This window comes from Panthera uncia, chromosome E3 (assembly GCF_023721935.1).
Source record: "Panthera uncia isolate 11264 chromosome E3, Puncia_PCG_1.0, whole genome shotgun sequence".
NCBI lineage: Eukaryota > Metazoa > Chordata > Mammalia > Carnivora > Felidae > Panthera > Panthera uncia.
The window spans coordinates 18,069,816-18,141,904 of record NC_064815.1 but is presented as its reverse complement, the minus strand read 5'-3'; the positions used below and the strand labels follow the sequence as shown (position 1 = coordinate 18,141,904).

The following is a 72,089-nucleotide window of genomic DNA, read 5'->3' as shown; positions in this document are numbered from 1 at the left end:
TGAGGGTGAGGGTCTGCAGACAGAGCTGGAACTGGGAAGTGCATCTTCTGTGCTCCCCCCAGGTCCCCAGAGCATAGGAGTTTGGACCTGGGTCCCAGGGAGAGGCAGTGACTCACTCTTCAGGCGGATAGGCTCACACTTGCCCGTTCTATAGTCACACTGGTAGAGGCTACCTGTTTGGTTGGCAGCCTTTATCTCCTGGGGGGCTCCAACCACCACCCTGGGGGGAGGAAGACAAAGAACACTGAAGTTAAGAATATGGACAGTGGATGGGGCGCCTGGGTGGCTCAGTCGGTTAAGCGGCCGACTTCGGCTCAGGTCACGATCTCGCGGTCCGTGAGTTCGAGCCCCGCGTCGGGCTCTGTGCTGACAGCTCAGAGCCTGGAGCCTGTTTCAGATTCTGTGTCTCCCTCTCTCTCTGCCCCTCCCCTGTTCATGCTCTGTCTCTCTCTGTCTCAAAAATAAATAAACGTTAAAAAAAATTTTTTTAAAGAATATGGACAGTGGAGCCAGACTGTCACTCGGCAAGTTTGCTTCATCTCTAAGCCTCAGAGTCCTTATCTGCAACGTGGAGATTAATAACAATTTAAGTTACACATGGGAGGGATTTTTGTCTGTTTTGTTCTCCTGTATATGTCTGGCTCCTTTAGTAGTAAGTGCTCAATAAATATTTCCTGAAAAGTTGATTCTTACCTATCTTATAAGATTATTATGATGACAAAATTAGTACTCACCTAGAAATGCAAATCAAAACTACATGGAGATATCACCTCACACCTGTCAGAATGGCTAAAATCAACACAAGAAACAAAAGGTGTTGGCAAGGATATGGAAAAAGGATCCCTCATGTACAGTTGGTGAGAATGCAAACTGGTGCAGTCACTGTGGAAAACAGTATGGTTTCCTCAAAGGGCTACAAATAGAACTACTGTATGATCCAGCAATCACACTCTTGGGTATTTACCCAAAGAATACAAAAATACTAACTCAAAAGGATACATGCACCCCTGTGTCTATAGCAGGATTATTTACAATAGCCAAGATATGGAAGCAGCCCAAATGTCAATTGGTGAATGGATAAAGAAGATGTGGGATACACACACACACACACACACACACACTATATATATATATAATATATTATATATATATTATATATATATATATATATATATATATCTGCACCAGTTTGCATTCTCACCAACTGTACATGAGGGATCCTTTTTTCCATATCCTTGCTAACACCTGTTGTTTCTTGTGTTGATTTTAGCCATTCTGACAGGTGTGAGATGATATCTTAGTGTAGCTTTGATTTGCATTTCTAGGTGAGTACTAATTTAGTCGTCACAGGAATCTTATGTATTCAGCCATAAAAAAGAATGACATTTTGCCATTTGCAGTGAAATAGATGGAGCTAGAGAGTGTAATGGTAAGTGAAATAAGTCAGTGAAATAAGTCAGAAATATGATTTCATTCATGTGGAATCTAAGAAACAAAATAAATGAACAAAGGAGAAAAGAGAGAGAGAGAAACCAAGCAACAGATTCTTAATTACAGAGAATAAACTGATGGTTACCAGAGAGAAGGAGGGTAGGGTTATGGGTTAAATAGGTGATAGCGATTAAGGAGTGCATTTGTTATGTATGGTACTGGCACAAAAACAGACACTTAGATCAATGGAACAGAATAGAGAACCCAGAAATGGACCCAGAAATGTATGGCCAACTAATTTTTGACAAAGCAGGAAAGAATATCCGATGGAATAAAGACAGTCTCTTCAGCAAATTGTGCTGGGAAAACTGGACAGTGACATGCAGAAAAATGAACCTGGATCACTTTCTTACACCATACAAAAAAATAAATTCAAACTGGATGAAAGACATAAATGTAAGACAGGAAGCCATCAAAATTCTCAAAGAGAAAGCAGGCAATAGCCTCTTTGACTTTGGCTGCAGCAACTTCTCACTCAACACGTCTCCAGAAGCAAGGGAAACAAAAGCAAAAATGAACTATTGGGACCTGATCAAAATAAAAAACTTTCACACAGCGAGGGAAACAATCAGCAAAACTAAAAAGGAACCAATGGAATGGGAGAAGATATTTGCAAATGACATATCAAATAAAGGCTTAGTATCCAAAATCTACAAAGAACTTATCAAACTCAACACCCAAAAAACAAATAATCTGGGAAGAAATGGGCAAAAGACATGAATAGACACTTCTCCAAAGAAGACATCCAGATGGCCAACCTACACATGAAAAAATGCTCCACATGACTCATCATCAGGGAAATACAAATCAAAACCACAATAAGATACCACCTCACACCTGTGAGAATGGCTAACATTAATAACTCAGGCAACAACAGATGTTGACGAGGATGCAGAGGAAGAGGATCTCTTTTGCACTGCTGGTGGGAATGCAGACTGGTGCAGTCACTCTGGAAAACAGTATGGAGGTTCCTCAAAAAATTAAAAATTTAAGTACCTTATTTATCCAAAGTATTTATCCAAGGGATACAGGTGTGCTATTTCTAGGGGCACATACACCCCAATGTTTATAGCAGCGCTATCAACAATAGCCAAAGTATGGAAAGAGCCCAAATGTCCATTGACAGATGAATGAATAAGGAAGATGTGGTATAGCCAAAGCATAAGAGACTCTTAAAAACTGAGAACAAACTGAGGGCTGATGGGAGGTGGGAGGGAGGGGAGGGTGGGTGGTGGGTATTGAGGAGGGCACCTTTTGGGATGAGCCTTGGGTGTTGTATGGAAAGCAATTTGACAATAAACTTCATACATTGAAAGAAAAAGGAAGATGTAGTATATAAATACAATGGAGTATTACTGGGCAATCAAAAAGAATGAAACCTTGCCATTTGCAACTATGTGGATGGAACTGAAGGGTATTATGCTAAGAGAAATTAGTCAGAGAAAGACTAATATCATATGACTTCACTCATATGAGGAATTTAAGATACAAAACAGATGAACGTAAGTGAAAGGAAGCAAAAATAATATAAAAACAGGGAGGGGGACAAAACATAAAAGACTCTTAAATATAGAAAACAAACAGCGGGTTACTGGAGGCATTGTGGGAGGGGCGGATGGTCTAAATGGGTAAGGGGCATTAAGGAATCTACTCCTGAAATCATTATTGCACCATATGCTAACTTGGATATAAATTAAACAACAAATAAATTAAAAGGAATGCATTTTTTGTGATGAGCACCAGATGATGTATGGAATTTTGAATCACTCTATTTTACACCTGAAACTAATATAGCACTATAAGTTAACTACACTGGAATTTAAATTCAAAATTTTTAAATAAAATAAATCAGTGACCACATAAAGCATGCTTGGCACAGTGCTGGGCACTTAGAAAGTGCTCAATAAATGTTAGTTGTAATCATCAAGATGGCAAGACAGTACCTGCTTTCAGTCCAACTCTTCATATCCCTAAGAGAATTTCTACACCGGGCACTGGAGAAGAGAATCATGGGGAAGGACAGGACTTTGTGCATGGAAAGGAGTTGATGAGAACCAAAAGCCAGTCACCACCCAGTCCTCACCAGGAGTTGGCATACTGGACCACACTGTATCCAAACCCAGCACTCTCCATAAGGAAGGTTGTTGGCTGATCTGTGTCCAAGTTGAAACAGAGAGAAGAAGCCAAGCCTGGGAAAGGGAGGTGAGAAGAGAAGCTCTGAAGAAGGGTCTTCCTCCTATTCCATCTCCCCAGACCCCAGACCTGCTCTCCTCTCCAGGTCCAATGCCCTAATGTCTCCTGGACTTCTGAACTCTTAGGCTCAGGCTTCCCCCAGTCCTGCTTCTCTCCTTCAGGAAGTCCAGAGACAGCTCTTCACTCATTGGCCTGCTGGAATGTTTCAATTCTCCATTTTCACAGAGAAACACCCAGACTCTAACTCCTTTGCCACCCTGGGGCTTCTAGGAGAAAGAGTCCAGGAAAACTTGGGCCAAGGTGACATTGTGAACAGAGCACAAGGTTGACTTGTTCTACCTACTTGGAAATCTCTAGATTGTTCAGGCAACTGTCCCCTCCCTCTCCCTCCAAAAACTCCAGATACCAAGCCCTGTGTAACTCCAGATCCCTCCCCTAATGTCTGCGTCCAAAACATGTACATTCTCAGCTCTTTCCCTATCTGGACCCCAATGCTCTCATGTCTCTTCATTGGAGCCCGCCACTTACCCATCAACAGGAGGAAGGTCCTGATCATGGTCATGACTGGAAGGTAAGATATGGGCTTCTGAGTTCCTCAGCCACTGAGGGAACTGGACAAAGGTACAGAGGGGCCAGTGAGCAGAGAGGTAGTCAGGAGAATAGAAGCAGAGAGGGAAGTTGTCAGCATGACTCAGAAGTGGAGGGCGGAGAATAGGACTAAAATAAACAGAGAAACGGGCTGAGGTAGCCCACACATCCTGGGTCCAAGAGTCTTTCTAACCAGAGATGGCTTGCTTCTTTTGCTTTACCAAACTAGACTTAAGTGAATGCAAATCCCCTCCCTGCCTCACCTCTTTAGCTTCTCTAGTTGTACAGGCAGAAGTTTCCTCTTGACTTTGAAACTTCATTTAGCCTGGGGAGGGAAAACAGGCAGATGCCAGGGTCAATTTAGGGCCCTAATGGAGACTCTGGTGGGTACTCTCAGGCCTGGAAACCTCTGGGCTAAGAAGCAAGCATCTGGACCTTAGGAGGAAAATGCAGTGGGCATTTAGTCATTTACTCAACAAGCCTCATTTGAGGCTAATTACGCAACTCTCTATTAGCAAAAAGATAAAACACAAACCAGAAGGCCCAGCCCTGGGGTCAGTAGAGAAGGAAAATGTGCAAAGAGCAAGGTATTGCTATGAGATGAGAAGCCCATTGACCACAGAGTACCTTACCCACTTAGAAGGGTGTCTATTTCTGAAAAGGCTTCCTGGCACTTGAGCTGAGTTTTGAAGGCAACTGACTATAGGGGAGCATATTTCAGAAGGGGTAGCCAAATGTGACCAAGGCATGAGACTGGAGGGCCTCTTGGGAAACCAGTGATGGTAAACCAGAGAGTGGGAGGTGGGAAGTGACAAGAGATGAGGTCAGTGCCATGGAGGAAGGGGAGAAGGGGAAGCAGGCCCCAAGTCTGGAAAGCCCCCTTAAGGTATGTTGATTTTATCCTGAGGGCAGAGGGAAGCATTGAATCAAATTGGGAAGACTGAAATCTTCAAATTTACATTTTAGAAAGCTAGAAAGAGGAGCAGTATGGGGCATGGTTTCATTGAGAACTAGCTGAAGACAGACCAGCTAAGAGAGAGGTAATGGGGCCCTGTGGGGTGAGCTAGTGGCTATGGGGATGGGCTGGAGGCTGACTGGTCTCTAAGGGGAAGACAGTGGTGATGGTCCCTGAGCATACTTGGAGGAAGGGAGGGACAATGGACTAGGATAGTTACGGTTTTTAGAAAGCCAAAATTTAGTCTTTAAGAGCTTGGGCTCTCAATCTCTCTAGGCTCCAGTTTCCTCTTCCACAAAATGAGGGTGATAATAAAACTACATATCTCCTAGGGTGCCTGGATGGTTCAGTCAGTTAAGCATCCAACTCTCAATTTCAGTTCAGGAGATGATTTTGTGGTTTGTGAGTTTGAGCCCCGCATCAAGCTCTGCACTGACAGCATGGAGCCTGCTTGGGATTCTCTCCCTTTCTGACCCTCCCCACTCGTGTTCTCAATCTCTCTCTCTCTCTCTCTCTCTCTCTCTCTCTCTTTCTCTCTCTGTAAAAATAAATAAACATTTTTTAAAACTTTAAAAGTACACATTTCCTATTGTTTGTTTCTGGGAAGGTTGAATTAGTATGAAATGCTGATAAAAATGTATATGAGCTTCTGTCATTGGCTATTATGTGTACTATGCTCTGGTGATTATTGTGTTAGGTAAGAGGGGCCTGAAGGCCTTCCAAGAGAAGATGTCCTAGAGGCAGTTGAGTGAATGGGGCTAGAGCTCAGGAGACAATTCTGAGTTTCGGATCCATCAGAAGTGCTGAATGAGATCCTGGTGGGAGTGTGAAGAGGGAAGAGAAAGATGGGTGGAAGAGGGGAAGGAAACCAGTGTTAGCAGCAGAGCAGAAGCCCAGAAATATTGAGAAGGAAGGAGTTCTCAAAGAGGGAGAAAGGAGCCCAGGAGAAAAAAAGGGTATCATGAAAGGGCTACCTGGAGAGGAATGTAAATAATTTCACAAGGTCAAGTGAGGTGAGAAATGAAGAAGTCCCCAGATATGGCAACAGAGGCTATCAAGGACCCTAGAGGTGGCAGTGCCAGGTTAGTGGTGGGGGGGGGGGAGCTGGGAGTGAGTAATGTGGACATTAATGCCACCTGAAGATAAGCAGCCTTGTAGGGACCTCAGATACAATATGACTGGAGAAAATCCCTGGAATTCTTGGAGATGAAAAAAAAATTGAAAGAGAAGGAAATGGAGACACAGAAACCCAATAAAAAGAAAGAAGTGACCCAGATTTCAGACAAGATAAAAGGCAAGCCAGAAATAACTCAAGCCAGGAGATGTCTAGAAGACTCAGGACTGGACTCACAGACAGGGTAAGTACAAGAGAGCCACCAAGCCTTTGAAGGTGCCTTGAATCCTGGCCTTTCCAGGGCTTGGGTTCCACTCTTGATGGATGAGGTACACAAAACAAGAATATTGGACAACTAAGACTTAAATTCTTCTTTCAAGCCGACCAACATACTTCTATGATACTTCAGGAAAAGCCAAGCAAGGTAAGACATCTCACCTTTAACAAAGATAACTTGTATCATAAAAGTGTAGAACAGGATGTGTCCTTAATTCAAGCCACCCATGAAGGCAGTGAGGCTCCAGATAGGAACTTAGGGTTTCTAAAACTCACAGCCCCTTTTCATTCCAGTGAATCATGTTGTGACACTTCCAGAAAAAGGATGGCAGCTGAGGAGCATAATATAAGCAAGGAAAGGGTGGATACCCAAGTTCCCTAATCTCCTCAGCCCAGTAGGACCATGAGTCAGTCACATCCAACTCTGTCCATCTGACACCTGTAGGTTGTTCAGAGCCAAGGCTGAGCCGGTGGAAGAAGTCAAGAGCAGAATGGGAGGGTTTGGGGAAGTTTGGAGGCAGCCAGCCTTTCTCACTGCTGGAATTCCTCACTCAATAAGTTTCTGCTCTGTCCCTGAGACTAGATATACTGACTGAAGAAGATTCTGGTAGGATGGTGGGGCAGGAGGTGCTGCTTCTGATCTGTCACATACTGGAGCAAGGATGGGAAATGGAGAAACCAGGACAGATGTTGATTTAATTCAGGTCTGATTTACCTGAACTAAGTGGAACTGAATAATTTTGGGTCTGTTTCCTGGGTTGTTTCTTTTCCATGGAAAGGGAACAGAAATCTGGTGGGTGGAAACTTTGGTATTTTTCAGTCTGTTTCCACCCCCACACTTACCCATGAGGCCTGAATGGATTTTCCCTAGAGTTTCTGCCCTTCTTCTTACCATATGCACTCTGTCTCACTTCTCTTTCTTTGATGAACAATTGGCCACCTCACCACCAAATTTTCTCAAAACAGAATTTTTTTAGAGAGAAGGGGAGGGGGAAGGAGAAAGAGAATCCCAATAAGGCTCTGCACTGTCAGCATGGAGCCTGACCCAAGGCTCAAACCCAAGAACTGTGAGATAATGACCTGAGCTGAAACCAAGAGTCAGACGCTTAACCAACTGAGTCACCCAGGCACCCCAAAACAATTTATTTAACTCTATAGTGTAGAAATACACACATGTATACTCAGGTTCTCAGGAAGAGGCTGCTTTCCAAAAGCAACTGGTTCTCCCTACACTCCAGGAGCCGTGGGCATGGAATTCTGTTGTGATCGATTATTTGAGAACGCTAGAGGATTTTAGCCAGTGGTTGGGAAGTTTGGGACATGGAAGTGAGAAGCAGGCATAGGGTAATAACATCTTTATGGCAGAAAAAAAGAACTGAGTAATACTAACGTAACGTGCCCTTTATGTCTGTTAGCTCACTGAATCTTCTCAACAGCCCTATGGGGGTGGGGAGCTGCTATTATCCTCATTTTATGGATGCAGAATTAAGGCACAGAGAAGTTGAGTTATTTGCCTCAAGTTGCCAGCTAGTACAAGGTAAAGACAGATATCAAGGCACTGGAGTCTTGACCACACTGTTAATGATCTTACTTCCTCCTTTCTACCCCACCTGCTGCCGGGGCAGTATTTGTTCACTCAACCATTCATCCCACACACAGGAGCTTCTCGTGTGATCCAGGCTGTGGGTTGGCTGCTAGGGAAGCAAAAAAAGCAAGAAAGGGTGCTGGCCTTCTAAGAGATCATACCCTACAAGGGAAACAATATTCTGATACATTCAAATCACAAGTTTTACTAGATAGCAGAATAATTTGAGTGGCTCAGGGAGGAAGTGATTAGCTCTGCTTTGGTGAATCTCAGAAGGAGATTCTTGGGGGGTGGTGCTTTTATACACCAGGGATTGGTATAGAGACTATAGACTTCTTCAATATAAGGACTGTATCCTTCTGGTCCTCTATCCCCTGCATTCAGCACAACACCTGACACATAGGAAGCACCCAATCAATACTTGGTGCCTGCATGAAGTTAAAGAAGGGCAGAGCTAATCCCAGTCAAGGGAACAAGCCTTTTTGTACAGAACATCCAACAGTTCTGGTCTCAGTCACTGTTGCACCTCAATTATGTGCCTGGGAAATAGCACTTGCTTCTGTTTGTTGCTATAGCTGTTATAAGTTGAGGATAAGGGTGAGAATTCACAGTTTTCCTTAGTGAAGAATAAAAAGTGACACCCTCTCAATGACAGCTCATTGAGATCAGACACTCATTTCTCTTTCTTTCTCCAAGGATGGCCATTAGACCTAAAGTAGATACAACCAGGGGTCAAATATGTCTGTTGGGTATGTGGATAGTTGGGTGATAAGAGGGTAGGTGAGTTTGTGTGTGGACAGATGAGCAGGTGGCTGGGTAGATGGGAGGATGAGTGGATGAATGGATAAGTGGGGTGGATGGGTATGTGGAAAGGAAATCTGCACATATTTGAAGGTGATAGACCAAGCGTTCAGCCCAGATAACCTGGGATCCCCCCAATTGTTGTATAAATCGAAGGCTGCCTCAGAACAAGGCAAAAGCAGCCTTTCTAGGAGGCAAACTAATGAATTGGGGCAAATTTTGGATACAACAGGTATTTGTTTAGGTTGAGTAAATGCTGTAGGAAATAAGTAGAAGAATGTTAGGGAACACAGCAAACGTGTGTCTGGTGGATGAGGAAAAGCCTGGGGCAACAGTGAAGGGAAAAGGAAGGAACACTGGCTTGGCTTCTGTACATACATTGGCAAAAACCCCTTGGAGAATCAAATGGTTGTCCTTTAACTCCCACTGCTGGCAAATGATTTAGCTGGAATTAGAGGAACATAGTACTTAATTTGCACTTAAGTTCTGTGAAATAGAAGAGAAAATGAGAAGCAAAGATAATTCATTGAGAAAAGGAAAGACAGAGAAGAGGAAAGAGAGCAGAAATGAGGTGGTCAGAGTAAGGTGGATAGGGGCTGAATATTGATGACTGACCTACCTTCTTCTGGGTTTCCCTTGGAGGGAACATTCATACTTTCCATCTGAAGGCTCCATAATGCTGCCTCAATTCCCAGCTTTAGATTCAACTCACAAAGATGAGCAGGAAAAGCTGGGCTGGAGTCCAAGCTATAGGAAGCCTTGACTGACCTTGGGCAAGTTAACATAACCTCACTAATCATCAGTATCCTCTTCTGCAAAATAGGAACAATAATATCCACCTCAATGGGCAGGTGTGAAGAATTTAATGAGAACTGAATTGACTTTCAGGGCAGGACTTCTCCAGCCCTGTCTGAGCTAGAGTCTGGTCAGCACACCCCTCAAAATACGATGGAAAATAGCGTGAACAATGGGCTGATTACACCTGAACTGTAACACATAAATCAAGATGCTCTTAAATCAGAAAACACAGTGGCTTTCTGCCTACTCCACTCTGTGACTCAAAAAAAATTCTAAATGAAAAAGTAAGTGCAAGAAAGGTATTCAAAGTTCTGGTTTTCCTTCCAATATTTTGATGTTTCTTTGTATTTGTCAATTACAAATATTATATCCTTTTCAAAAAATTTTTTCCATCATTTTTTTGGTGCCTTGACTTTAATAGAGGCTCAAGCACAGCAGCTGTGCTGCACATGGGAGGGGCTGGGCTGGAGATGCTTGTGGGAATTAGGGGAGGGAGAATTTCAGAGAACAGAGGTAAGGCTGGGTCATCAGGCTTAGCTTCTGTATCTTACTCTTGGCTTGGTAGCAAGATTATTCTCTTTTTTTATATTAAATACAATTTATTGTCAAATTGGTTTCCATACAACACCCAATAACAAGATCATTCTCAACAGGCAAATATATATATGGAAGAACATGGCAATCAATGCATTCAATTCATGTTTACTCAGAGGGGCCTTGGAACTTCAATGGGCAACAAGAGATGGGGGCAGATAAGGAGACCCATTTCAGCAGTTGTTCAAAGTCTGTGCCAAAATGGTAATGCCCACAGAGAAACTGGAAAGGAGATCATTGTGGTTTATTTGTTTGTTTGTTTGTTTTTTAATTGTAGTAGCTGGACCAGAGGATTGAGAAAATAAATGAAGACCAACAAAATGTCTGTTGATAGGCAAAGGCTATTTATTCAGAGCTTGCTCTAGCAAGAAATTCAGCCACCATCACTTGCATTTTTACAAATACCCAAAGGCAAGGGAGGAAGAGAGGCTAGGCTTTATGGTATAAAAAAGGAAGTTTTCAGGTGTGCCCTGACTGGAGGCTGTTGGCCCAGGGAAGCTGGAGGTGGATTAACTGGAAGCAGAACATCTTTTGATTGGTTAGGGGAGCATACTTGGCTTTTCCTGGTTGGGCCTAAGTTGGATACAGCAACAAAAATTAGGGAAGCTGTCAGTTATTAATCAAGCCCTGGTCATTTTGAGCCAATTATTACAGGGGTTATTGTTTGGCTTCCTGGACCAGTTGCTAAAGGTCTGACTTCCTACAAGTCTGACTTACAGGTGGCAAACCAGCTTCTTGGGCTGTTTATTATAGTTACTGGATGGGTTTCTTGGGCTGATTGCTACAGATTATGGGTCAGAGCTCTGTTTCTATGTATAGTCTATCCATTATCCATTCATTCTCTCAAGATTTAGAAAATGTGAAGTAGTTACATATAGCCAGATACTATATGGTCCTGAAGAAATGCATTGTGCTGTAGGGAAACAGACTTTTGAGAGCTCTGTCTTCTGGTGGAGGGAACAAGAACAGGAAGCCAGGAAAACCAAGATCATTCATTCATTCATTCATTCATTTATTCACCAAACACATATATTCAGCAATTGTTTGCTCTGTGTTCCAGATATTGTCATAGGGGTTCCTGCACTCCAGGAATGTACAGTGTCCAGGAATAAAAAAACAGGTTACTGACAGCATATGAGAGGTGAAGCTTCTCTTGGCTAGGCATTCAGGAGGATCTGGAGGAAGTGACATTCAAGCTGAGACAAGAGTCAAGTGAAGGAGGAAAGGAAGTGAGTTCTGGGCAAAGAATAAAGCATGGACAAAGACTGGGAAGTGAGAAAGAACGAAGGGGGAACAGATACATCCTGACCTGTCCTCAACAGGTCATGTTTAGGCTTGACATCCCAATGCAATTATTATTCACACTTCCTTTCACTTTCAAAAGGGTCCTGACTGGTCACGCTAGATATGGTGCATTTGAGAAATATGAGGTTGAGAGGGAAGGGAGCAGAAGGTGAGCTACAGAGGTAGGCAGTGACCAGATCACATAGGGCTTCAAGATCACCTTTAATCCAATGGACCCTAACCTCAGAGCAGGAGCGCTATATGGAGTGAACTGGAAAGCCATGTCCTGCCTGTTTATGGTGGCTCTACCTAGCTGCAGCCTCATGTTGTCTCACTCCCATTTTTCAATAAAAGCCATAAATTTGGGTTTCTCTAAGAAATCTGCCAATTTTAAAATGTCATCAACTCAGGGCAACTCAGTGCCTCAGTTGGTTAAGCGGCTGACTTCAGTTCAGGTCATGATCTTGCAGTCTGTGGGTTCCAGCCCCGCGTTGGGCTCTGTGCTGACAGCTCAGAGCCTGGAGTCTGCTTCCAATTCTGTGTATCTCTCTCTCTCTCTCTCTCTCTCTCTCTCTCTCTCTGCCCCTCCCCAGCTTGCTCTCTGTCTCTCTCTCAAAAATAATAAACATTAAAAAATTTTAATAATAAAATGTCAGTAACTAATCAAAAACAAATAAACAAACAAAACTATGTAGGCTAACTAAAACCTGAGGACTATTACTCAGCCACCAAAAAGAATGAAATCTTGCCATTTACAATAACATGAATGGAGCTAGAGTGTATTTTGCTAAGCAAAATAAGTCAGTCAGAGAAAGACAAATACCATATGATTACACCCATGTGTAGAATTTGAACAACAAAACAGATAAACATAGGGGAAGGAAATGAAAGAAAGAAAGAAAGAAAGAAAGAAAGAAAGAAAGAAAGAAAGATGGAAACCATTCCAGACTATTAACTATAGAAAACAAACTGAGGGCTGCTGGAGGGAAGGTGGGCAGGGAATGAGCTAGATGGGTCATGGGTATTAAGGAGGGCACTTGTTGGCATGAGCACTAGGTGTTATATATAAGTGATGAATCACTAGATTCTACTCCTGAAATCAATATTACTATATGTTAAATAACTAGAATTTAAATAAAAATTTGAAACAAACAAGAATAAATAAGCTGTAAGTGAGTAAAAGCAATAGATTTTTTTAAAGGCTCTGAACTTTCCCTGGGGAGGGGAAATTCACACCATCAGGACACACATCTCTGGTAATCTCTCAAGACAGAGAAGGGAGAAATACCTTCCAAGTACCTTTCTCATGCATTTACAGGTGAAACAGGATAATTAATTTCTCTATGAGGTCATTTAGCCAGCAGGAAGGACCCCACCTTTGTGATCTCAGAGGTTGGGGATAAATCCTGGAGACCAACCCAAGTGGGCTCATCAGGAAGGTCCCACAGATGAAGAAAGTATTACTGATGCCTGTGACCAGCCTGAGAATGGATAGAGTGGAACATTCTCCAGCCCTCCCCCCCATTTTAGGTGCCAGTCATATCATAAGTCCTGACAAGAAGGAGGGGACTGAAATGCTAGAAACTGGGGTTTCTATCAGAATTTACCACAAGTTTAGTTTCTTTGACCAAGTAGGTAAAAACTCTCGAGAAGGTAATGTTATTAGTTACAATACAGGGACAACTGCTGTGTCGAAGACTCAAAATACCAGTGCCTTAAAGAAGATTTCTCTTTCTTATAACAATATGAGATTATGGAGTCCATGGATAACATAGTGGTTCTACAGAGTTAGAACCCAAACTCTGTCTCACTTTGGCATTCTTAAGTGTTGCCCTTGTCAGCAAAGTCTAAAATGGTGAATGACACTCACACTTCAGTTGGTAAAAAGATGGTAAGGAGAAAAGAGGTACACTTCTTCTCTCAGAAGACCAGACTCCAAAGTTGTTCACTCACCCTACTCATGTCCCATTAGCCAGAAAATAGCCACATGGCCATGATAGCTGTATAGGAAACTGGGAAACGTGCTCTTTAACTGGGTGGCCATATTAGTTATCCATTGTGGCATAATAAACCATTCCAAAGCAGAGTGGATTATTTCCCTCAGTTCTGGGCAGTTCTTTTGTTGGACTTGCCAGTGGCTGCAGTCATCAGATTCCAGGACTGGGCTGGAAGAGTCACAATGGCCTCGGGCATGCAGTTGTGCTAGCTATCAGCTGGGAGCCTTAGTCATCTCTTCCATATGGCTGCTCATTCTCCAGTGAGCTAGATGGGTATCAGCATGGTGGTGTGAGGGTGGGAGCAGAAGCTGTAGTGCTTCTCATGGCCTAGGCTCTGGAACTCCAACACATCCCTTAAGCCACCACATTCTATTGGTCAAAGTAAGCCACAAGACCAGCCCAAATTCCAGGGAATTTGTCCCTCCACTTGATGGGAAGAGCACAATGTCCCAGTGCAAAGGAGTGGGATACAAAGAGGCACAATTCACTGGAGATTATAATTCTAACAATATTCCATGGTGGCCCAGATAAGAACCCTATTACTAAGTAAGAAAAAGAGGGCAGAGACTGAAGGGATTTATTTATTCTGAATCAAGGGACCCCAAAAAGTAAAATCAAAGGCAGACTTTCCTGGTTTGGCTGCTTATCATGAGAGATTTATGGCCCTGTTTATTAATAACATTATGGTCATGTTAAGAGAATTTTTCACTGGAAATTATTTCTTTTCCAACCCATCATAAAACTCCTATCTGGCTGAATTCGACACAAGCTTCCGATTCAATGATGCCAATGTGGACTCTGAGCCCACAAGACCTTAGCTGCTCATCCAAGAGCAGGTCCCTGCAGATACAGAGGCCCTCTTTCCTGGGGCAGTTAAGGACTTCTGCAGATATTAAGGTCATTTATCTTTTAACTTAGGAAAAAAAACATTTTTAATGGATTTTAAAGTCAGAGAGAAAATTGTGTGGAATCATCTAAATGTGTATCTAAATCATCTAAATCGGGGCGCCTGGGTGGCTCAGTCGGTTGAGCGTCCGACTTCGGCTCAGGTCACGATCTCGCAGTCCGCGGGTTCGAGCCCCGCTTCGGGCTCTGGGCTGATGGCTCAGAGACTGGAGCCTACTTCAGATTCTGTGTTTCCCTCTCTCTCTGCCCCTCCCCCGTTCATGCTGTGTCTCTCTCTGTCTGAAAAATAAATAAACGTTAAAAAAAATTAAAAAAAATAAATAAATCATCTAAATGTGTATGTGGAATCATCTGACATGTTTACACATGTATCCTGGCACCCCCAGGATACAAAGGGCCATTGTCTCATTAGTCACTCTTTGATGACATCATATTGCACTTTGAATAAAATTAGAACTCCTCCACTCTGGCTTACAAAGTGCATCTGCCCAAGCTCTTGCCCACTCTCCAGCCCCATCTATGCTGTCCCCTGACTGGAACACTTCTGCCCCTACTTGATTCAGATGTTGCCTACCCTGGGGTCTCTTCCCAAACCTTCCCAAACAGGAAGATCCCTTCCCTCTTCCTATCACATCTGGAACAGACTTCCATCTGAGCAATGATTTTCTTGCATTTCTGTTAATCTAAACCATGATTTTCTTGTATTTTGATGAGCCCCATGAAATTGTCATTTTTCTCAACACGTTGGCACTTTCATATGGCTCACCTAATATTATTATAACAGCTAAATAAAAGTCACTCTCCTGACACTTAACTTGTACCTGCTGCATACCCATTCCTGACTGCCCCTGCTGCACACCGATTCCTCAAAAATCATCAGGACAGTAAAGGAGGAAAGCTTTGGAACCAGACAGACCAGATTTGAATCCCAGATCCATTCTAGTCCTATCTGTAATGACCTCAGGCCATTAGTGTGATCTCTCCAAGCCTCAGTTTTCTCATAAGTGAAATTCAGGTATATTAAATAGCAATGTTATTAACTAGCAAGTGGTGGCTACTTAGCAGGACTAGTGTGAGAATTAGGATACATGCTGAAGCCAGAGTTGTGGCTACTGCACTGACAAAGGTATGGGAGATGGGCACTGGGAGGAGGGAAGGCTACCTAGAAACAGCTATCAAAACTTTACCTGCACACACCCTTGGTAGCAAGTGCTGTTGGTGCCCTGCCCAGATCCCTGTGGACCTTGCCAGGGGAGCATAGCCTCATCAGTCAGACTTCCAACTAGCAGCACCTGTTATCTCTTTCTCTGACCACCAGAGCCCACTCTGTCCTCATTCAGGACAGGCCAGAAGTGCCAGAGAATTAATGACTCCCTTCCCCACCAAGAGCAGACCTCAGCCAATAACTGCAGAATTGGTGGACAGTTCTCTTGAACAACACAGGTTTGAATTGCACAGGTCCACTTTTATGTGGATTTTTTCCAATGAAGATACATATAGTACTGTAAATGTATTTTCTCTTCATTATGATTTTTTTTCTTAAATTTTTTTTTAATCTTTATTTTAAATAGGCTCCATGCCCAACATGGAACTTGGACTCATGACCCTAAGGTCAGGAGTATCATGCTCTACTGATTGAGCCAGCCAGGCACCCCTTCCTTGTGATTTTCTTAATAACATTTTCTTTTCTCTAGCTTATTTTATTATAAGAATACATAAAATAATACAATATAATACATACAATATGTAAATTATGTGTTGGCTATTTATGTTATGTCAGTAAGACTTAGTAATTAAGTTTTTGGGGAGTCAAAAGTCATACATGGATTTTCAACTGTGTGAGGGGTCAGTGCCCCTAACCTCCGCGTTGTTCAAAGGTCAACTATACATATTTCATCTCTTTCTGTCTTCAAGTGGGACAATGTTGAGGTGTGCAATCTACACTGTCTCCCAGAAATCCCAGTAGGGTTATGCTCCAAGGGTTCAGAGTGGTCCCTCTTGAAAATGGATGACTTTCCTGAATGACTTTCCTTCCCAGCTCACATCCCTCCCCTATTTCTTGGGGCCACTGTTAAATAAACTTCTTTCACTCAAATTCTTATCTTGAGTTTGTTTCTGGGAGAACCCAAACTTCTGAGAATATATCCTATAAATTATCTTTACACATATGCAAAAATTACATATATTCAATTTATTAATTCATCATTGTTTGTAGTTGCGAGAGGTTGGAAATAATATACCGAAAAGAAACTGGTTAAATACATCATGATCTTTCCATACAATGGGATACTACACAGCTGTATAAAAGAATGAAAAAAAATACTTTATGTCTTGATATAAAACATCTAAGCCATATTGATGAATAAAGCAAGATGCAAAACAGTATAAATAACACCTATTACCATTTGTGTAAAAAAGCTTGTGTGTGTGTGTCTGCATATGCTTAAAATCTTTGTGAAGAAGACCCCAAAACACATAACCTTATAACCCCTTAGGAAGGACTTGAATGGCTAGGGGGACCAGGATGGAAGGGAAAATTTTCATCATTCATGCTTGGACAACTTTTGATTTTTGTTCTGTCGATGGGTTTACCCTTCCAAAAAATAAAAGTAATATTAAAATAATAAGTAAATGCATACATAAAAGGAGGTGCACCATTGCTCATTGGACCTTATGTAGCTCTAGTATGGAATGGAATGAGTGGACAGGCTCCTGGTGGCTAATCAGATCCTGGCTCCATCACAGCTCCTCCATGTGGTCTTGATCCAGCTGCAAAGCATCCTGCAGATATGTGTCCTCACCCATGAAAGAAGGTCTTGCTTCCTTCAGCAGGAACAGGATCTGTTACATTTCCCTTTATCTTCACCCACAAAATCTGCCATCACTTCTGTCCAGAGGAAGGCCCAATGGCACCTTCACCCATACACAAAGAAGCCTAAGCAATTCTCTTCTGCCTGAGAGGTTGTACAGACGGCACTCATCCCCATGCAAAAGACATCTGAGTCACACACAAAACTCATGCACATGCTTGCACACACACTTGCACAAACACACACACACATGAATGGAAACCCAAGCAGTTCTTTTTCGACTGAGATGTTACCACCCCACTCTCCTAATAGCGGAGTCTGCCCAACAGCCTGGGGACCTGCATGCTGGTCTAACCAGAATCCTACTTGCTGCAGGAGAGGCCACTCAATGGGGAAGGAGCTGTTACTGGGGCTGGGCATTGGGACCAGCTTCACTCATCATGTCCTTGTACTGCCGTTTGAAGAAGCCAAGCTGTGGAGGCAAAGACAGAGGAGTAAGGGCCACCAAAGTCAGGGAAGTGGTGAAGGCCATGCAGAACAGGAGGGGAGACCTAGGGGCCAGGAGGCACAAAGAATAATGTGACAGAGTATAAAGAGACCTGGGGAAAGTGGGGCAGAGAAAGAGATGGCTTTGATGTTAGAGTCAGGAAAGTGAAAATAAATAAAACATACAAGGAGAAGGATTAATCCTTACATAGTGGTCATTCTGTACCCGGGACCATTCTAAGTACACTACATATATATTAACCCAATTACCTTCACAAAGTAGTATTTATATTCTCATTTCATAGCTGAAGAAACTGAGACTCTGTGACTTGGTGTGAGTTGAACCCAATAATGAGCTGCTGAGTAAGAAGCAGTGAGGATAGAGGAGAGCAAACAGGAAGAGGGGATACCTTGTACAGTCCAGCGGTGATGAGGGCCAGTAGCACCAGCCCCCCCACTGAGCTGCCCACTATAAGTGGTACAGGGTTGTGCACTTCATTTGGCTCCACTTTGGTTTCTATCTGTAGCAGGGGGAGGGAGGGTACATCAGGGGAACCCCAAATTTCTAGGGGTTCCCCAGTCAGACCTTCTGCCCCCACTTAACCCAATAACTGGCCCCTCCCTCTGCCCTCACTCCTCCTCCCACTCCTCCTTCTCTGTCTCTTTCTAGCTCTTTACCCAGAGATCTCCACAAGCCCAGCCTCAATTCCTACCTCCAATAGTCCCTCTGTGCCAAAGATAGATACCTGGGCCCTCAGAAATGTCTCTTGTCCTGGAAGCAGGGCAAACTTCGAATCATCATACAAGACCTCTGCCGTGGTCACAATCTGAAGGTAGTTTGCTGAAGTCTACAGGAGAGAGTAGATTGAATCTGGACCCATGGGCCCTCTGAAATATCGTGTCCATGCCCAGCTGAGTCCTGTCCCTCACATACCTTGATATACCAGTCAAATGAGAGTTTGCCTTGGAGGGTAATGTTGACTTTTTCCTGGATGCTGAAGGATGAGATGTCACACTGGATTCTCTGGCAGACAGCAATGGAGCAGTTCTGGGGAAGGGAAGAAAGGGGAGAAGTGACTAAAGAAACTGGATGCAAAAATGCTCATGCACCCAGCCCACTCAGTTGACAGATGATATTGAGCATCAACAAGGGGACAGTGCTGGGTCTGGCTTATTCTTACCACCACTGGGGCCCTCTTAAGCTCTGCCATGAAGTCAGAGAGGGGGGGAGACTTCTCCGTGGTGTTGCATGTTCTGGAGAGGTTCTGAGGAAAAGAGACACCATGAGAATAGAGAGAAATTAGGGCTTGTGAATCCAGACTTAAGGAGGCTGAAATGGCCTAAGTCCAGGAAAAGGTCAAAGTGCCTCCAAAATAAAACAGAGATTTTAGGAAAGACCAGGGCTATGGAGGGAGGAGTTAGGACACTTCTCAAGCCCAGCTAGGTTTACCTGGGAAAGGGTGACCTGGAGGTTGTCCCACACAGCCACCTGGTTCAGCTTGATAGGCACCCAGAAGACCACACTGATGGGGAGGCTCCTCTGTCCCAAGTTGTTGACCTTCACAGTGGGAAGAAGGCAGTGGACTTCAGAGCTCTGGCCTTTCCACTTACACCAGCAACTAGAATCAGCCTTCCCACTCCTGACACCCCAGTACACTTAAATAAGGCCTCACAGACCCAAGCAGCCTGCCTCTTGATGCTTTCTGGGATGCAGTAAATTGTAGCACTTAAACACACATTCAAGACCCAGATAGGTTGGTAATAAGTGGTGTCTCTTCCACTTACTAGTGGGGACACTTTGGCCATGTTCTGTTAACTTCTCTGAGCCTCAGTTTCTCCATCTGTGAACTGGAGATAATGATAGTGCCTCCTTCAAAGACTCATTGTAAGGATAAAATGAGGTGTGTGTGTGTGTGTGTGTGCGTGCGCGCGCGTATGTGTGTGCGTATGTGTGTGTGTGTGTGTGTGTGTGTGTGTGGTTCTGTGTGTATAGGGTGAAAGTAAACTTGGAACAGAGCCCAGAACATAGTAGGCACCTGAGGCATGTATCCCATCATTATTTCCCATTATTGCATTCCCAGCACATTGATTTCCCTCCCTGTCATCCTTCTCAGCTCCCCACCTCATACTGGTGCTTTATAATGTGGCTGGTCTTCTCTGAGGCTATGAAGTTGAGATATTTGGTGGAGACTTCATGGCTGATGGGAGAAAGAAGAAAGTACAGGAGGTGTCAGGACATCAGAGGTGTCCTGAGAAGGAGTCTTGGACTAAGTATGTAAGGGAGTGAACAAGTACATGGGTAATGCTGCCCTGAGAAGGTGCCAGTGGGGCGGTAAGCAGGGGGGATGTGTGTCAGACACACAGGATGTGCTAGCTTGGGTTACACACACACATATGCACACAGGCACAAATACACTCCCAGGCACATATAAACTAGACACATATACACAGGCACTCATGTGCATAGACTCACACACACAAATACACAATGGGTCATGTCCAGCATAATGGTAAAGGCAGAGCTAAAGCCCTAGAAGCCAGCACCTGGTGACCACCACGAAGACAGTGTATTTCACAGGCAACTCCAGCTGGAATTCGGTTTTGTTGGTCTTAGTTGTGTTGTTCTCACTAAAGGGAAACAGAGAGCTTTCCTGTGTATATTTCCACTAAATTATAATCTCTGTAATGGCAGGAACCACAGCTGTCTTGTCCATCACTGTCTCACCAGCACTGGGCACAATGCCTGGCACATGGTGAGTGCTCAGTTGGTATTTATTGAATGAATGAATAAATAACTGACTAAGCTGAGGAGAGAACCAGTGGGGAGAGGGCAGTGGTCCATCCTGGGCAGGGGGTTGGGGGCTCAAAGGGGTAAGATAGGCACAGCACACCTGGTCACATTGGCCTTGAGTAGTAGTCTGTTTCCAAAGAAAGCATCAGATTCCACACCAAATGTGATATTAAAGGTGATCTGGAGTTAGAGAGAGGAGAGATAGTGAAAAGAATAGAAGAAACAACTTAAATGTCTATCAACTAAAGAATGGATAAATAAAATGTGGTGCTTCCATACAACAGGATACTATGCAACAGTAAAAAGAAATAAAATATTGATAGATGCTGCAAATATACATGATCCTTGAAAACATGACTACATACAATATAATCCCATTTATATGAAGTGTCCAGAATAGGTGAACCTAGAGACAGAAAATACATTAGTGGTTGCCTAGAGCTTGGAGAAATGAGAGGACTAGAGTTGATGGCTGAGGAGAGCAGCGTCTTTTCTCAAGGTAATAAAATATTCTAAAATTGATCATGGTGATGAATATGTAACTCTGTGAACATACTAAAAAGCCACCCAATTGTCTGCTTGAAATAGGTAAATTGTATGGTATATGAATTGTATCTCAGTAAAGCTATTTTTCAAAACAAAAAAGGACCCTCTACTTTTAAAAAATAAGAAAAGCATTCAGAAAAAGGCAAAAGAGAAAGGGAGAGGGGGACAGCAGCCCGACCTCTGAGTAGTTTGGGAAGATGGGGTGGCTTATGTTGCAGCTGCTATTCTTCAAAGCCTCTGGCCCATTGGTGGAGTCTTCAGACTCACAAGTCAGGCGCCATGGTCGCTGTGAGCGCTGCTTCTGGAAGGCAAGGGAGACAAAGATGGTGATGTGAACCAGAACCTGTGGGGACAAGGAAAGCAAAGTCAGAGCCTGAGAAGGATTTGACTACCTGGGTCACTGACTTCCTCCTATAGGACAGGCCAGGTGGGTAGAAGAAGGTAACTTGAGTCCTGTAGGAGTCCTCGCCCTGGTTTCTCACAGTCACTGTCACATTCAGGTCTCGGGGACCACCCACCACCAGGGTATCCAGACTGTGGAAAGAACAAGCCAGGCCATGAGACGCTGAGGCCCTCCATGTGGCAAGCCTACTCTGGTGGCACAGACTCTTGGAGAGAGAAGACAGTGGATGGGGCAACCACACAAACACCTCCAAAGCAGCTGCTCTGTTCCAGGCTCCCTCAGAGGCCAGAACAGAGCACCAGGTTGTGGTGCAGATTTTCAGGTAGCAGTGAGGAAAAGAAACTCACCCCATAAAAGTGAAGGTGATGCTGAGGTCATCATGGCAAATGTTGTCACTGCCACAATTCTGCTCAAAAGGAAACTACAAAAAAAAATAAAGTATGATGAAAGAAAAGGAAAGAATAAAATGAAACAATAAAATATTGAGCTAGAGTGTATTATGCTAAGTAAAATAGGTCAATCAGAGAAAGACAAATACCATATGATTTCACTTATATGTGGAACTTAAAAAAAACAGATGAGCATATGGGAAGGGGATGGGGAGAGAAGAGAGAGAAACAAATCGCAAGAGAATCTTAATGACAGAGAATAAACTGAGGGTTGATGGAGGGAAGTGAGTGGGAGATGGACTAGAAGGGTCATGGGTATTAAGGAGGGAACTTGTGATGAGCACTGGATGTTGTATGTAAGTGATGAATCACTCAATTCTACTCCTGAAACCAATATTGCACTGTATGTTAACTAAAATTTAATTCAAAATAAAATAAAATATTGAAATAAAATTATGTGAAATGAAATAAAATGTTCTTCAACAATCTTGGCCTCTGGTGTCTTCCATGACCCTGAAGGACCCCAACTCCAGAACTCACCAAAGCTGTGAAGAGTCTCTGAGCATCCACAGCCAGCACTGGCTGGAGGTTCCCGAATAAGGACAAGGGTTTCCCCACCAGAGAGAAGTTGAAGTGCAGGATGATGGGGTTCACTGAATCCTCTACACAATACTGAGAGATAGTAGGGGGTTTGAGGGTTTGCCCTCCTTAGATTCCCAAACCCACCCCATGCATGGAGGACCCAGGAGTGTGGCCAACCCTTGCTCACCGGTAACAGTAGCTTTAGGGTCTCACATTCTTGATTCAGCCTCAAGATTCTTGTCTGTCTGCGTGTGCTGTTCTTTGTCTCATCAAAGACAACTCGGGGATGTGGGAGAGTTGGGTCCAGAGCCAAGTCATATGTGATGTTGCTCTGAATCTCTCCTGAAGGGGCAGGGCAGCATGGTAGTGAGGATCCCAGCTTTGGAGTCAGACAAGCATGAGTTTGAGGCCCAGCTCTACTTTGGGCATGCTACCTGACCTCTTTGAGTCTCCATTCCTTTTTTTTTTTTAATTTTTTTAAATTTGTATATTTATTTTGAAAGAGAGAGAGAGAACACAAGGGAGGGGCAGAGAGAGGGAGAGAGAGAATACGAAGCAGGTTCCATGCTGTCAGCACAGAGCCAGCTGGTTCGAACTCACAAACCTTGATATCATGACCTGAGCCGAAGTCAAGAGTTGGATGCTTAACCGACTAAGCCACCCAGGCACCCTGTCCATTCTTTATTTTCAAGTTGAGGAAGATAATTGTACCTTCTCAGTGGTGAAAATGAAATGAAATGAAATAGTGTCTATAAAGCATTTATCACAGTCCTGCCACACAGAAAGTACTCAAAAAATAGTAGCTGTTCTGTTACATACTAGAAAACTAAGTATATTTTTCTGGTCGCTTTTAACTTCTTTCTCTTCGTCATTGGCATTCAGTAACTTGTGCCTTGGAATGGTACAATGTATGTCATACACATTGGTATAATGTACTATGGTATGGTTTCCTTTATATTTATCTTGCTTTGTTTTGGCAGAGAATCTTGATGTCTTTCATTAGTTTAAAAAAAAATTGTTACTGGGAAACCTGGGTGGCTCAGTCAGTTAAGAGTATAACTCTTGATTTTGACTCAGGTCATGATTTCACATGAGCCCCACTTCAGGCTTATACTGACAGCTTGGAGTCTGCTTGGGATTCTCTCTCTCCTCTCTGCCTCTCCCCCTGCTTGTTCTCTCTCTCTCTCTCTCTCTCTCTCTCTCTCTCTCTCTCAAAATAAGTAAATAATTTTAAATAAAAAAAGAAAAGATTTTCCCTCTATTTTGTTGCTTCTTTCTTATTCTCTCTTCTTTCAATTTCAAATTACATGTTTATTAAATTTTTCACCATGCTCCATATGTCTTACCATTTTTTTCTGTATTTTTCATCCTCTTTTCTCTGTGTGTTAATCTAAATACTCTCAATTGATTTACCTTCCAGTTCACTAATTCTTTGTTCCACTTTGAACCTACTATCAAATCTATTTATTGAATTCTTAATTTAAGTCAGGGTATTTTTCAGTTCTATAGTTTCCATTTTACTCTGTTTTATGAATTCCAGGTCTTTTCTGAAGTTCTCCATCATTTTCTCTTTTTTTCTTGAAGATATTAACTGTAGTTGTTTTTTAGATTCCTAATAACTCCAATTTCTGAATCACCTGTGGGTCTATTTCTATTGTCTATTGTTTCTCTTAGTTGCTGGTCTGAATAGACATTGTTCCAATAGAAAGACCAAGTTGCTTACCAATACCCCTCTCAAATTTCTGTTTCTCCAGCACTAGGGAGCTGAACTTCTATACAACTCTTTGGCTGCTGTCTTCTACTGAGTTTCTTAGAGTATTGATCTAGACATACATTGCTGAGGAAGTCAGCCTATGACTTGAGAGGAATTTATATGTAGGTTTCGGGGCACCTTCTACATGATTCTTTACTCTCCAACACTTTTATATTAATGTCTAGCCATGCAAGCTGCCCCAAACTGACTACTGTCTCCTCAGCCTAGTAAGATTACTGTTAGAAACCTAATTTTATTCCCTCATTTCTCTCTAGTACCATCATTACAATTCCCCCACACCCAGCACAATGCCACTCTTTCAGATTAGAGACAAGGAGAAGTCAAGTTAGTTGTGATAAAATGCCATGCCTAAATGTTTTCTGAATTTGTGTTTAGCTTCATCAACCCAACCTGCCCTTTAAATGAGTTATCTCTTGACTTAAAAAAAAATCCTGGTTAGTTCACAGATGTGGGGCCATTGTTTCTCTGGAGAACTGAGAGAATAAAGGAGTGCCACATGCTCACTTCTGGTGAGGTTTTCTGGGCCTCTGTACCCAGTCAGGGAACTGTCTTCTCACTCCAGCCAAGCTTCGAAAAGGCTGTAGAAGCCTGTGGAAGTTTGTTCTGGACTGCCAGAAGGCTGGGAAGACTGCACTGGGCCACCCATCAATATCTCCAGTTATTTAACTCTTTCAGACTTACCTACCCAGCCTCACCTTCTCTTAGCCTGTCCCGTGTATTCTTGCGGACATGAAGGCAAACTCTAACCTCCCCAGCAGTCTGACCTTTCACCACCTTTGCACGGCACTCAAACACATTCCTTGCCACTTCTTTGGGTGTGAACTCCATGGTAACCTCAAGTCTCAGCACAGGCTGGGATCTGTAGGGACACCAGAGGACCATCAGGGGCCTTCAGACAGCAAAGACACTCCTGAAAGGGAAGATATTTGGTGTGCTATAAAAGAATTTCTTACCTAAGCAGCAGTACATGGCCTTGGGCTCCTATAGCCAGGTCCACAAGTCCATCCATTGTGAGGTCCTGGCCCCCACTCAGTGACTGACCAAAATATTGGAGTGTGGGGGAGAGCTGGGAGCCTTCAATCCGCTGAAGGTAGAAAAGAGGAGAGAAAGGGAGTGGGAAAGAATAGGGAAGTGTGTAACTCGGTTACCCAGAGTGACCCAAGAGGACAGATTGTCTGGGTTCCACTCAAGTCTCATCTCTTATAACTTCTCAGGGAATTAGAGCAACCATTCAGCTTTAGACCACAGCCTTGAGATGATACCCAAAGTTTCCATCAATCACCTAGGTTTTCCAGGACAAAGTTTTACAGGAAAGAAATGACAGGGGCACCTGGGTGGTTTAATGTCCAACACTTGATTTTGGCTCAGGTCAAGATCTCACAGTTCGTGGGACTGAACCCCACGCCAGGCTCTGTGGTGACCATGTGGAGCCTGTTTGACATTCTCTCTCCCTCTCCCTCTGCCCCTCCCCTGCTCATGTTCTCTCTCTCTCTCTCTCTCTCTCTCTCTCAAAATGATGAAACATATTTAAAAAACTTTTAAAAAAAGGAAAGAAGTGACATAGCATGCTATTTGACTCACCTAATATCATTGACATGTCAAAATAATGCAAACACTGAATATCGATCTACCAAAATTCTCATATAAATGTAAGGAGTGGGGCAAAGAGGTGAAAGGGCCGAGGGGGCAAGCCCTCTGAAAGAGAGCTCACCTCTCATAGAGGGAAGTCAATGCTAAAATAAAAGTCAAGAAGCAGCAAAATAATCATCTTATTGGGGAGTATAGACAATAATTGAAAAATCTGAAATAAAGTTTCCTCAAGAGAAGGGAAAATGAAGAGGAAGTTGCAGTGTGAGTGTGGTGATTGTTATTTTTCATAATGAGATATAAGAACAATTTTTACTCTTTAATCTATGTGCAAGAATAACACTGAAAGAACAACCAAATAAAAAGAAAATTTAAAAGTGATCTTGTCATGTACTTAATGCCACTGAATTGTACACTTAAAATGGTTAAAATGAAAACTTTTATGTAATATATATTTTACCACATTTTTTACAAATTTTGTTAACTGAAAGGAAGGATGAGGAAGCATGGGATGCTGGGTATATGCTATATCTAAATCTAAATGGTGCTGACTTGGGTTCACAGATATGTGAAAATTCATCACTTAAGATTTATGTGTTTAGTGTATGTATATTATACCTCAACGTTTTTTGAGAAAAATTTATTGTATTTTGTTTGGAGGAAGTTTTGTTTTGTGATTAGCTATAAAGTAAAATTACACAGTTGGGAGATCCACAGCATATTTACTTATCCAAACACTGACCAACCTTATCCTCAATCATAAGGAAAAAAGCAAGTAAAAAAATACATACAGTAGAAAAGGATAAGATCGTAAACAGTAGAAAAGGATAAGATAATCCTTTTGGCATTTGTTTTTAATTCCTGGGTCTGTGGTGTGTGTGTGTGTGTGTGTGTGTGTACATATAAAGCACCCTCCCCTTACCTTTGTTTTCCTTTGCAAAGTGAGTTATGATGCAGATAAGGAGAGGGAACTAGGGTTTTCACCGTTTACTTTAGATTAATAAATTTATACAAGCATGTCAAGGTTTTATAATAAAATAAAGTAAAATCAGAGCCTTCACACTGCATTGACACAGGGAAGCAACAGGTGTCAGTGAAAAGATGCCTAATTACAATATTCATACAATTGTGTGTAGAAAAAGGCTCCCTGGTGCAGAGAGAAGTGGGTAAGGCAGTGCTTCTTATCCCTGGCATCAACTAACAAGTGTCTTAAAAATACTGGGGCCTGCATCTCATTCTATTCCATTTATATGAAATTCTAGAATGGGCAAAACTCATTTATGGTGGAAAATAATCAGGACAGTGCTTTCCTCTGGAATGGAGTGGGGTCAGAAATTAACTGGAAAGGGGCATGAGGGAACTTTCTGGAGTGGTGATTATATTCTATATCTTGATAGGGGTGTGGGTTACACATGTGTATGCATTTATCAAAATCACTGAGTGGCAAAGGATTTGCATATTTCCTGTCTGTAAACTTTATCCTAAAAACAACAGTAAGCAAATATTGAATTCTAGTTAATGATAAACATACTGAACTATTTAGGGGCATTGCAACTTATTTTGAATTAGAATTTTAAAATTCATTAAAAATAAGATGGACAATGGCACTGGGTGGCTTAGTCAGTTAAGCATATGACTCTTGGTTTTGGCTCAGGTCATGATCTCATAATTTGTGAGTTCAAACCCCATGTCAGGCTCCACGCTGACAGCACAGAACCTGCTTGGGATTCTCTCTCTCTCTTTCTCTCTGCCCTTCTCCTGCTCATGCGAACACACTCTCTAAACAAATAAACTTTTTTTAAAAAGTAGTTTAAAACAACAAGATGGACTGATGGATGGATAGAAGTAGGATGAATAAAAGGTTTGATCTGTGATAACATAAATTTAGTCAAATGTTCATTGTAGATTCTAGGTTGTAAATATATGGGTGTTCATTGTACAATTCCTTCACTTTGTTGTGAATTTGAAATTTTTCTAAATAGTGCTGGAAAACTCTACTGATAGCTGGCACACTGCCCCAGACCAATTAAACTGGAGCTCTTATTAGCAGAGCCCAGGCATCTGTGCCTTTTAAGACCTTAAAGTAATTTTATTTTTTTACTGTTTATTTTTTTTTTGAGAGACAGAGACAGAGTATGAATGAGGGAGGGGCAGAGAGAGAGAGGGAGACACATAATCCAAAGCAGTCTCCAGGCTCTGAGCTGTCAACACACAGCCCAATGCAGGGCTTGAACCCACAAACCGTGAGATCATGATCTGAACTGAAGTCGGACACTTAGCCAACTGAGCCATCTAGGTGTCCCAAGGCCTTCAAGTAATTTTAATGCGTTCATAAGATTGAAACTCTGGTGTGAGGGATTTGGTAGAACCGATGGGGGACAGAGAGAAAAAGAACATAAGAAAAAGGTAAGGCTGGAAAAAAGTCAGAGATCCAAGGGTAGAAGACCAGATGGCCTCAGCTGGAAGTGGTGGGAGAGAACCAGACTCTGGGATCCCTCCAAACAGTGGGTTCCATCTAGCAAGAAGCAAGGAGCCATTTTAGAGAGGAAACCAGTTGTGGTGACCAAGATTTCAGGTGACCAACCATCAAGATGGACTACATAATTTGCAGGACCCAGTACCAAAAAAAAAAAACAAACAAAATGCAGAGCATTAACCAAGTGCAGGGCCCTTCTGTGTGGCTGTATAGGTCACAAACCCATGAAGATGTAGTCCTGTAGGGTGACCAGCTGTAGGGGTTTCCTGAGATTCAAGACTTTGAGCACTAAAACTGGGACAGATCTGAACAAACCAGGACTACTGGTCACTCTACCAACATTGAGATTCAGAAGAAAGGAAAGCCTGCATCCCAACACTCCCAGCCAACCACTTACCACCTCTAAGCCTTAATCTCCTCATCTGTGAAGAGGAGGTGATTGTGCCCCCATGCACCTCCTATAGTTGTGGTAAGAATTTCTATGAAGTGTGTTATTATTTTTGAAGATTCTAAAAATCCAGTACTGGGAGAATTGATCTGGCAGCTCTGAGGATGCTGAATTAGAAAGGGAAAGAGGCACCTGTGTAACTCAGCCAGTTAAGTGCCCGACTTCGGTTATTATCTCACGGTTTGTGGGTTTGAGCCCTGTGTTGGGCTCTGTGCTGACGGCTCAGAGTCTAGAGCCTGCTTTGGATTCTGTGTCTCCCTCTCTATGCCCCTCCCCCCTCGCAAGAATAAATAAAACATTTAAAAATTTTTTTAAGAAAGAGACAGAGGGGCACCTGGGTGACTCAGTCGGTTGAGCGCCAGACTTCGTCTCAGGTCATGATCTCATGGTTCATGAGTTCAAGCCCAGCATGGGGCTCTATGCTGACAGTGCAGAGCCTGCTTGGGATTTTCTGTCCCCCTCTCTTTCTGCCTCTCCCCCCACTTTCACTGTCTCTCTCTCTCAAAAATAAATAAACGTTAAAAAAGAAAGGAAGGACACCAAGGAAGAGAGAGAGAGAGAGAGAAAGAAAGAAAGAAAGAAAGAAGAAAGAAAAGTACATATCAGTAAAGAGGCTACTGTCATGACAGGGACAGTGACCTGGCCTCACCTGGCTGTGGGAAGGGCTAATGCCCGGTCTTGAGGTTCCATGAAATAGGTAAACAGCACCCCGGTTCTCCTGCTCTCCTGGGGCCCCAATGGCCACATCTGTCAGCTTGTCTCCATTCACATCTCCCAGCGCTGTCAGGGCTGCCCCAAAGCGGCCCCAGAGGTGGCCCTGCACCCCATGGAGAACAGTCTCACACTGCCATCTAGCCCTCTGCTGAACAAAAACAGTGTCAGGTCCCAACCTGGGCAACTCCCAGCTCATGCCCAGGCCCCACCCAAGCCCAGGCCCCATCAGCTACTCACTCCCCGAGGCAAGGGGCACACAGACACCTGGCCCCCCCTTGTCGGCTCGTAGTAATGGGGGGCCCCAATAAGGATCAGGTCAGAGCTGCCATCTCTGTCCATGTCCACAGAGCAGAGGGAGGCCCCAAAGTAGGAGCCAATCTGTAAGAGACGAGTCCAGGATCACACATATATCTCTTGCCACCAAAATCAAAGTGTGAGTGTTTTCTTCCTGTGAAGAAAAATCATTTCAACCAGGGAAAGCCCTTTGGAGCAGATGTGATCTTCCATATGATTCAAATTCTCATTTGAGTGTACTGCTAGCTAGAGAAAAATATAGAGTTGATGGGCATTGGCTGAGGATTTACCCCAAATGGTGTTCCAAGGAGATGATTAATATAGCAAAGAAGAAGTTGGATTGGAAACTACACAGAAAAGCCTGGAAGAGCACACAAGATATCTTTACAATATATTATAAATATCTGTGGGTGGGGACGGGGATAAAAAATTCAAAGTTGATTGTCCTGCTAGTAAGGAATCAACTGGCTTAGATTAAAAATAACTATTGCTACAGGATTTTTTTGCATGATATTGAGAAGTACTGTCTATCTTTTAAAATAATTTTTAAAGTATGTTCTAAAAAAATGTTTAATGTCAATATGTAGAATTCATCAACAAGATTCATCCTTTTATTCATTCATTCATTCATTGTTGCAATACTTGCAACAGCAAGTATTTGCTATTTGCTAAGCATAAGTCTGTGTGGTGGAAAAACAGTGTCCTCCAGAGCTCTCAGTACAGCAGAGTGGAGCAGAGGGAAATAGTAACAGATAAACAGGGAGGAGTATTTAGCAATTTCAAACGGGGGCAAGTTCTAGGAAGGAAAAGTGCAGAGGATGTCACACATGACTCACTGCAATCTAATTTCTGCCCCACACACAATTGAAGGAGACCTCACTAATGTCCCAATAAAGGCATTTAAGCTTTAACCTAAAGTCAATAGGATTTTTTTGTCTTTAGGTTAAGTTGATTAGGGTATAACTGGCATACAATAAAGTTCAAGCTTTTTTTTTTTTTAAGAGAGAGAGAACACAAGCAGGGGAGAAGGGCAGAGGAAGAGAGACAGAGAGAATCTTAACCAGGCTCCACACTCAGCGAGGAGCCCAACATGAAGCTCGACCCCACAACCCTGGGATCATGACCTGAGCTGAAATCAAGACTCTGACACTTAACCAACTGAGCTACCCAGACACCCCTATTTCAGCCTTTTTAGTATAGTTTTATAAGTTTTGAAAACACATAAAGTCATGTAACCACTACCAATGATCAAAATATAAAAGTTTCACCACTCCCAAAATATTCCCTCATACCCTGCTGTAATCAACCTCTTCCTTCAAACACCAACTCCTGGCAACCATTGCTCGATTTTCTATCCCTATAGTTTTGGCTTTTCCAGAATGTTATATACATGCCATTATATAGTATGTAACCTTTCACGTCTGGCTCCTTTCACGTATAATAAAGCATTTAAGATGCAGTCATGTTGTTCTGTCTATCAGTAGTCCATTCCTTTAAATTTCCAGTATTTCTGATATTCCATTGTATGGATGTACCACAGTTTGCTGATTCATTTTCCAGTTGAAGGACACTTGGATTGTTTCTAGTTTTTGGCAATTATGAATACCACCAGTAGAAACATTCACATACAGTTTTTCATGTATACATCTCTTTTTATTTCTCCTACATAAATACCTAAAAGTGGGATTACTAGTATGGTAACTGCATATTGAACTTTATAAGATATTGACAAACTGTTTCCAAAGTAGGCATGCCATTTTTCATTCAGATGGCAATGTTTTAGTTATTGCATACCCTTGCCAGTACTTGATATTACCAATTTATTTCTTTATGTTAATCATTCTAATAGGTATGCAGTAGTATCTCATTGTGGTTTTAATTTGCATTTCTATAATGATTAATGACATGAAGGATGTTTTCATGTGCTTATTTGCCATCCATGTATCTTCTTTGGTGAAGTGTCTGTTAAAATATTTAGCTTACTTTTTAATTGGATTGTTTGGCTTCTTATTGTTTCGTTTTTGAGAATCCTTTGTATATTCTGAATAGAAGTCCTTTGTCAGCTACATAATTTAAAAAAGAAGGAGGGGCGCCTGGATGGCTCAGTTGGTTAAGCATCTGACTCTTGATTTGGGCTCAGGTCATGATCTCATGTTCATGAGATCAAGCCCCATATTGGGCTCTACACTGACAATGTGGAGCCTGCTTGTAATTCCCTCTCTGTCTCTCTCTCTCTGCCTCTCCCTCACTCTCTCTCTCTCTCTCAAAATAAATAAATAAACTTTAAAAATATGTATTAAAAAATAAAAAAGAAGGAAAATTTGCAAATATTTTCTTCCAGTCTATAGCTTACCTGTCCATTCTCTTAATAGTGTCCACAGAGCAAAACTTTTCATTTTTATGAAGTCTTATTTATCAGTTTTTCCTTTATGGATCATGCTTTTAGTGTTATAGTTAAGAACTCTTTACCTAACACAGGTCACAAAGATTTTCTCTTATGTTTTCTTCCACAACTATTGTATTTTAGACTTTATATTTTGCTCCATGGTCTATTTTTAATTAATTTTAAATTTTTTAATGTTTATTTATTTTTGATAGAGAGAGAGAGACAGAGTGTGAGTGGGGGAGGGGCAGAAAGAGGGAAACACAGAATCCAAAGCAAACTCCAGGCTCTAAGCTGTCATCACAGACCCTGATGCAGGGCTTGAACCCACAAACCACAAGGTCATGACCTGAGACGAAGTCAGACACTTAAGTGACTGAGCCACCCAGGTGCCCCTTGAATTAAGCTTAATACAATATCACATATGGGTGAGATTTTATTTTGGTTTGTTTTTTGATGTGGATGTGTGACTGTTCCACTGAAGTCTCCATTGAAATGTCTTTGTGCCTTTATTTAAAATCATTGACTATATATGCATCAGTCTATTCCAGACCTATTTTTCCCACTGACCTTTATATCTATCCTTTTGCCAATGCCACACTATCCTGATTACTGTAACTTTATAGTAAGTCTTAAAATCAGGTAGTGTATGAATTCTCCACTAAATACCTAGTGCTATTTATTTAACTTCTTTTTAAAACAGTTCTGGAAAAAAAACTGTTATGGATATTTTACTTTCTTTTATTTTCCATATAAATCTTAGAATCAGCTTGTCAATTTTACAAAATAAGTGGCTAGAATTTTGATTGGCATTGTGTTGAATGTATAGATCAGCTTGGGGAGAACTGACATCTTAACAATACTGAGTCTTCCAGTCCATGAACACAGCATATCTCTCAATTTATTTAGGTCTTCGATTTCTCTCATTGGTGTTTCATAGCTTTTAGCATACAGAAATCATACACATTTTGTTAAATTTATATCTAAGTCTTTCATGGTCTTTTGGTGCTATTGTAAATGGTACTTTTTAATTTAAATTTCCAAATGTTGGGCTACAGCCAAGATGGCGGAAGAGCATGGAAGTTTTTTGTGTGTCTCCCATCTGTGAAGTACAGCCAGACCAACACTAAACCATCCTACATGCCTAGAAAACTGATTGGAGGATTAACACAATAATCTGCACAACCTGAACCACAGAATTCATCAGGTATGTCGTGTGGAGAGGTGAACTTAGGGAGAGAGAAGCCGGCAGCAGGCAGGGAGCCACCTTTGTGGGTGGAGAGAGGATGGAGACTGGGGCAGAGGAGAACATGGGAAAAGCACCCCTCCCCAAAAGCAGCTGGAGAGAAAGTGGAAAATTGGAAACAGCCACAGGGACTAAACTAAAAAGGGAGAAAGGAGAAGGGAGAAAGGAAAGGGTTTAAATTCCATTAAGACTGTAAACAAGAGGAGCACAAACTCTGAAACTCTGCAGCTCAATACCTGGTGGTGCTCTGGTGGGAAGGGCGAATCACCAGAAACAGAGTGGGATCCAGGAGGCTCTTGGGCCATATAGGAAAAGCGGTTCCACTGCTGGAAGGACATTTGGTGGAGAGTGTTGAAACCACCTGGTCCCAGCAGACCCCAGAAAATGGCTACATTTGCTGGTGCTGGAACAAGGTCGTTAAGAGTGAAGCCTGCTGCCAGATGTGTGTTGTAATTTTCCATAATCCCTGAAAAGTTTCTGCTACACTATCTCGTGAACTTTTTCTTGGGCAGGCTGGTACCTGGCTGCAGTCTTGGGACACCATCAGTAGCAGGTCCTAGGTGCTAGGCGTTCCTAGGTGCAGCCAGCATTTGACCATTGCTCAGTGAGACCCTCCCACAGAGGGGCAGAGCAGGTCAAAGCCTCAGCCCTTCAGAAGTAAGGGGCCGGGGAAAACAGCTGCATCTGAGACAAAACTCGGGAAAGAGGTACTGCCTGGGGCTTGGTCACAGGCAGTGAAGAAGCGGGGAGTGGATGAAAGCTGAAGACAGAGGATGGTGTGCGATTGCTGATCAGAGAGAACAGAGTTCCCATACTAGAGACTGGGTAGCTGGGTTATGCCATTTTCACTGCTCCCACGCATGAGCATACGCACCTACCAATGCTGCAACAATCCACCCCAGTAGGCTAGCAGCGCCATCTAATGGAGAATGGAGATGTTACACTGAGTCCCGCCCAACTGGGCCAACCTCACTCTTCAAGAACACAAGTCTCACCGCCTGCTTAGTTTATGGACTATAAAGCGCTACATGGTCTAATTTATAGGGGAAAACAAAGTAATATCAGTCCTATTTCAATCTGTTAGTAGGTCCATCTGTTCAATTTTCTTTCTTTTTCTTTGTTTTTTCTCTTTTACACTATTCTTTTTCTTGAATAAAGAGAAAAAAATTCATTTTTATTTTCAATTTCTATTAAAAATATTTTTCTTTAATTTTTTACTATATTTTTGTTTTTATGTAAGTTTTCTCAAATTCTATTTTACTTCCATCATTTTATTTTAGTCTACTACAGTGTACTCACTTTTTCAAATTTTCAAATGATTTTTTTTCTCTTTTTTCTTGTTTCTTTTCTTTTTCTTGAATACATAAAGAGAAAATTTCATTTTCATTTTTACTTCTTATTAAAAATGTTTTTGTTTAATTTTTTCCTACTATATTCTTTACTTTTGTGTAAATTTTTTCAAATTCCATTTTACTCCCATCATCTCATTTTAGCATACTTCACTGTATTCATTTTTTCAAATTCTCAAACGATTTCCTTCCCCCTCGCTTTTTTTCTCTAATCTGTCAAACCACTGTCAACACCCAGACCAAAACACACCTAGGATCTAGCATCATTTATTAGATTTGTGTGTGTGTGTGTGTGTGTGTGTGTGTTTTAATTTTTTAATTTTAATATTTTTAACTTTAATTTTTTTATTTTAATTTTTCTACCTCATTAATTCATTTTCTCCGTTCAAAATGACAAAATGAAGGATTTCACCCCAAAAGAAAGAGCATGAAGAAACAACAGCCAGGGATTTAACCAACACAGATACAAGCAAAATGTCTGAACTAGAATTTACAATCACGATAATAAGAATACTAGATGGAGTCAAAAATAGATTAGAATCCCTTTCTGTGGAGATAAAATGAGTAAAAAAAAAAAATAGAATGAAATTAAAAATGCTATAACTGAGCTGCAATCATGGATGGATGCAGTGACGCCAAGGATGGATGAGGCAGAACAGAGAACAAGCGATACAGAAGACAAACTTACAGAGAATAATGAAGTAGAAAAAAAGAAGGAGATTAAGGCAGAAGAGTATGATTTAAGAATTAGAGAAATCAGTGACTCATTAAAAAGTAACAACATCAGAATCATAGGGGTCCTAGAAGAGGAAGAGAAAGAAAAGCGGTAGAAGGGTTATGTGAGCAAATAATAGCAGAAAACTTTCCTAACCTGGGGAAAGACACAGACATCAAAATCCAGGAAGCACAGAGGACCCTCATTAGATTCAACAAAAACCAACCATCAAAAAGCATATCATAGTCAAATTCACAAAATACTCAGGCAAGGAGAGAATCATGAAAGCATCAAGGGAAAAAAAAGTCCCTAACCTACAAGGGAAACAGATCAGGTTTGCAGCAGACCTATCCACAGAAACTTGGCAGGCCAGAAAGGAGTGGCAGGATATATTCAATGTGTTGAATCAGAAAAACATGCAGCCAAGAATTCTTTATCCAGCAAGGCTGTCATTCAAAATAGAAGGAGAGATAAAAAGTTCCCCAGACAAACAAAAATTAAAGGAGATTGTAACCACTAAACCAGCCCTGCAAGAAATTTTAAGGGGGACTCTCTGAGGGGAGAAAAGCTGGAAAAAAAAAACATAGATAGATGATGATAGATAGATAGATAGATAGAGAAATAAATAAATAAATAGATAAATACCAAAAGCAACAAAGTTTAGAAAGGACCAGAAAACACCACCAGAAACTCCAACTCTACAAGCATCATAATGGCAATAAATTCATATATTTCAGTACTCATTCTAAACGTCAATGGACTCAATGCTCCAATCAAAAAACATAGGGTAACAGAATGGATAATAAAACAAGATCCATCTATATGCTGTTTCCAAGAGACCCACTTTAGACCTAAAGACACCTTCAGATTGAAAATAAGGGGATGGAGAACCAGCTATCATGCTAATGGTCAACAAAAAAAGCCAGAGTAGCCATACTTATATCAGACAATCTAGAATCTGCATCTAGAGATGCAGAAGGATATTATATCATAATCAAGGGGTCTATCCACCAAGAACACCTAACAATTGTAAACATTTATGTGCCAAATGTGGAGGCACCCAAATATATAAATCAATGAATCACAAACATAAAGAAACTCATCAATAGTAATACCATAATAGTAGGAGACTTCAACACCCCACTCATAGCAATGGACAGATCATGTAATCAAAAAATCAACAAGGAAACAATGGCTTTTGAATGACACACTGGACCAGACGGACTTAACAGATATATTCAGAACATTTCTTCCCAAAGCAGTAGAATATACATTCTGCTCCAGTGCACTTGGAACTTTCTCCAGAATAGACCATATACTGGGACACAAATCAGCCCTAAGTAACTACAAAAAGATTGAGATCATACCGTGCATATTTTCAGACCACAATGCTATGAAACTTGAAATCAACCACAAGAAAAAATTTGGAAAGGTAACAAATACTTGGAGACTGAAGAACATCCTACTAAAGAATGAATGGGCTAACCAAGAAGTTAAAGAGGAAATTAAACAGTATATGGAAGTCAATGAAAATGATGACACCACCACCCAAAATATCTGGGACGCAGCAAGGTGGTCATATGAGGAAAGTATATAGCAATCCAGGCCTTCCTAAAGAAGGAAGAAAGATCTCAGATACACAACCTAACCTTACGCCTTAAGGAGCTGGAAAATGAACAGCAAATAAAACCCCAAAACAGCAGAAGACAGGCAATAATAAAGATTAGAGCAGAAATTAATGCTATCAAAACCAAAAAAACAGTAGAACAGATCAGTGAAACCAGAAGCTGGTTCTTTGAAAGAATTAACAAAATTGATAAGCCACTAACCAGTTTGATCAAAAAGAAAAAGGAAAGGACCCAAATAAATAAAATCAAGAATGAAAGAGGAGAGATCACAACCAACACAGCAGAAATAAAAACAATAATAAGAGAATATTATGAGCAATTATATGCCAATAAAATGGGCAATCTGGAAGAAATGGACAAATTCCTAGAAACATATACACTACCGAAACTGAAACAGTAAGAAATAGAAAATTTGAACAGACCCATAACCAGTAAGGAAATCGAATTAGTAATCAAAAATTTGCCAAAAAACAAGAGTCCAGGGCCAGATGGCTTTCCAGGGGAATTCTACCAAACATTTAAGAAAGAATTAACACTTATTCTCTTGAAGCTCTTCCAAAAAATAGAAACAGAAGGAAAACTTCCAAACTCTTTCTATGAAGTCAGAATTACTTTGATTCCAAAACCAGACAGACACCCCACTACAAAGAACTATAGACCAATTTCCCTGATGAACATGGATGCAAAAATCCTCAACAAGGTATTCACCACCCAGATACAACAATACATTTAAAAAATATGTTCACCACGACCAAGTGGGATTTATACCTGGGATGCAGGGCTGGTTCGATATCCACAAAACAATTAATGTGATTCATCACATCAATAAAAGAAAGGACAAAAACCATATGATACTCTGAATAGATGAAGAGAAAGCTTTTAACAAAATACAGCATCCTTTCTTGATAAAACCCCTCAAGAAAGCAGGGATAGAAGGAGCATACCTCAAGATCATAAAAGCCATATATGAACAACCCAACGCTAATATCATCCTCAATGGGGAAAAACTGAGAACTTTCCCCTTAAGGTCAGGAACAAGACAGGGATGTCCACTCTCACCACTGTTATTCAACATAGTATTGGAAGTCTCAGCCTCTGCAATCAGAAAACACAAAGAAATAAAAGTCATCCAAATCAGCCAGGAGGAGGTCAAACATCCACTCTTTGCAGATGACATGATACTCTATATGGAAAACCCAAAAGATTCCACCAAAAAACTGCTAGAACTGATTCATGAATTCATCAAAGTTGCAGGATATAAAATCAATGCACAGAAATTGGTTGCATTCCTATACACCAACAATGAAGCAACAGAAAGAGAAATCAAGGAATCGATCCCATTTACAGTTGCACAAAAAACCATAAAATACCTAGGAATAAATCTAACCAAAGAGGTGAAAAATCTATACACTGAAAGAAAGCTTATGAAAGAAATTGAAGAAGACACAAAGAAATGGAAAAGGATTCCATGCTCCTGCATACGAAGAACAAATATTGTTAAAATGTCGATACTACCCAAAGCAATCTACATATTCAAGGCAATCCCTATCAAAATAATACCAGCATTCTTCACAGAGCTAGAACAAATAATCCTAAAATTTGTATGGAACCAGAAAAGACCCCAAATAGTCAAAGCAATCTTGAAAAAGACATACAAAGCAGGAGGCATCACAATCCCAGACTTCAAGCTATACTACAAAGCTGTAATCATCAAGACAGTATGGTACTGGCACAAGAACGGACACTCAGATCAATGGAACAGAATAGAGAACCCACAAATTGACCCACAAACGTATGGCCAACTAATCTCTGACAAAGCGGGAAAGAATATCCAAGGGAATAAAGACAGTCTCTTCAACAAGTGGGGCTGGGAAAACTGGACAGTGACATGCAGAAAAATAAACCTGGACCACTTTCTTACACCATACACAAAAATAAACTCAAAATGGATGAAAGACCTCAATGTAAGATAGGAAGCCATCAAAACCCTCGAGGATAAATCAGGCAAAAACCTCTTTGATCTTGGCTGCAGCAACTTCTTACTCAACACGTCTCTGGAGGCAAGGGAAACAAAAGCAAAAATGAACTACTGGGACCTTATCAAAATCAAAATCTTCTGCACAGCGAAGGAAACAATCAGAAAAACTAAAAGGCAACTGACAGAATGGGAGAAGATATTTGCAAATGACATATCAGATAAAGGGTTAGTATCCAAAATCTACAAAGAACTTATCAAACTCAACACCCAAAAAACAAATATCCAGTGAAGAAATGGGCAAAAGACATGAATAGACACTTCTCCAAAGAAGACATCCAGATGGCCAACCGACACATGAAAAAATGCTCAACATCACTCATCATCAGGGAAATAGAAATCAAAACCACAGTGAGATACCACCTTACACCTGTCAGAATGGCTAACATTAACAACTCAGGCAACAACAGATGTTGGCGAGGATGCGGAGAAAAAGGATCTCTTTTGCATTGTTGGTGGGAATGCAAGCTGGTGCAGCCACTCTAAAAATCAGTATGGAAGTTCCTCAAAAAGCTAAAAATAGAACTACCCTATGACCCAGCAATTTCACTACTAGGCATTTATCCAAGGGATACAGGTGTGCTGTTTCGAAGGGACACATGAATCCCCATGTTTATAGCAGTACTATCAACAATAGCCAAAGTATGGAAAGAGCCCAATGTCCATCGATGGATAAATGGATAAAGAAGATGTGGTATATATGTACAATGGAGTATATATGTACAATGGAGCAATCAAAAAGAATGAAATCTTGCCATTTGCAACTACGTGGATGGAACTGGAGGGTATTACGCTAAGTGAAATTAGTCAGAGAAAGACAAAAATCATATGACTTCATTCATATGAGGACTTTAAGAGACAAAACAGATGAACATAAGAGAAGGGAAACAAAAATAATATAAAAACAGGGAGAGAGACAAAACAGAAGAGACTCATAAATATGGAGAACAAACTGAGGGTTGCTGGAGGGGTTGTGGGAGGGGGAATGGGCTAAATGGGTAAGGGGCACTAATGAATCTACTCCTGAAATCATTGTTGCACTATATGCAAACTAATTTGGATGTAAATTTTAAAAAATAAAAAATATAACAAGTTAATAAAAATAAAAAATAAATTTCCAAATGTTCATTGGTAGTATAGAAATGCAAGTGATTTTTATATATTCATCTTGTAACCTAAGAACTTACTGAAATAGCTTATTTTTTAATATGAAATTTATTGTCAAATTGGTTTCCATACAACACCCAGTGCTCATCCCAAAAAGTGCCCTCCTCACTACCCATCACCCACCCTCCCCTCCCTCCCACCCTCCATCAACCCTCAGTTCTCAGTTTTTAAGAGTCTCTTATGTTTTGGCTCTCTCCCTAACCTCTTTTTTTTTTTCTTCCCCTCCCCCATGGACTTCTGGTAAGATTCTCAGGATCCACGTAAGAATGAAAACATATGGTATTTGTCTTTCTCTGTATGACTTAATGAAATATCTTATTAATTATAGGAGCTTTTTTTGTAGATTCTTTAGGATTTTCCATGCAACATGTAATCCGCAAATAAGACAGTTTTATTTTTTTCCTTTCCACTCTGTATGCTTTTTTTCCCCCTTTTTCTTGTCTTGTTGCACTGGTTACATCTGTCAGTACAAGGCTGAATAGGAGTGGTAAAAGTGAATTTTCTTTTCTTTTCTTTTCTTTTCTTTTCTTTCTTTATTCATTTACTTACTTATGAAGGTGAATATTCTTATTTCCAATTTTAGGGGGGAAAAGTTCTCTTTTATTTTTTAGTGTGATGCTCGCTGTACTTTTTTTTACAAAACTCAAAAAATGTTAGTTCTTAGTTTGCTGAGAACTAAACATCATGAGTGAATGTTGTATTTTGTCAAATTCTTTTTCTGTATCTATTAAGATTTTTTTTTCTTCTTTAGTCTGCTGTTATGGTAAATTTCATTGATTGCTCTTTTTCTCAGAATAGCTTTTTTTAATTGAGATAAAATTTACATAACATAAAATTCACCATTTAAAATTTAGTTGTTTTTAGTTCATAAACTATGTTGTGTAACCATCAGCACTAATTCCAGAACATTTCCATCACTCCAGAAAGAAACCCTTTCTGTTAGCATCAACTCCAATTCCCTCTTTCCTCTTTTCCCTGGCAACGATTAATCTACTTTCTAGCTCTATGAATTTGTCTAAGTCAGACACTTCAGATGGATGAAATCATACAATATGTAGCCTTTTGTGACAGGTTATTTTCACTTACCATAAAATTTTCAAGGTTTACCCATGTAGCATGTGTCAACACTTCATTCTTGTTATAACTAAATAGTATTTCATTGTATAGATGTACCACGTTTTGTTTACCTCTTCAAAAGTTGATGAACATTTAGATTTTTTTCACCTTTTGACTATTATGAATAATGTTGCTATGAACACTCGTGTTTTTATTTGAACATTTATTTTTGTTTGGGGGGAAGGTATATATCTAATCTAGGAGGGGAATTTCTGGGTCACGTAGTAAACCTATATTTAACTTTTTGGGGAACTGCCAAACTGTATTCCAAAAAGATTCTATTATTTTACATTCCCACCAGCAGTACATGAGGGCTCCCATTTCCCCACATCCTCACCAATATTTGTTATTTTTTATTTTTTTAAATAGTCATTCTAGTGATATCTCTATTGTGGTTTTGATTTGTCTTTCACTAAAAACTAATAATGTTGAACATCTTTTCATGTGCCTATTGGCCATTTGTATATATCCTCTTTAGAGAAATGTTTGTTCAAATCTTATACCCATTTTTAAATTACATGTTTTGTCTCTTTATTGTTGAGCTGTAAGAGTTCTTTATATATTCTAAATACCAGATCTTTATCAGATATATGGTTTATAAATAGTTTCTTCCATCCTTTTCATTTTCTTGATAGTGTCCTTTGATGCTCAAAAGTTTTCAATCTGATGAAGCCAAATTTATCTATTTTTTCTTTGGTTTATTGTTCTTGTGGTGTTATATCTAAGAAACCACTGCCAAATCTAAAATTACAAAAATTTACCTATGAGTCCTTCTAAGAAGTTTTTAGCTTTAGTTCTTACATTTAGCTCTTTGATCTATTTTGAATTAATTTTTGTATATTTTGAGGTAGGTGATATCCAGTTATCCCAACACCATTTGTTGAAAAGATTATTGTTCCCTATTGAATGAACTTGGTACCTTTGTCAAAAATCAATTGATTATAGATGTATAGGTTTATTTCTGGGCCCCTCGTCCTATTCCATTGACCTGTAGGTCTATCTTTACACTGGTACCACACTGTCTTGATTATTGTAGATTGGTAGTAGGTTTTGACATTGGAAATTCTTCTTTTTCAAATATTTTGACTATTCTGGGTCCCTAGCATTTCCATGTGAACTTTATAATCAGCTTGTCCATTTCTGGAACATTATTGAACAAGCCCTGCATTCATGGGATTAACTACACTTGATTGTGATGCATTATCATTTTTATAGATTTAAATTTTTATTAAATATTGGTCTGCAGTCAACAAAGTGTTTTAAACTGAAGATTGATATCAACAGTTTCTCATTTAGAAAGTTCACCCTCCCTCTATGGATTAAAGAGAGGAAACATAAGACTTTGGGAGACCCACAGGAACCTAAAGCTAGGTCCACGGAAATGATGGCATGGACCAGGCTGATTTCATTAGAAATGGAGGGAGTGATAGATTTGACATTAATCTAGTTCTTCCCAGTGTTTTCACCCACACTCCCCAAACCCCAATACACACACTCTGAACTGTGTCTCGTGCTCTCTCCTTCCTTTGGCCCTCTTCTTTCCACATTCTTCATTTCTCTAGTTCTTCCACATCAATTGTCACTTTCTCTAGGAAACTTTCCTTAACATCCTTGTGTGGATATCCCTCCCATTTACTCTCATAACACTCAGACTGTCCCAGTTTAGTATTCATCATCCTTGATTCTAATTTGCATGTGTAATACCTGTGTATGATAAAAGAGTTGACCATCCAGCCTTCTCCATGTAATTCTGGACCACACACACTTAAAACAGAGAAGTAGCATCACATTCACACTTGACTTCCTAGAATTCCCCTATGTATTCTCCCCCACCCTACCCCTTATATGTGTCAGGCACTGATACCTATGTTTTATGTGTTAATAAAAACTATGAAAAGACCATATGAAGAATTTGACTATGGCAAAGAATTATGACAAGCTGTTCAGGTATCAGAGCAATCAGGTATCCACATGTGATGCATTAATTGCAGACCAAAGTAAGCCAGTGATAAAAATGAAAGGAATACACACAGAACTACAGACACACGAGTGCAACCCTATTTCAGGAATTTTCAAGGATAATTTGAACTAGAAACTTTTGTGTCTCACACCACATATGATGCCACACATAAGACGCAATCACACTGCTTTTTCAGGGTGATATTCAAAATATTGAACTGCTAGGGGCACCAGAGTGACTCAGTGGGTTAAGGGTCCTACTTCGGCTCAGGTCACGATCTCATGGTTCATGAGTTTAAGCCCCACATCAGGCTCTGTGCTAACAGTGCAGATCCTGGAGCCTGCTTCAGATTCTATGTCTCCCTCTCTCTCTCTGCCCCTCCCCTGCTCACACTCTGTCTCTCTCTCCTTTTCAAAAATAAATAAACATTTTAAAAAATCAAAATATTGAACTGCTAGGATTGCTCAGGCTCTGACTATGGGCTTAGATGAAGTAGGTCCAAAAGCTCCCCTGAGATGCCCTGTCTCACCTCATAGTTGTTGAATCATGGGGAAGTTCAAAGAATAATGAGGAAGAGACCAGAGTGCAAGGGAGGGGGAAGAAAGCATTAATCTAAGGAAAGCGTCTATTGATTGACAGATATGGAATTATTTCCATGTACTAATAACTAATATGGCTATACTGGTTGTGTACTGGTTAAATACCAGCTCTTTGCACAGGGAGACTCACAGAAAGCTTTGCACAAGTCAAGTGTCATTATTTATTGTAGTTAGAAAAGTGAAAACACAACATTCTCAAATACAAAGCTTATTCTTGTGACTGTCCAGCTCAAAGCCCTCTGAAAGCTCCTTTACAAAACTCTGATACACATGGCACCTGGTGATGCCCATACTGGAATGTCAAGCCCCCAGGATGCCTCTGTTTGCACATTTATGCTCCACATACTCTGCACTTACCTGGCTACCCTTGATAACAGTGTTGGCCTCCCAGGTACCAGCATTCTCTCTAAACATCACCACCAGGCCAGTGTGCTGATATCGAGGTGCCCCAAGAACCAGATTTTGCACCCTGCTCCTCCATATGACTTCGGCAGCATAACCTGAAGATGGTGATCTGAGAGGATAAGTGCTTTCCTTCACAGACTCAGCCCCCCTCTAGGAGACCTATCCTTAGAGTAGGGGCACTGCAGTAGCCCCATGCTTAGTAGGTTGGGATAACTGGACCCTGCACTATATCCCCCTTTTTTAACATAACTAAAATGAAATTTTGAAATTTCTGTCTTTAAATTTATTCCAAGGGCCTTTGAAAGATCCAGTGATGTCTATGCTAGTTGAGGTATGCCCTATCAAGACCCCTTCTTAGAGTTACCCTGCCATCTCCACTTACCCAAGTAAGCATCATTCATGTCTGAATCTACCCTGGTTGTGTTGATGAAGGTGAATTTGTCCTTTGACCCATACAGGAAAGCTCCACCAGCCCAGTCAAAGCTTCCCACAGCACCTAGCAAGAGATCATTCTGGGAAAGAAGGTAGAACAAGATTGAGCAACATACAGCTTCAGTGCAATCTCTATCAAAATTTCAATGGCATTTTTCATGGAAATAGAACAAAAATCCTAAATTTGTATGGAACCACAAAAGACCCCAAATAGCCAAAGCAATTCTGAGAAAGAAGAACAAAGCTGGAGGCATCATGTTTTCTGATTTCTAACTATATTGCAAAATTATAGTAATCAAAACAGTATCGTATTGGCATAAATACAAACATATAGATAAATACAGCAGAATACATAGACAGCCCAGAAATAAACCCATACATATACGGTCAATTAATTTACAACAAAAGATTCAAGAATATGCAATGGGGAAAAGACAGTCTCTCAATAAATGGGATTGGGAAAAGTGAAAAGTCTCATGCAAAAGAATGAAACTGAACCACTATCTTACATCACTTACAAAAATCAATTCAAAATGGACCATAAGACCATAAACCATAACACTCCAAGAATAAAACTGGTGGTAAGCAACTTTACATTGATCATGGCAAGGATTTTTTGGGGTTTGACACCAAAAGCAAAGGAAACAAAAACAAAAATAAACAAATAAGACTACATCAAGCTAAAAAGCTTCTGCACAACAAAAGAAACCATCAACAAAGTGAAAAGGTAACATACAGAATTGGAGAAAATATTTGTGCATCATATCTCTGGTAAGGGGTTGATATACACAAAATATATAAAGAACTCCTACAACTCAATAGCAAAAAATTTCTAATTAAAAATGGGCAGAGGATCTGAATAGACATTTTTCCAAAGAAGATATACAGATGGCCAAGAAGTACATGAAACAGTGCTCAACATCACTAATCATCAGGGAAATGCAAATCAAAACCACAATGAGATGTCACCTCACACCTGTTAGAATGACTGTCATGAAAAAGAAAAGAAAGAAATGAAGGAAATGAAAACACTAACTCAAAAAGATATCTGCACCCCATGTTCACTGAAGCATTATTTACAATAACCAAGACATGGAAATAATCTAAGTGTCCACTGAAGCACAGATAAAGAAAATGTTATATATAATACAATGGAATATTAACCAGCCATAAAAAAAGGAAATACTGCCATTTGTAACATGTATGGACCTTGAGGGCATTATGCTAAGCAAAACAAGTCAGAGAAAGACAAATATGGTACGATCTCACTTATATATGGAATCTAAAACAAAACAAAAACTGAACTCATAGATGCAGAGAACAGATTGGTGGTAGCCAAAGGCAATTTGTTGGGAAGGTAGGCAAAATGGGTGATGGTGGTCAAAAGGTACAAATTTCCAGTTATAAAATAAATAAGTCTGGGGTATAATGTACACCCTGGTAAGTATAGTTAATAACACTGTATTGATATTTGAAAGTTGCTAAGAATATAAATCTTAAAGTTTTCATTACAAGAAAAATAAATTTTTTACCTAAATGTGTGATGGATATTAATCAGACTTATTGTGTTGATCATTTCACAATACATGCATACATCAAATCGTTATGTTGTATATCTAAAGATAATACCATATGTCCACTATATCTCATTTAAAAAAAAAAAGTCTGATAAGGAAAAGAAAAGGGACCACTGCTCCCCATCAAAGACATACCTCCCAACAAGTACCCATTGCAGATAAAAGCACCCAAACCCTTGCACCTCTTCTCCCCCTTCTTCTTGCCCCATCACAATTTAATAAAGGACCACTTACAGAGGTGATGGCAGCACTGAAGCCTTCCTGAGACATCTCATGTTCAAAGGAGCTGGTACTTCCTGTCTGAGTACCTGTGAGGAGGAGCACTTTCTACATTAAAGAAAGCAGAAGAGCTGAGAACTCAAATGTTATGTTGACCAAACAAAAAGAGAGTCATATGGGAGCTATGTTGCACTAGAAAGCATGTACTCCTTTTAAAGAGAAGGTGGCAATTTGGCCCCACCTTCTTTTTGCCAAGTAGGAATGCAGTCTAACCTTCCAACTTTTCAAGAAAAACCATAAATCCAGATTGTGTATGAACCTTTCCCTAATTTTTGAATTAATTTATTCAATAAACATTTATTGAGAACTCTCTATGTACCAGGCACTATTCTAGACACTAGAAATACAGCAGTGAATCAAACAGACAAATGTTGGTTAGCATATCTAAATTTTTTGAAAAATACTATCTGAGATTTGGCTCCCCTATCCTCCAATTTTTCAGCCTATAGCCAAGGCTTACAAAGTAAAGATAAAGTCTAGATTCTTTGATTTCAAAGGAAATGACCAAGTGAGGCCAGAGTTGCTAGGAACTAGAGGAAATGGAGAAAGAGTTAATGCTGAGAGGATATCAAAGGTTAAGAGGTTCTAGCTACTAAAGAGGAAATGTATGTTTGGAGATAAGGAGCTGCCTCTGGAGCTGCTACAGGAATATAGAACCTTAGCTTACCCTCAATTGCAAAGATCTTTTCCTGAAGCTGGTTTTGAATGGTCTTCAGAGCTTCAAAGTTATTCACCCGGAACACATGATCACGAGGAGGCTTTGATGCAATGGTATTAAGCTCTTCACGAGTTTTTGGACTGTTGAAAGCAGCTCCCACCTGTTATCAAGGAATAGAGGCCAAATCAGACATCATCTGGGGGTATCAGTCTCATCCAGCAAAGAAAATTCTGTGGGAAAAGAATCTGAAACAATATCTGTCAGATGAAGAAATGCACCAGAATAGGGACAGGGCTACCAAGTATAGTAGGGCAGTTTATGCACTGCAAAGAACATTCTGTCAAGGGAGAAATTAGCTTTTGGTCCCTTTGTTGTGCTATGCCTCCTGGTATGGAGCTGACCTCTCCCCAGAGTAAAGGGAGTCTTTTTCTCTATATGAAGGAGTTTCCTACTTGCCAACCCATGTACCCATGATGATACCTTTTTCTATGTCATACAAGGTACTGTGGTAGTTTGATTACACTGATGATCCCCAACTCTATACCTCTTCCTATATCCAAGCCCTTTCCCCCAAAACTTTGCTGTATCCTCCTATTTACAGCAGAGCAATCTGCCCTGCTTGTTGTCTCTGGGTCCGGCTATGTGTCTCGCTTCACCAAATGGATATTATCATACATGATTCAGACAGATGCTTTAAAAAAAAAGTGCTTGAAACATTTACACTTGCTCTTTTTTTATTTTTTTTTAATGTTTATTTTTGAGAGACAGAGAGAGACAGAGCATGAGCAGGGGAGGGGTGGAGAGAGAGAGGGAGACACAGAATCTGAAGCAGGCTCCAGTCTCTGAGCTGTCAGCACAGAGCCTGACATGGGGCTCGAACTCACGGACCGCGAGATCATGACCTGAGCCGAAGTCGGACGCTTAACCGACTGATCCACCCAGGCGCCCTAAAAAAAGTTTTTTTTTTTTAAATAAAGGACTGAATTCTGGTGCGCATGGGTGGCTCAGTCAGTTGAGCATCCGACTTTGGCTCAAGTCATGATCTCACAGCCCATGAGTTTGAGCCCTGCATCAGGCTCTGTGCTGACAGCTCAGAGCCTAAAGCCTGCTTTAGATTCTATGTCTCCCTCTCTCTCTCTTTCTCTCTCCCTCTCAAAAATAAAAATAAATTGTTAAAAAAATTAAAGGACTGAAATCTGAGATAATTTGTTGTACTGCATCATTGTAACAATAATTAACTGATACAGGCTCATGTGGGCTAGCAGTGACCTTGCCCCACCTTGGTTTAACTGATATTTACAAATTGAAGGGAGGGTGTATCCAAGTAGAAGCATCAGGCCACAGAAGCTCAGGCCAGAGAGCCACATTTCCTACCCCAATGACATAGCGAATGATCCCCTCTTTGTCTGCTTCAGGAATGACATCCTTGTACTCCAAGGGATCGCCAAACTTTTCTCCATCCGTGATGACTACTAGGATCTTAAAGGCTTTCTCCCGGGCTCCACTACTGCTCTGAAACAATTCTCTTCTGTCCAGGGAAGAGGAAAGAAAAGTCAAATGTGAATAGAGATACTCTTAATGATAAGGAAGAAGCATCAGCAGTCACTGGTTCCGATGTAGCTAGGAGGGGTTTGGGCTCCCTTGGAATGAACACTGAGATGTGGCTGCCCCATGACCTGGAAAGGCAACAGGAGAAGGTAGAAGAGTGGAAGGAAAAGAAATCTTCACTGCATTTATATACTTTTGCATATATTGATTTTTTTAAACTATTTTAAATTAAAACAAAATTTTTAAGCTTAATTGGGCCCTCACAAACTTTTCCTGGTTTGATGCAACGGGTCTCTAGCTCACCTTCCTATACTTTTGTCCCATTCCCCACCCTCACCTCTATACACGTACACACACACACACACACACACACACCAGAGTGAACTTTCCAAAACTAGATGTGGTGACATCTCCCCACTGCTTAAAACCTTCAGTGGATCCCCACTGGCTTTTCAGTTGCCTTAAGGGACCTGACCTCAACTAATCTCTGTGGCCACCCTCTAGCTTTACCCTCTCGTCTCCCCTTCACTCCTACCTTTACTCACAACTTGTATTTCATGAACATACAATGCAGAGTCCCTCCTCCACACCTTTACTCATGCTGTTCCCTCCACCATAAATACCCTTTACCCCATCCCTGTCTGAACAACTGCCTTCATTCTTCAAATCCCAACTAAAAAATATCACTTCCTCCTTCCATCCTAAGCAAAGAACTTACACTACTTTGCGGATTCCTGTGGCAGTGTGTGTCCGCCCACGCAACTGGTTTATTGGCCTCACCAGCAATGATGGGTTAGGGTTTTTCTTGAATTGATTAAAGGTGAAATGAGTCTGGAATTCTTCAGAGTACTGCATTAAAGAAAACTGGGAACAGGCATCTGGTATTACCCTGGAGAAAGTGTCCCTCCTCACACTTACCCACCTCCTAGGAAATGTTACATAAATCTTGAAACACTCAAGTCTCCAAATCCCTCCAAATTCTACACTGCCCCCAATTCTTCTGTCACACCAGGACAGAGATCCGCCACCAGCTCCCACCTCTAAATACTAGAACTCAGCCAGAGATGACAGGTAGGTTTCATCTCCCATGCCAACCCTTATCAATTAGTCAGAGCTGCCTGCTTTACAGAGGGCTGGAAGAATGCTGAGGCTGCATCCAGAAAGAGCAGGAAAGAGGATCATGAAAGAAAACATGATCAATTGGCAATTTTGCAATAGAAGTAAAAGAGAAAAGTGGCAGACTGGTTGCCATGGATTTGCCAGCTTTATATGAACTATTTCCTAACCAACCCATTTGCCCTCACCAAGGTTTTGGATTTCTTGAATTGACCCATCACAGTTGAGACAAAATCCTTCATCTTCTGAAAGTCACTCTGAATGATGCTACCAGAACCATCAATCAAGAAGGCAATATCACTGTCTTGCCGAGGGCACTCTTGGGAAACAGGAGAAAAAGCATGAACTGATTAAGTATTAGAGACTGGGATTAATTCTTTTCCATGTCAACCCTCTACTAAGCAGTGAAAAAAAAAAAGTAAACAATATGCAACCCATGCTCCAAGCTTAATAAAAACATGGACACAGTCTCAAGATGGCAGTCACCATGAGGAAGGCATCTGTAGAATATGTCAATGTTACTTTTGAATAACAACAAAAAAATAAACAATTTTTCAAGGAATGCAAGTAGAATCACAGAGATGAAGGAAGAAATACAAGTGAAAAAGAAACAACAAAATTTAGAAGATGCTTGCACTGTTGGTGGGAATGCAAACTGGTGCAGCCACTCTGGAAAACAGTGTGGAGGTTCTTCAAAAAATTAAAAATAGAACTACCCTATGACCCAGCAATAGCACTGCTAGGAATTTACCCAAGGGATACAGGAGTGCTGATGCATAGGGGCACATGTACCCCAATGTTTATAGCAGCACTTTCAACAATAGCTAAATTATGAAAAGAGCCTAAATGTCCATCAACCAATGAATAGATAAAGAAATTGTGGTTTATACACAATGGAATACTATGTGACAATGAGAAAGAATGAAATATGGCCCTTTGTAGCAACGTGGATGGAACTGGAGAGTGTTATGCTAAGTGAAATAAGCCATACAGAGATAGACAGATACCATATGTTTTCACTCTTATGTGGATTCTGAGAAACTTAACAGAAACCCATGGGGGAGGGGAAGGAAAAAAAAAAAAAGAGGTTAGAGTGGGAGAGAGCCAAAGCATAAGAGACTCTTAAAAACTGAGAACCAATTGAGGGTTGATGGGGGAGGGAGGGGAGGGTGGGTGATGGGTATAGAGGAGGGCACCTTTTGGGATGAGCACTGGGTGTTGTATGGAAACCAATTTGACAATAAATTTCATATATTGAAAAAAAAATAAAAAAAGAAAAAAGAAAAGAAAAGTATTGAATCCTGAGAGTGAAAACAGAAGAGAGAAATGTGAGGGTGAGAGCTGAAGCCACAGAACTGGATGTGATTGGGCAGGAAGAACAAATGGACAAGAATAGAAGCTATAACCTGGTACCCCCTATGCATGCAAAGAAGGCAGAGGAAGACTGCCTGGAGCTGAAGCTTAACAGAAGCCCTTGGCAGGGGGAGAAGCAAAGACAGAAGAGAGAAGGGGAGGGGAGGAGAAGGCAGGAGAGGGGAGGAGCAGGAAGGGAAGGGGAGGGGGAGGGGAGGGGAAGGGGAGGGAGGGGAGAGGAAGGGAGAGGAGAGGAAGGAGGGGAGGTAGAGGGAGGGGAAGGGAGAGGAGAGGAGGAGGGGAAGGGAGGAGAAGGGAGAAATCTAGAGCCAAGTTGTTTTGGGAAAGAAGAGATGATCTGTAAGTCACATCAGAAAAGTCAGTAAATATGAGGGCAGAAAAGAGATTTGGCATTTAGGGAGTCATAAGTGCCATTTGCAAGAGGAAGATTTATATGATGGTTGAGCAGAAGCCAGATGTCAGAGGGTGAAGAATGGTGATATGGGGGAAATGGAAACAAGGAGAGAGAGCCCTTTCAAGAAGTGTGGTGGTGAAGGTAAGGAGAAATGGCAGAAGATATAGAGGAGATCAAGGAGAGGGAAGGGTATTTTTAGTGCTATTAATTTTGGTGGTTGATTGATTTTAAGATATGGATAAGCATTAGCATGTTTACATTCAAAAGAGGGGTAGAAATTTAAGCTCCTAGAGAGAATGAAAGATTTAGGATGTGGATTTCAAGTTGGTGAGGTGAGAGAGCCTCAAAAGCCCAGAGAAAAGAGTGATTCATGGAAAGGTGGAGAGACAGGTCTTTCTCTAAAACCAAGGGTGATACCATTGCAAAATTTGAACAAGGAGAAGGGGTAAGTGGAGGGAGTTCATCCCTGGCAACTTTGATTTTCTTTGTGAAGAAGGAAGGTTATCTTTTGAGAGTAAAGTACAAAGGAGCAGAGCTTGAGAGAAAAAAAAAACTTACAAAAGGAAGACATATCTGCCCTTGTTTCCAGAACCAACTTGAAGACAAGAAAAAGAAGGCCAAGCAGCTGAAGAAATAAGTGGCAAAAAGTAGTTTAGAAAAAAAAGATTCAGTCAGTCACTCACTCTTTCAGTCAACAAATGCTTGGGGAACAAGAATGTGGTAGGTAGCCACTAAGGTGGTCCCCAAGATTCTCACCTCATGGAAATAACACCCTTGCATAGTCCCTTCTCTTGAGTGTGAGCTAGACTTTTTGACTCACTTCAAAGAAATATAAAATTACAGAAGTAATGTGTTTTTACTTCTGAGATTAGATTATGAAACTACTGTGTTTTCTTCCCTGGGTGTTTTCTCTCCCTCTTGCTCTCCTAATCCCTTGTTTACTCATTCTGGAGGAAGCCAACTGCTCTGTGGGGAGCAGTTATGAGATTATTTATAGGGAAGCCCATGTGACAAACAACTGAGAGAAGCCTCCAGCAACAGCCAGTGAAAACAGAGGCCTTCAGTTCAACAATCTTGTAAATGAGCTTGGAAGTGGATCTTTTCTCAGTCAAGCATTCAGATGAGACCACAGCTCCAGTTTAACAAGTTAACTTCAATCTCACAAAAAAAAAAAAAAAAAAAAAAAAAACCCTAAGGCAGAGCTACCCAGCTAAGTCATACCCAGATTCCTGATCCATAGAAACTGTAATATAATTAACATTTATTGTTTTTAGCTACTAAGTTCAGGGGCAATTTGTTAAGCAGCAATAGATATGAGAGTATAGAACAATGAACAAGCTGGACAGTAGTATCCTTGCTATCATGAAGCCTGCATTCCAGAAGAAAGGACATAAAATAAACAAGTAAAATATGTACATACAAGTATGAAAATGGTAAAGTAGGACAATGTGGTAGGGAGTGATGATGGAAAAGATTAGAAGATCCACTCAGAAAAGGCCTCTTTGAAGAAGTGACATTTGAGCTGAGTTGACAATAATGGGTTGCCAGGTAAGATCTGAGGGAAGAGCATTCCAGGCTGAAGGAATAGTGAGTGCAATAGTGAGTGCATGTACAGACATGAACAACTTGGTGTTGTTCTTGAAGAAAGACAGCCAGAGTGGCTGGAGCACAGTGGCTGAGGTAGAATGGATGGGAGAAAAGTTGAAGAAGCCATACCATTCGGAGCTTCAAAGGCTATGATTAGGAGACTTAGGCACTTATTCTAAGGACAATGGTTGGGACATCATCTCACAAAGATGAGTGGGCATATCAGGACTTTCCTTATTTATATTTATATTTATATTTATATTATTTATATTTATATTATTTATATTTATATTTATATATCAGGACTTTTCTTAAAGTGCAAAATCCTAGCATCAACTCCTACCATCTCTGTTGGAACCTAGTTGCCTCCCACTTCTGCACCTAGATCCCTAAGTCACCCCTCAGGCTGTGAATAGTCCCCATCCCAGTCCTGCCCTTATGCTCACACTGCCCATCTGTATTCTTTGCCAAAGTCCACCTACCTCTGAGGCTCTCTGGGAAACTCTGGGGCTGCTGCCGTAGGTTGGATCCAAACAGGAAGCATAAGCCATTCACATAGGTGTTCTCCTTACAAGTTTGGTGCACAGTGGGACCACAGGCCTGGGGGAAGGTTGCATGTGGGAGGGGCTGTTCCTGCTTCCTGTCCTTTTACCTCAGCATCACCACCCTCCACGACCCCAGCCCCAGCAGCCATAAGCCCCTAACTCCTTCTTTCAGAACAATCCCATGACCCAGGACAACTCACCAGCAGTCGAAAAGGGTTGGTGGCAAATGCCAGAGACAGGCCCAGAGACATGTTCACAGCCTCCAGGGGGACTGAGGAGACATATATATATACATAGTCACCTTCAGGGGCATAAAATGGGCTATGTGAAGGTCAACAGAGGTCACTTTAACCTGGGAGACATGCAGACTAAACAGATCAAGGTGAACCTAAGTCACAGGAAAGGAACATGAAGGGGGTGCCTGAAAGTATCTGAGGTAGAGTCTGCATACAGCACAGAGACTGATGAACTGGATGCCTGAGCCCCCAACTACAGACACTCAGAACAAAAGGAATGCCTGGCAAGTTCAGGTGTACACACAGGTGGAAGCCTAGCCCTGGATCCCAGGGAGGGGCAGTGACTCACCCTCCAGGGAGATAGGCTCACACTTGCCCGTGCTGTAGTCACACTGGTAGAGGCCACCTGTTTTGTTGGCAGCCTTTATCTCCTGGGGGGCTCCAACCACCAACCTGGGGGGAGAGTTAGGAAAAGATCACTACAGGGACAAGAGAAAACCATGGCATGTGGGAAAGAAGGAGACCATGAAAGTTCTGCCACTCAAAGGAAAGTGAGAAGAGACAACCCTCAGTATTTCCCAATTCCCTGAAATAGGAGGAAGATTCAGCAAAGAAAAAAATGGGAAAAGTTTAAATATTGGAAGGGGAAGGGCCTCTTTAAGAATGACACAAAACCAAGAAGTCATTAAAAAGTTGTTGCATCCTGGGGCGCCTGGGTGGCTCAGTCGGTTGAGCATCCGACTTCAGCTCAGGTCACAATCTCACGGTTTGTGAGTTCGAGCCCCGCATCAGGCTCTGGGCTGATGGCTCAGAGCCTGGAGCCTGCTTCTGATTCTGTGTCTCCCTCTCTCTCTGCCCCTCTCCCATTCATGCTCTGTCTCTCTCTGTCTCAAAAATAAATAAACATTAAAAAAATTTTTAAAAAAAAGTTGTTGCATCCTATATTGTACACCTGAAATTAATATAACACTGTATGTTAACTATACTGGAATTTAAAGAAAAATTTTTGATGAATAAATTCAACCATTTTAAATTCAGTCATTTTAAATAAATTTCTGTATGTGATATCAGGGAAATGCAAATCAAAACTACAATGAGATATCACCTTGGGGGCACCTGGGTGGCTCAGTTGGTTAAGCATCTGACTTTGGCTTAGGTCATGATCTTGTGGTTCGTGAGTTCTCTCTGTTGTCAGCATGCTTCCAATCCTTTGTCTCCCTCCCTCTCTCTCTGTCCCTCCCCTGCTTGTGCACATGCTCTCTCTCTCTCTCTCAAAAATAAATAAACATTAAAAAAATAATGAGATATCACCTTATACCTATCAAAATGGCTAAAATCGAAAAACACAAGAAACAACAGGTATTGGTGAGGATATGGAGAAAGGGGAACCCTCACGCACTGTTGGTAGGACGCAAACTAGTGCAGCCACTCTGGAAAACAGTATTGAGTTTCTCCAAAAAGTTAAAAATAAACCTATGCTATGATCCAGCAATTGCACTACTGGATATTTACCCAAAGAATGCAAAACCAATAATTCAAAGGGATACATGCATCCCAATGTTTACAGCAGCATTATCTACAACAGCCAAATTATAGAAGAAATCCAATTGTTCATCAACTGATGAATGGATAAAGAAGATATGGTGTATTCTGAGCCTGGCTGGCTCAGTCAGTGGAGTGTGCGACTCTTGATCTTGGGTTGTGAGTTCAAACCCCACACTGGGTGTAGAGACTACTTAAAAATAAAATCTTAAAAAAAAAGATGATGATGATAATATATATATATACACATATATATGTGTATACACACACATACACGATGGAATATTAATAGCCATAAAAAAGAATGAAATCTTGCTGTTTGCAACGACATGGGTGGAATTAAAGACTATTATGCTTGCTCAGAGCCTGGAGCCTGATTCCGATTCTGTCTCTCTCTCTCTCTCTCTGCCCCTCCCCCATTCATGCTCTGTCTCTCTCTGTCTCAAAAATAAATAAACGTTAAAAATTAAAAAAATTAAAAAATAAAGACTATTATGCTAGGTGAAATGTCAGTCAGAGAAAGACAAATACTGTATGATTTCACTAGTATGTGGAATTTAAGAAACCAAGAAATAAGCGAAGGGACAAAAAAAGAGAAAGGCAAACCAAGAAACAGATTCTTAACTATAGAGAACAAAAACTTTTTTCTAAATTTCCGTATGTGAAAAACTACCATATACAAAGTTAAAGGACAAACAATAAACTGGTGAGAGGGAAATTAGCAACTCATGCCACAGACTACTTTCCTCAATATAGTCAGAGCTCCTACAAATCAATAAAGAAAAAAGAAATAAAACAATAGAAAAATGGGCAACAAATAAGAAAAAGGTTCACAGAAAAGGAAATACATTTCTCATTTAAAAACAAGTGCAATTTAAGGGGCACCTGCATGACTCCTGGGTAACTCAGTCAGTTGAGCATCCAGCTCTTGGTTTCAGCTCAGGTCATGATCTCACAGTTCATGAGTTTGAGCCCCTGACATAGCAGACCCTGCTTGGGATTCTGTCTCCCTCTCTGCCTGCCCCTCCCCTGCTCTCTCGCTCTGTCTCTCAAAATAAATAAACGCTTTAAAAAATAAAAATAAAAAATAAAAATAAGGGGCACCTGGGTGGTTAAGAGTCTGACTTCTGTTCAGTCATGATCTCAAAGTTTGTGAGTTAGAGCATCACACAGGGCTCTGTGTTGACAGTGAGAAGCCTATTTCAGATCCTCTGTCTCCCTCTCTCTCTGCCCCTTCCCAACTCACACACATGAGCACCTGCACATTCTCTCTCTCAAAAATAAATATAAATAAATAAATAAATAAATGCAATTTAAAACTAAATTGAGATACCATATCTAACCTATTCAATTTGCAAAGATCAAGAAGTTTGATTATACATTGGGTTGGCAGGTGGGTGGGGAAGTAAGTGTTTCCATAAATTTCTGGTGTAAGTGCAAACTGTTTCCACCTCCACCAAGGGTAATCTGGAAACATCTATTAACATCACATATGCATTCCTTTGATCCAGGAATCCTAGTTCTAGGAATTTACTTCCAAATATACTCACACATGTACAAAAGGACAGCATTTTTCACATGACAAAAATTTGGAAACAATCTAATGTCTATTAAGAAGAGATTTAAATGTAATATCAATGTAAACTATAGTACCTCAAAATAATAGAATATGATGCAAGAATTTAAAAGAATGAGCCACCTGGGTGGCTCAGTTGGTTAAGTGTCCAACTTCAGCTCAGGTCATGATCTCATGGTTTGTGGTTCTAGTCCCACATCAGGCTCTGTGCTCACCAGAGCCTGAAGCCTGCTTCAGATTTGTGTCTCCTTCTCTCTCTCTCTCTCTCTCTCTCTCTCTGCCCCTCCCCTTCTTGTGCTCTCTCTCTCTCAAAAATAAATAAACATTTAAGAAAATTTTTTTAAGAATGGGTAAAGTTTTTATGCATGTATCTGGGAAAATTACCAAGCTCTATTAAGAAAAAAAATGCGAAGCTCAGTATAGAGCAGAGGCTGGCAAACTTTTTGTGGAAAGGTAATACTATTTCCATAATTCTTTTTATATAGGCAAATATTTTAGGCTTTGCAGGCCATATACTCCCTGTTGAAGCCTGTTGATTCTCCCATTGTAGCTCCAAAGTGTCCATAAACAACGAATAGCAAGTTGGGATGAGGATGGGATCAATAAAATTTATTTACAAAAATAGGCAGCAGTAGTTTGAATACAATGTGTGCTACAAATTGTGTGGGGAATGGGAGTTAAGGAAATGTGGAGGTACACACAACATAGACTCTGCAAGGACCCACAAGAAACCATTTGACAGGGAACCTCCTGGGTAAAGAATGGGGGAAGGGAGTATGTGCTGAGGAGACTTTTTACTATTGCACTCTTTAGGATCTTTTGAATTTAGAACTCTCTATCTGTATTACCTATACAAAAAGTAAATCAAGAAAAAAATCCACAAAATTGTGATTTTTTTTCAAGTATATAAGTGTTAAAGAGAAGTGTAATACAGAGACCTCCACATGTGGTCCTTACCGGGATCCCTCAAGCTGGACCACACTTTGCCCGAAGCCCGCTGCATTCTCTTGGAATAGCGTTGCATGCTTAGTGTCCAGGTTGAACCCATGACATAATAAGGCCAAGGCTGGAAGGAGGAGAAAGCCTGAGGGTCAGGAGGACATAAGGAGATAAGAAAGCAACTTGGATGTGAGGGTGATCTGGCTGCGACATCTGTCACCCCATTGATCGCCAGGGTTGATTCGGCTGATTTGACTGGCTAGGCGGGTGTCTCCTTCCTCCCTCACTGCTCCATGTGCTTCCCTCCCAAAGTTGCGCGCTCGGTCGAAGAGGACGACCTTCCCTGACAGAGGAGGACCGTTCTTCGGTCACAAGTGTATGAGTAGCTGCGCTCCCCTGCTAGAACCTCCAAACAAGCTCTCAAGGTCCATTTGTAGGAGAACGTAGGATAGTCAAGCTTCCAAGACTCCAGACACATCCAAATGAGGCGCTGCACGTGGCAGTCTGCCTTTCTTTATAAAAATAAAAATAACACTAATAATAATAAAAATAAATAAATTTTTTAAAAAAGCAACTTGCCCTCCTGCTCTGTGCATCTACCTGCTGGAATTCACCCTAACCCAGCATGGAGATATCTGCCTCCCAGGTCCAACTGTCTTACTGTCCAACTGTCTGAAGCAGAGGTTGGCACACTTTTTCTATAAAGGGCCAGATAGTAAATATTTTAGGTTTTGTGGGCCAAAAAGCAAGTAGAGTACATTAGGTAAGTACTTACACAACAAGAGAGAAAATGTATTTCCACAAATTTTTCACTAGGGAAATTCAAAATATAATAATTGAGTACAGCTTTTTTGTAATATAAATTTACTAATGAGACAAATGGAATTCTTTTGGGAAAATAACGTGTCACTTCACCGGGATTCAGAGTTAGCTTTCCTTATCATGAATCAATTGCAAATGTTCACCTGAGACCTATGGCTCACAGTACAAAAACAGGTAGGGGAATCCATGCCTTATGGCCACAGGCATAAGTTAGTTTGCTGACTCTTGGCCCAAAGACCACTAATATGGGGTACAATCAGTCCCTCTCTGAGCTCCACCCTATGCTCCTACTCTGTTGATTTGCCTAACAAGTTCCTAAAGACTCTCTATTAGGCAATTTCCTTTGTATGCAACTCTCAAGCATTTTTTTTTTTCCTTTCTTTGGCTCATTCTCCACAAAGCACAGGCATGAAAGGAAGCAGATTTGAATCATTTTGGTCATTCAACAAACATTTACACCTGGTTCCTTGGAAAATAGAACTGTAGACAAAGTGGACATGGTAAAATGGAATCCAAGAAACACTCTGAGAACCCAATATATGTTGACTTTTGGGCATATCATTCCACCTGTCTGGGACCTCAGTTTCCTCATCTGTAAAGTGAAGGGGACAGCCAAACCCCATTGCATTGTCTGTAAATTTAAATATTCATCCAAGCTTCTCTGGTCATCCCATCTTGGTCTAGTTCTCTCTGCTTCTTAAATCCCTTGTCCTTCCCCAAATTCCCCCCATCTAACTCCTAGATATTCTGTGCCCTCTCTCTCCACTCAGAGACTCAAAATGTCCCTGTCTCCTCACTCTGATCACCCCACCACCACCAAGTCCCTAGGGTACCTGTTAACAGAAGAACTCTGTGAGTCATAGCTGGAGGGAGCAGAAACTGTGGAGCTGGATGCACCACTGAGCCACTTCAAGAAAGCCACCAAAGACAGGAAGGACAGAAAAGGAGAAGTAGGAGGCAGAAGTCTATTAGAGATTCAAAGGAAGAGGGCGGGGGCTTAGTGAGCACAGTCCTGCTCAACCTCTTCCCTTAGACTACAAAGAGCCTGTGCTCCCTGCCTAACCATATTCCTGGCCCAAACCAACAAGATCCCTGTCCCAAAGGTATTCTTTGCCCACCCGCTTCTAGGGTTGGCCAAGCATTATGAAAAGCAACCTGAGGGGTGCCTGGGTGGCTCAGCTGGTTGACCATCTGACTCTTGATTTTGGCTCAGGTCATGATCCCAGGGTCCTGGGATCAAGTCCTGTGACAGGCTCGCACTGAGTGTGGAGCCTGCTTACTTGGAGCCTGCTTAAGATTCTCTCCCTCTACCCCTCTCCCCTGCCCTTGCTTATCCTCTCTCTGTCTCAAATAAATAAATAAATATATATATATATATATATAGCAAAACAAAAAAAAGCAAGCTGAAGAAACTTAGGGTCTGCCTCCTGGAACATGTGTCTAAACTAATATTAATACAGACCAAGCATATGTGGACAGTCACACTGTGTCTCTCTGAAAGTACACTTTGCAAAATGTCCTTCCCTCCTGCCCAAGGAAATAGGAGTACCCTTCAGCCACAGCTGTCCTCCTTTTATAGCCATCAGAAAGGACAAGTCAGGTACAGAGAAACCCAGTGCTTTTTGAATATTATTTTGCTTAAAAAAAAAAGCCTCAAACACTTTGTCTAGGAGTTTTCACTTCCAGAAATTTATCCTAAAAAATAGTTGAGAAGTACAGTCAAAGATGTATTTACAAGCTTGTTCACTGTGGCATTGTTTTTAATAACAAAAAACTAGAATTGTTTCAATAGCCAACAACAGAGGGATGGTTGAATGATGTCTCACTCTGTGATACATCCTTACATTCCATCATGACTACTCACTTCCAAATCTGTTTTCAAAGGCATAATTTCATGTGTTAACCTTCAAAACAAAACTGTCAGTTACTTTACCAGCAAAACTGGGTTTATTCAGGAATAATAGAAATTGCGATTTGGGACTTACAAGCTATGGCAAAACCAAGTCCCAAAAACAAAGGACAGGAAAGCTCTTTTATAGAGGAAAGAAATGAGTTGGGAAAGGCAGTTATAAACAAAAACCCCATTGGAGTAAACTGGGAGTTCAAAGTATAGTGGCTTTTCATTCCTGAGTTGGGACATTTTCTCTCACTGACTGGGCTGTTGGTCAGCAAGGAAAAAATCTTTTAGGAGGAAGAAAATATAAAGTATAACTAGCAATTTATCCAAAGGATACAAAAGGGCTGATTTGAAGGGGCTGATGCATCCCAATGTATATAGCAATGCAATCAACAATAGCCAAATTATGGAAAGAGCCCAAATGTCCACTGACTGATGAATAAAGAAGATGTAGTATATATATGCAATGGAATACTACTTGATAATCAAAAAGAATGAAATTTTGCCATTTGCAACAACATGGATGGAACTAGAGGGTATTTTGCTAAGCGAAATAAGTCATTCAGAGAAAGACAAATATATGATTTGACTCCTATGTGGAATTTGAGAGACTCAACAGATGAACCTAGGGAAGGGAAGGAAAAATAAGATAAAAACAGAGAGGGAAGGAAGTCAAAAGAGACTTTTAAATACAGAGAACAAATTGAGCGTTGCTGGAGCTGGGTGGGTGGGGATGGGTTACATGGGTGATGGGCATTAAGGAGGGCACTTTTCAGGATGAGCACTGGGTGTCATATATAAGAGATGAATCACTGGGTTCTACTCCTGAAGCCAAGACTAACTACACTGTATTTTAACTAACTTGAATTTAAATTTAAAAAAGGAAAGAAAATATAAAGTATAAGTGTCTTCCTGTTGTGTAATGCAGTCCCTTTCTGTTGGAGCCTGCAAATGACCAGGAGCAGTGAGTATGAGAGCTTCCCTTACTGTTTTCCTAACTCCATTTTGTTTTTTTGAGAGAGACAGAGAGAGAAAATGAGTGAGTACGAGAGAGGCAGAGGGAGAGAGAGAATCTTACGCAAGTTCCATGCCCAGCACAGGGCCCTATGCAGGGCTCAATTTCAGGGGCTCGATCTCACTATCTCACCACCAATTGTGAGACCATGACCTGAGCCCAAATTGAGAGTTGGAAGATTAACCAACTGAGCACCACCTCCTGACTCCATTTTAAATGCAGCATTGGGGCACCTGGGTGGCTCAGTCGGCTTACCATCCAACTTCGGCTCAGATCATGATCTTATTATTCGTGGGTTCAAGCCCCGTGTCAGGCTCTGTGCTGATTGTGCAGACCCTGCTTGGGATTCTCTCTCTCCCTCTCTCTCTCTCTCTATGCCCCTCCCCCACTCATGCTTTCTCTCTCTCAAGATAAATAATAAAAATATTAAAAATAAATACATAAATAAATGAGGTTTCCTTTATTCAGTCACACATGAAATATATAGAACACCAAACTGCACCTTGTATATGACTACTAATGTGATTCCCCAAGCCAATGATTTTTTCACTCTATCTCTAACACATTTTCTCTTGCCCCTAGTGCCACCTGCTTAATAACCAGAGCAAATAAATATTTGTCCTCTTAAAAAAAATTCCATTAAAAATCTGTACATTTTTAAAATATTTTAAATATTTTATTTATTTATTATTTATTTATTTATTTATTTATTTTCAGAGAAAGAATATGCACATGTACAAAAGGCCCCGAATAGCCAAAGTAATTTTGAAGAAGAAGACCAAAGCAGGAGGCATCATAATCCCAGATTTTAACCTCTACTACAAAGCTGTAATCATCAAGACAGCATGGTATTGGCACAAAAACAGACACATAGACCAATGGAATAGAATAGAAACCCCAGAACTAGACCCACAAACGTATGGCCAACTAATCTTTAGCAAAGCAGGAAAGAACATCCAATGGAAAAAAGTCTCTTTAACAAATGGTGCTGGGAGAACTGGACAGCAAAATGCAGAAGATAGAAACTAGACCACTTTCTCACACCATTCACAAAAATAAACTCAAAATGGATAAAGGACCTGAATGTGAGACAGGAAACCATCAAAACCCTAGAGGAGAAAGCAGGAAAAGACCTCTCTGACCTCAGCCTCAATCTCTTGACACATCCCCAAAGGCAAGGGAATTAAAAGCAAAAATGAACTATTGGGACCTTATGAAGATAAAAAGCTTCTGCACAGCAAAGGAAACGACCAAAAAAACTAAAAGGCAACCAACGGAATGGGAAAAGATATTTGCAAATGACATATCGGACAAAGGGCTAGTATCCAAAATCTATAAAGAGCTCACCAAACTCCACACCCGAAAAACAAATAACCCAGTGAAGAAATGGGCAGAAAACATGAATAGACACTTCTCTAAAGAAGACATCCGGATGGCCAACAGGCATATGAAAAGATGCTCAACATCACTCCTCATCAGGAAAATACAAATCAATACCACACTCAGATGTCACCTCATGCCAGTCAGAGTGGCCAAAATGAACAAATCAGGAGACTATAGATGCTGGAGAGGATGTGGAGAAACGGGAACCCTCTTGCACTGTTGGTGGGAATGCAAACTGGTGCAGCCACTCTGGAAAACAGTGTGGAGGTTCCTCAAAAAATTAAAAATAGAACTACCCTATGACCTAGCAATAGCACTGCTAGGAATTTACCCAAGGAATACAGGAATACTGATGCATAGGGGCACTTGTACCCCAATGTTTATAGCAACACTCTCAACAATAGCCAAATTATGGAAAGAGCCTAAATGTCCATCAACTGATGAATGGATAAAGAAATTGTGGTTTATATACACAATGGAATACTACTTGGCAATGAGAAAGAATGAAATATGGTGCTTTGTAGCAATGTGGATGGAACTGGAGAGTGTTATGCTAAGTGAAATAAGCCATACAGAGACAGACAGATACCATATGTTTTCACTCTTATGTGGATTCTGAGAAACTTAACAGAAACCCATGGGGGAGGGGAAGGGAAAAAAAAAGAGGTTAGAGTGGGAGAGAGCCAAAGCATAAGAGACTCTTAAAAACTGAGAACCAACTGAGGGTTGATGGAGGAGGGAGGGAGGGGAGGGTGGGTGATGAGTATAGAGGAGGGCATCTTTTGGGATGAGCACTGGGTGTTGTATGGAAACCAGTTTGACAATAAATTTCATATATTGAAAAAATAAAATAAAATAAAAATAAATTTTAAAAATCCATTAAAAATCTGTACATTTTTTAAATATTTTAAATATTTTATTTATTTATTTATTTATTTATTTATTTATTTATTTTCAGAGAGAGAATATGCACTTGTACATGAGTCAGGGAGGGGCAGAGAAACAGGAGAGGGAGAATCCTAAGCAGGCTCCATGCTGTCAGCACAGAGACCAACTAGGGGCTCCATCTCACAAACCGTGAGATCATTACCTAAGCAGATATCAAGAGTCTGACGTTTAACTGACTAAGCCACTCAGCCACTCCTCTGTTCATTTTTTTCTAAAATTATTTATTTAGGGGTGCCTGGATGGCTTGGTTGAGCATCCAACTCTTGATTTTGGCTCAGGTCATGATCCCAGGGTCATGGGATTGGGCCCACTAAGCATGGAGCCTGCTTAAGATTCTCTCTCTATCTCCCTCTGCCTTTCCCCTGCTCTCTCTCTCTCTTTTTCAAAACTAATTAATTAATTAATTAATTAACTTCTTTTAACATATATGTATGGAGGCTGCTGGGTGGCTCAGTTGATTAATTGTCCAGTTAATCATCCAACTCTTAGTTTCAGCTCAGGTCATGATCTCATCATTCATAAGTTAGAGCCCCACATCAGGCCCTGTGCTGTCAATGCAGAGCCTGCTTGGGATTCTCTCTTTCTCCCTCTCTCTGCCCCTCCTTCTCTCTCTCCCAAAATAGATAAATAAATGTTTTAAATTAACTAACTAACAACTAACTTTTAAAAAAGATAAAAATGTGTGTGGTTAAGAAAAGCAAAATGTTAATAATGGTTATCTCTAGACAGTGGATTACGAGTTTGTTCCAATCATTTATTGCTGCATAGCAAACCACTACAAATCTTTGTGACTTAAAACAGTAACTCATTGTCTCATTGTCCTGTGGGTTGTCTAGCTTCAGCTGTTCTCATTAAACCTAACATGGTTTCAGTCAGATCATGACTAAGGCTGGAATCATCCAAGGCTCAGTTGGGCTGGACTTTCAAAATTGGTCACTCACATAACTGGCAGTGGTGCAGGCAGGGAGCTCAGTTGGGGCTGTAAACTGAAGTACCTTCATGTGGCCTCTCTATATTCCTTGGGCTTTTCACAGCACAGTGATTAGAATTCAAGAATAAGTATTCCAAAAAACAATAATTGAAAGTGTCAAGCCTCATAAGGTTTTGACTTGGAAACTGTCACAGAGTCACTTCCACCATATTCTATTGGTCAAGCAGTCACAGAGCTCATCCACATTCAAGGAGAGGGGACATAGATCCCACTTCTCAATGTGAGTTGTGTCAAAGAATTGTGGTCTATGAATTTTCTTCTGTATTTCTTTTGTATTTAAATTTTTTATACCAAAAAAAAATGACTTTTATGATCAGAAAGAAAATAAAAACACCAGTAAATAATTTAAAACAACAAAGTGCCTATACCTATTAACAGGAAAAGGAGCTGAAGAAAGAGGAATAAGACCATAAGCTCTGGATGAGAGAATATCAGGGTGTGGAGGAGTAGTTTCATGAATATGCTTGGTTTGTTTTGGTAAAAGCTTTCACGCTCTGTTCCAGCTCAGGTCACGATCTCACAGTTTATGAATGCGAGCCCCACATCAGTCTCTGCACTGAGCTGGAGCCTGCTTAGGAATCTCTCTCTTCCTCTCTCTCTGCCCCTCCCCTGCTCATATGTGCTCTAGCTCTCTCTCTCTCTCTCTCTCTCTCAAAAAAAAATAAGCTTTAAAAAAAAAAAAAAAAAAGCTTTCACACTCTGACCACCACAGGAAGTTGCTATAGCTCAGACATGAGGGCCCTTTTTTGCCCTGGGCAGGGCCAACGGTCCACTATATATAAAGGCATAGATAAAATTTCAGAATAGCTATCCAAACCACGGAGACTTTCTCAATGACTCGCCAATGGGTGTGCACCTGACCAAGTGACCACAGGTGGGCACCTATTTATAGGGTCCCTGTCATTCCTTCCCATCCATCCCCAGACCCCCTCTTGATAAAATCTTAGCTTGGGTTCCCCTAAAAATGAACCCTGAGACAAGGATCCAAGTGCAAGTAATTTATTTGGGAGGTGATGCAAGAAACACTGGTGGGGAAGTGGGAATAGGAAGAATACCATAAAATTGTGTGATGAGGGATGCCTGGGTGGTTCAGTGGGTTAAGCATCTGACCTCAGCTCAGGTCATGATTTCACAGTTCATTTGTTTGAGCCCCACATCAGGCTCTGGGATGAGAGCTCAAAACTCAGAGCCTGGAGCCTGCTTCAGATTCTATATCTCCCTCTTTCTCTGCCCTTCCCCTGCTCACATCCTGTCTCTTTCTCTCTCTCTCTCTCAAAAATTGAGAAAGAGAAAAGTGATGAACCGAGGGAATCTACTCCTGAAGCTAAGAGCACACTGTATACGCTGTATGTTAGCTAACTTGAGAATAAATTATATTTTTAAAAAATAATAAGAAACTGATTTAACAGATATGTTAAATACTAAGAACAGTGCCTGCTGCTTAGGATTACTACATGTACTGATAAATTTAAAAAAGAAATACCCATATTATAATTAGTGAGATTAAAGAAGGATTTTGTGTTTTTTCTAGGTAAAGTGAATTTTATTATTATCTCTTTTTATTTTTTTTTTAATTTACATCCAAGTTAGTTAGCATATAGTGTAATAATGATTTCAGGAGTAGAATCTAGTGATTCATCACCTATATATATTACACCCAGGGCTCATCCCAACAAGTGCCCTCCTCCATGCCACTTGTCCATTTAGGCCATGCCCTCACCCAAAACCCCTCCAGCAACCCTTAGTTTGTTTGCTGTATTTAAGAGTCTATTATGTTTTGTCCCCCTCCCTGTTTTTATATTATTTTTGCTTCCCTTCCCTATGTTCATCTGTTTTATATCTTAAATTCCACATATGAATGAAATCATATGATATTTGTCTTTGACTAATTTTGCTTAGCATAGTGCACTCTAGTTCCATCCACGTTGTTGCAGATGGCAAGATTTCATTCTTTCTGATTGCCAAGTAATATTCCATTGTGTATATATACCACCTCTTCTTTATCCATTCATCTGTAGATGACATTTGGGACATTTGGATTCTTTCCATACTTTGGCTATTGTTAATAGTGCTGCTGTAAACATTGGGGTGCATGTGCCCCTTCGAATCAGCATTTTTGTATTCTTTGGATAAATACCTAATAGTGCAATTGCTGGGTCATAAGGTAGCTAAATTTTTTATTTTTTGCGGAAACTCCATACTGTCTTCCAGAGTGGCTGCACCAGTTTACATTCCCACCAACAGTGCAAAAGGATTCCTCTTTCTTTGCATCCTAGCCAACATCTGTCATTTCCTGAGTTGTTAATTTTAGCCATTCTGACAGGTGCTAGGTGGTATCCCATTGTGGTTTTGATTTGTACTTCCCTGATGATGAGTGATGTTGAGCATTTTTTCATGTGCCTGTTAGCCATCTGGATGTCTTTTTTGGAAAAGTGTCTATTCATGTCTTATTCCCATTTCTTCACTGGACTATTTGTTTTTTTGGGTGTTGCGTTTGATAAGTTCTTTATAGATTTTGGATACTAACCCCTTATCTAATATGTCATTTGCAAATATCTTCTCCCATTCTGTCGGTTGCCTTTTAGTTTTGCTATTTCCTTCGCTGTGCAGCAGCTTCTTATTTTGAGGTCCCAATAGTTCATTTTTGCTTTTGTTTCCCTTGCCTTTGGAGACATGTTGAGAAAGAAGTTGCTGCAGCTGAGGTCAGAGAAGTTTTTACCTGCTAGGAAGTACCTAGAGGAGAACCTCTAGGATTTTGATGGCTGTCTTACATTCATGTCTTTTATCCATTTTGAGTTTTTTTGTGTGTATGGTGTAAGAAAGTGATCCAGGTTCATTCTTCCACATGTCACTGTTTAGTTTTCCCTACACCATTTGCTGAAGATACTGTCTTTATTCCATTGGATATTCTTTCAGGCTTTGTCAAAGATTAGTTGGCCATACATTTGTGGGTCCATTTGGGGATTCTCTATTCTGCTCCATTGATCTATGTGTCTGTTTTTGTGCCACTACCATACTGTCTTGATGATTACAGCTTTGTAGTACATCTTGAAGTCCGGAACTGTGATACCTCCAGCTTTGGTTTTCTTTTTCAGGATTGCTTTGACTATTCAGGGTCTTCTCTGGTTCCATACAAATTTTAGGATTGTTTGTTCTAGCTCTGTGAAGAATGCTGGTATTATTTTGAGAGGGTAGTCTACGGCCATACCACCCTGAACGCGCCCGATCTCGTCTGATCTCGGAAGCTAAGCAGGGTCGGGCCTGGTTAGTACTTGGATGGGAGAGGGTAGATAACGTGAATTTTAGATTGCATCATGTTAGCTGACTCTATTTAAAAAGTCAAGGGATTGCATAAATATTTGGAAAGGATAATGAGTAAAATAAAATTCTTTTGGATTCTGAAAGGAATACAATTCAGTTATCTGGAAAATTCAACTAGCTGATAATTGTCTAAAACATCCTGATAGTCAAGACTACTATTCTTAATTATTTAACTCTTGTTTACAAATTTCCACCATATTGTTTGTTGTTAGTTATGTCATGTGTGTTTGGTCTTCACAGCCAAGTTGTATGTTTTCTTTTGTATTCAATAATATTATGTAAATAAGTTTCTTTTCACACACACATACATACATACATACATACATAAATGAACATGCCTCAAAGTTATCCACCTGAAGGGCAAAGGGTCTAAATTCTTATCCACAATTCACATCAGCTATTGGTTGAGGGGTGTTCTCTGTGGTAGCCTAATTCTCTGGTACTCCCAACCTGCCTGACCTACACCCACATAGAAGAGACTCCAAGAAACAGAAAGAACCGTCAGGCAAGCACTTGCAGGCAATGATAGCTAGAAATCTGACTAGATTACATAAGAATGTTAAACACTGATTGGGATGTGAGTGGAGAAACTACGATGTCTGCTACAGATACTCAAGTATTTTTTCATAGCACTTATCATGACATGAAATTATGTATTTATTTAGTTTTTCTATTGTTTGACTCCCAACTATAATATATAACCTCTCTAAGAGCAGAGACTCTGTGTGTCTTGCTCATCACTCTATTTCCAGTGCACAGAACAGTGGCTGGTTCTAATAAAGATCCCCTCAAAATTAATTGAAACAGAATGATGATTCCAAAAGATAGCAAAGTAGGGAGAACAAGGAATTCTTCTCCCTACCTAGACAGCAATTGTAATGGCATAATCTGTCTGGTGGGACTGTATAGGAACTCTGGAGTTTATGTATACACTTGTGGCTAATTTCAGTCTATTTCATTTCTTATTATTGCAGCAGCTATGGATCTCCCATCTCCCACAGTCTGGCAGCAGGAAGCTGTGTTTATGTTCCAGGAGCAGCTTGCATGCAGCTTGCAGGAGTGTTCTGATTATTGATTGCAGCTTCTGATCTCAGAGTTTCAGACACAGGCAGGCAGCCATGTTGGATTTCCATCCTCTCCAGATATGGAAGCCCCTCCATCTCTGACTGAAGCAAAAATCCAGGGGATTTAAAGGGCTCCTGACATTTTCTTCTCCATTTTTTCTCCTTTTCTTTTTTTGGGGGGAGCCGGCCATTTAAGAACTAGGACATTCAAAAGAAACTGCTATTAAAAACTGAGAACAAACTAAGGGTTGATGGGGGGTGGGAGGGTGGGGAGGGTGGGTGATGGGTATTGAGGAGGGCACCTTTTGGGATGAGCACTGGGTGTTGTATAGAAACCAATTTGGCAATAAATTTCATATTTAAAAAAAGAGAAACTGCTACATGGAAGAGTCTGGAAAGTCACCATAAATGCCCAAAGAGGACATTAATACCTCAAGCTGATCCCTGACACAGAGATAGCCTACAACAATGAGAGAATGAGAGAGACAGAGAGAACACAAACCCTGGGGAAGGGAAAGAATCTGATTTCCAGAGCTACTATATTGTTAGAAAGTATGGCCCAATTCAAAGGGGAAAAAAATGGAAACTATTCCAGAGGAAGACCAGATGGTAGACCTAGACACTTTAAAACAATTGCCTTTATATCACAATTAAGGTCTATCCACCAAGATTTATAACAATTGCAAATATTTATACCCCCAACTTGCAAGAACCCAAGTATATAAGTCAATTACAAACATAAAGAAACTCATTGATAATAATACCATAATAATAGGGGCGCCCGGGTGGCTCAGTTGGTTAAGTGTCCGACTTCAGCTAAGGTCACAGTCTTGTGCTCTGTGAGTTCAAGCCCTATGTCGGGCTCTGTGCTGACAGCTCAGAGCCTGGAACCTGCTTCAGATTCTGTGTCTCCCTCTCTTTCTGCCCCTCTCCTGCTCATGCTCTGTCTGTCTGTCTGTCTCTCTCTCTCAAAGGTAAATAAAGATTTAAAAAAATAATAATACCACAATAGTAGGGGATTTCAACACCCCACTTACAGAAATGAATAGATCATCTAAGCAAAAAATTAACAAGGAAACAATGACTCTAAACCATACACTGGACCAGATGGACCTAACAGATATATTAAGAACATTTCACCCTAAAGCAGCAGAATACACATTCTTCTTGAGTGCACATGGGACATGGGTCACAAATCAGCCCTCAAAAAATGCAAAAAGATTGAGATCATACCGTGCACATTTTCAGACCATGACACTATGACACTTGAAATCAACCACAAGAAAAATTTTTTAAAGATCATGAATAATTGGAGATTGAAGAAATCTTGCTAAAGAACTAATGGGTTAACCAAGAAATAAAAGAGGAAACTAAAAAGTACATGGAAGCCAGTGAAAATGAAAACATGATAGTCCAAAATCTGTGGGATGCAGCAAAGGCAATCATAAGAGGGAAGTATACAGCAATCCAAGCCTTCTTAAAGAAGGGAAAAAAATGTCTCAAATACACAACCTAACCTTACACCTAAAGGAGCTGGGAAAAGAACATCAAATAAAGCCCAAAACCAGCTGAAGAAGGAAACTAATAAAGATTAGAGCAGAAATCAATAATATTGAAGAAAAAAAAAAAAGTCAGTAGAACCAATCAATGAAACCAGAAGCTGGTTCTTTGAAAGAATTAACAAAATTGGTAAACCCCTAGTCAGATTTATCAAAAAGAAAAAGGAAAGGACCCAAATAAATAAAACCATAAATGAAAGTGGAGAGATCACAACACCACAGAAATACAAACAATGATAAGAGAATATTATGAGTAAGTATATGCCAACAAATAGGGCAATCTGGAAGAAATGCACAAGTTCCTAGAAATATAAACCACCAAAACTGAAACAGGAGGAAGTAGAAAATTTGAACAGTCCCATTACCAGTAAGTAAATTGAATCAGTAATCAAAAATCTCCCAACAAACAAGAGTCCAGGGTTAGATGGCTTCCCAGAGGAATTCTAATAAAAACATTTGAATAACAGTTAACACCTATTCTTTTGAAGATGTTCCAAAACAAGTAGAAATGAAAGGAAGGCCAGCATTACTTTCATTCCAAAACCAGGCAAAGATCCCACTAAAAAGAAGAATTACAGACCAATCTCCCTGATAAACGTGGATGCAAAAATTCTCAAAAGATAACAGCAAACCAAATCCAATAATACATTAAAGAATTATTCACCATGATCAAGTGGGATTTATTCCTGGACTGTAGGGGTGGTTCAATATCCATAAATGATGTATCACATTAATAAAAGAAAGGATAGAACCACATGATCCTCTCAATAGATGTAGAAAAAGCATTTGACAAAATACAGC

The 72,089-nt window shown here is 40.7% G+C and overlaps 1 protein-coding gene across 10 annotated transcripts; it reads right to left on the bottom strand.

Moving 5' to 3' along the window:
- Window positions 1-16,880: 16,880 nt before the first annotated feature.
- ITGAM (integrin subunit alpha M) lies at window positions 16,881-60,052 on the bottom strand. Of its 10 annotated transcripts, none has more exons than XM_049638704.1 (30): window positions 59,944-60,052; window positions 58,307-58,415; window positions 54,581-54,684; window positions 54,196-54,266; window positions 53,933-54,050; window positions 50,284-50,414; window positions 49,698-49,843; window positions 48,806-48,959; window positions 47,441-47,591; window positions 46,729-46,802; window positions 44,868-44,997; window positions 44,438-44,580; window positions 29,826-29,966; window positions 29,524-29,736; window positions 25,317-25,447; window positions 25,059-25,222; window positions 22,777-22,931; window positions 22,548-22,679; window positions 21,966-22,039; window positions 21,608-21,749; window positions 21,394-21,516; window positions 20,770-20,849; window positions 20,423-20,506; window positions 20,001-20,076; window positions 19,329-19,436; window positions 19,060-19,143; window positions 18,813-18,926; window positions 18,625-18,726; window positions 18,289-18,399; window positions 16,881-17,864 (listed from the first exon to the last, which is right to left on the bottom strand). In XM_049638704.1, the coding sequence occupies exons 1-30, from the start codon at window positions 59,969-59,971 to the stop codon at window positions 17,796-17,798; spliced, it is 3,462 nt and encodes a 1,153-aa protein (XP_049494661.1). In that variant the 5' UTR covers window positions 59,972-60,052; the 3' UTR covers window positions 16,881-17,795. The 10 variants fall into 10 exon arrangements, with proteins under 10 accessions (XP_049494661.1, XP_049494662.1, XP_049494660.1 ...); XM_049638705.1 differs by having other exon boundaries at window positions 29,524-29,733; XM_049638703.1 differs by having other exon boundaries at window positions 58,307-58,433; window positions 59,944-60,049.
- Between the last annotated feature and the right edge of the window lie 12,037 nt (window positions 60,053-72,089).

What these genes read in the sequence shown, in the direction of transcription:
- ITGAM (XM_049638700.1), bottom strand. Translation starts at nt 59,971, where the DNA reads ATGACTCACAGAGTTCTTCTGTTAACAG. An exon ending in TTATAAAGCACCAGTATGAG is followed by an intron (nt 19,437 to 20,000) that starts GTGGGGAGCTGA and finishes CCCACTGTGAAG; the next exon opens with GTCAACAACTTGGGACAGAG. An exon ending in TTAAGAGGGCCCCAGTGGTG is followed by an intron (nt 18,927 to 19,059) that starts GTAAGAATAAGC and finishes TCCCTTCCCCAG; the next exon opens with AACTGCTCCATTGCTGTCTG.